A 72,089-nucleotide genomic window follows, 5' to 3' on the forward strand; every position below is an offset into this window, starting at 1 on the left:
AATATCCCGCAAGAATTAGGTATTCGCTCCATCAGACGAATTTTAGAGACCACTGATAAAAGCATCAATTATGTTGATTTTGTTTGTGAGAGTCTTCACTTCATTCTCACCCACAATACTTTCACTTTTCTTGATGTTTGGTATAGGCAGATCACTGGGACTGCCATGGGGACCCCGGCTGCATGTACTTTTGCTAATTTGTACATGGCAGTGTTTGAGGAGGACTATGTATATTCGAGTCTGAACATCTTTTTGAAACACATTAGAGCATACTTAAGGTATGTTGATGATGTATTCTTAATTTGGGATGGTACTGAGTGTGAATTTAATCAGTTTGTTGACTTTTTGAATACAATAAATACAATGGGGATGTCTTTCACCTCTAACTTTGGCGGTGATAAATTAGAATTTTTGGATTTAGCTATTCACATCCAGGACAGATTATGTACATCTGTATTCCGGAAACCCTCTGCCGTCAATTCTTTGCTACATTTTGATAGCTTCCACCCCCCTCACGTTAAAAGATCATTGCCTTATAGTCAATTGTTAAGGACAAAAAGGGTTAATAATACACCCAGAGGATTTGAGGAGCAGTCAAAAGAATTATGTCAACGATTTCGTGACAGAGGGTATCCTGAGGACATCCTAGGGAACGCCATGGAACAGGTTAATACCCGTTCGCATCCTACACATCCTATTGAGATCTCCCCTAGGCGGTTTACCTTTTGTTTTCAACATAGTCCTATGGACAGAGATATTAGATCGATAATAAGAAAACACTGGCACATATTGGAAAGGGACAGAGAGTTGGCCAGTATAGCCGCAGGTGGTCCCCATATCTCTAATAGACGGGGGAAAAGAGTGAGGGATGTGTTAGTCCGGAATCGTATAACTGATTACAAAAGTACCTGGTTAGAACGGATGACCCCGAAAGGGAATCACCGATGCGGACAGTGTCGGTATTGCCGTTTCCAAATTCAGGCTTCCACTTTGAACATTGGTCCCTGTTCACATCATGTCAATTAATCACCTGCAAGACAGACTACGTAGTTTACGTGGTATTCTGTCCTTGCAGGAGATTTTACATCGGGAAAACAATAAGGAAATTGTACATGCGCTTTAGGGAACATTATAAATCTATCGATTCAGGGAAAGGCGTTCCTAGATTGATCCAACATATCAGAGAATGCCATGAAGGTAATCCCGACGTATTAACCTTTGCAGGGATTGAGAAGGTTTTTCTGCCAAAACAAGGAGGAGATCTGCAGAGGTTATTACTACAACAAGAGGCTAGATGGATTATGAGAGCAAAGGCGACAGGACCGGCTGGTCTCAATGAAAATATCGATATGTCCGTGTTTTTATAGAAATTGCGTTTGATATACCGCTATAATAGTACCATCCTTATTGCGATCAGTTAGTGATGTATAACGGGTGTCTTCTTTCCATTGTTATTTCTCGGTGGAATTATGTTTGTAAATGTATAGATTGGTAGATATAAGGGAATTAGATGCAATACCAACTCTGGGGATACACTGTATCAACGTTATGTAAGTGTATTCTGTACGGTCTCAATTTTGTTTGATATGATTGTTTGTGTTTAACATTAACATTTTGTTGGATTTCGTGACTCCAGGTGTATATATACAATATCGTTGTGCATATGCCCTTTTGCTGATTTTGATATTCACGTTTTTAATTGTGTTTTAATTTGCACCTGTTTTCTGCCTACGCTGGTCGGGACCTACGTCAGAGGGGGCGGTGTTTCGGCACTTATCTCACCTGGCGTTACTTCCTCCCAGTGTGGACCCGTAGAAGCGCCGGTGTTGGCGTGAAACGGCTGTTGTCCTCTCCCCGCTCACCTCTTCTTGTTTTTTGTCTCCCCCGTGCCGTGAAGATGTGTTCACAGTTGCTTCAATAAAGGAATAGTCTGCTTGACAGGGTCGGTGAGTTTTTTTCTATTTTTGCTACTGTATGTGATATTATTCGATCACTGTGGTGGTAATATGCGGTCTGGTCATGGTGTAGCGGTATTTGTTCCTTGTATGTGACATTATTGGTCATTTTAAAAATTGAAAAATAAATAAAAATATACCTAAACTGTATTGCATATTTTAACAAATATTTAATAGGTTACAGTAGAGTAGGGCCCGGCCAAAAGTGTCTACCGTGTTATGGTAGAGAAAAATTACCGCACACAATACTGGTATGATGCAGAAAAAGGTATATGCCAGGTTTATTCAAAAGAAGAAACAAAAAGGTTGCCACAGATTTTTGCAGACGGAAATATACAAGTAGACAGAAACCCAACGTTTCGACCCTCCTGGGTCTTATTCATGGGGTTACTCTGATCCTTTGTTACAAATGGAAAAGAGTGGCAATAGTAGACGGTGGGCGACCAATTCCTCTAAAGCATAACCTTGTAATAGGGCCAGTATTAGGTCTCTGTGTCCCGGGTGGAGGAAGGCTGGTTGCAGGGGCCGTCACTTTTAAGGGTGGCCTGTGTGTCCTATGTTATGATGCGGGGTCAGCGGCGCTCCCGCTGTAATTTTTCTCTATTTGACTGGACCACATGGTCTGTTTTACCAGCACCTCCTTGTCCCTGACCTGAGTGCACACCATTATCCCTATATATACCGTGTTATGGTGGCGGCTTAAAAAATCTTTTGGCCAAAACAAAAGCTGCCGGCTATGTGTGATCTGGTGATGGGAACTGTTAGGCTGTGTGCACACGATGCAGATTTGGTGCAGAAAAATCTGCTGCAGTTCTGCACTAAATCTGCATCTCCTGGCAGAATCTGCAGGTGCGTTTTGGATGCGTTTTTGATGCGTTTTTTGAGCACAAATCTGCACAAAAAACGCATCAAAAACGCATCAAAAACGCACCTGCAGATTTCTATTATGGAGGGGTGCAGAAACGCTGCAGAACTGCACAAAAGAAGTGACAGGCACTTCTTTGAAATCTGCAGCGTTTCTGCGCAGATTTTTCTGCACCATGTGCACAGCTTTTTTTTTTTTCACATTGATTTACATTGTACTGTGATCACAGTGCAGTTCTGCAGCGTTTCTGCTGCAGAAAAATCTGCTGCAGTTCTGCACTAAATCTGCATCGTGTGCACATACCCTTAATGTGTGATAGGTGAGAAGTGGAGTTTTTCCAAGAGAGAGCGGTGGGACTGTGGACAGTTCGAGGGGTGGAGAGTGGAGGCGGGGCTGGGGTGGAGCCTGGGTGGAGTCTCAAGGGGGCCCTGAAAATGTTGCCAGTATGGGGCCCCGAAATATCTAGTGGCAGCCCTGGGCAGAGCAAAGTACTGCAGTGCGTAGGCGCCAGGAAAGGTCAGAGAGGCCCAGCGCCTGCGCACTGCAGTACTTTGCTCTGCCCTCAACAGGGCAAATCAGTACATCGGGGCCGCAGCGTGAAGACAAGAAGACGTCATCGTTTGAAGATAGGAGGCCCCGGACAAGACCGCGACGCCCATCGGATCGGACCACAGCGGGACCGCCCCTGGGTGAGTATAATCTAACCTCTTTTTCTCATGTTTCAGGATACATCAGGGGCTTATCTACAGCATTACAGAATGCATTACAGAATGCTGTACATAAGCCCCTGATGGTGGTGGCCGCAGCTCATCTTCCATTTTGGGGGTAACAGGTTCGCTTTTTGTTTTTTCATGACAAGACTGCAATCCATCAGATCACTTTACTTCCTAATCTAGAGTCCGTGCACGGCGCCAATATAAACCCTGGTGCCAGCCAATAATAAAGCCGGGCTCAGACCTCCTAACGTCCAATCACAGCCAGGCTCAGACCCGGTAACGTCCAATCAGCCAGGCTCAGACCCGGTAACGTCCAATCACACAGCCAGGCTCAGACCCGGCGTCCAATCACACAGCCAGGCTCAGACCCCGTAACGTCCAATCACAGCCAGGCTGAGACTCACGACCACGCCTGTAGTAACCATGCTTCACAGAACACACCTTTATAACACTTGTGTAAGGGGAGGAGTCAGTGGGCGTGTGTTACGTGACCCGCTGGCTTGCTATCCGTCACGTGAATACTGCCTCAGTGACCCCGACATTGGTACACGAGGGAAACCATTCGTGCCAGGCCACACCCCCTGTCCTAGTCCCTGACACGCCCCCTCTCCCTCTGATTTTCCGGAAGTTCTGACCACACACCCGACGCCCCTTTTCCTTTCCTCTCTTTTACCTGCCCCGAGATGCTATAGCGCCCTCTCTGCTCGGCGGACTGACTAACAGCCGGAAGCCTTGCGCAATTCAGCACCTCCAGGGTCAGCGGGCAGCCAATCAGCGGCGGGGATTCCTGTCTGTGGGCTGAGTCATTTCCACCAGTTCGAGGCTTTCTTGTTACCGGCATTCCGCCCAGACGAGCGGCAGGAGAGCGGGCTGGCTGCGACGCTAACCGGACAGGCGGAGCTCCAGCGTTCTCGTCCCCGCCCTGAGAAGCGAACCACAGTGCTACGTGCTCCGTCCCCGAGTCTTGTGCTGACACCGAGGCCCCGGCGCTCCCATCATGGCTGACAACGACAAGCTGGACAACCAGCGGCTGAAGAATTTCAAGAACAAAGGCCGCGACCTAGAGGTAGTTACCCCGCGCCGTGCTCCGGGCTCCCGCGGCCGCCACACCGCCCCCCGGGCACCTGCGCTGCCGGGCCCAGCTGTGACGTCGTGCCTCCCGCCCTGACGGGGGAATGTGGGGCCGCGGCCGGAGGGAGAGGGCGGAGGCGGCCGACAGCGCTCCTCAGCCGCGTTATAGGAGGGCGGCTCCCGTGTAATCCTCCGCCCTGCCCCGGTGCGAGCTGCGGCCTAGTCCTGCCGGCACGGAGCTCGTATAGGAGTCCCCGCACCGGCCATTGTGTGCCGCCTCCAGTGGGCGCAGCTGGTCATGTGTGTGGTGGGGACCGGCCCTGTCATATGGTGGCACTGTGCAAGGCGTAGGTGTGTGTATGGTGGGCACTGTGCAAGGCGTAGGTGTGTGTATGGTGGGCACTGTGCAAGGCGTAGGTGTGTATGGTGGGCACTGTGTAAGGCATAGGTGTGTGTATGGTGGGCACTGTACAAGGCATAGGTGGGCGCTGTACGAGGCGTAGGTGTGCGTATGGTGGGCACTGTACAAGGCATAGGTGGGCGCTGTACGAGGCGTAGGTGTGTGTATGGTGGGCACTGTGCAAGGCGTAGGTGTGTGTATGGTGGGCACTGTACAAGGCATAGGTGGGCGCTGTACGAGGCGTAGGTGTGCGTATGGTGGGCGCTGTACGAGGCGTAGGTGTGCGTATGGTGGGCGCTGTACGAGGCGTAGGTGTGCGTATGGTGGGCGCTGTACGAGGCGTAGGTGTGCGTATGGTGGGCGCTGTACGAGGCGTAGGTGTGCGTATGGTGGGCGCTGTACGAGGCGTAGGTGTGCGTATGGTGGGCGCTGTACGAGGCGTAGGTGTGCGTATGGTGGGCGCTGTACGAGGCGTAGGTGTGCGTATGGTGGGCGCTGTACGAGGCGTAGGTGTGCGTATGGTGGGCGCTGTACGAGGCGTAGGTGTGCGTATGGTGGGCGCTGTACGAGGCGTAGGTGTGCGTATGGTGGGCGCTGTACGAGGCGTAGGTGTGCGTATGGTGGGCGCTGTACGAGGCGTAGGTGTGCGTATGGTGGGCGCTGTACGAGGCGTAGGTGTGCGTATGGTGGGCGCTGTACGAGGCGTAGGTGTGCGTATGGTGGGCGCTGTACGAGGCGTAGGTGTGCGTATGGTGGGCGCTGTACGAGGCGCAGGTGTGCGTATGGTGGGCGCTGTACGAGGCGCAGGTGTGCGTATGGTGGGCGCTGTACGAGGCGCAGGTGTGCGTATGGTGGGCGCTGTACGAGGCGCAGGTGTGCGTATGGTGGGCGCTGTACGAGGCGCAGGTGTGCGTATGGTGGGCGCTGTACGAGGCGCAGGTGTGCGTATGGTGGGCGCTGTACGAGGCGCAGGTGTGCGTATGGTGGGCGCTGTACGAGGCGCAGGTGTGCGTATGGTGGGCGCTGTACGAGGCGCAGGTGTGCGTATGGTGGGCGCTGTACGAGGCGCAGGTGTGCGTATGGTGGGCGCTGTACGAGGCGTATGGTGGGCGCTGTACGAGGTATTATTATTATTAATTATAATATTTATTATTATAGCGCCATTTATTCCATGGCGCTTTACATGTGAGGAGGGGTATACATAGTAAAAACAAGTACAATAATCTTAAACAATACAAGTCATAACTGGTACAGGAGGAGTGAGGACCCTGCCTGCGAGGGCTCACAATCTACAAGGGATGGGTGAGGATACAGTAGGCGAGGATAGAGCTGGTCATGCAGCGGTTTGGTCGATCGGTGGTTACTGCAGGTTGTAGGCTTGTCGGAAGAGGTGGGTCTTCAGGTTCTTTTTGAAGGTTTCGATGGTAGGCGAGAGTCTGATGTGTTGTGGTAGTGGGTTCCAGAGTAGGGGTGATGCGCAAGAGAAATCTTGTATACGATTGTGGGAAGAGGGGAGTAGAGTAGGAGATCTTGTGAGGATCGGAGGTTGCGTGTAGGTAAGTACCGGGAGACGAGGTCACAGATGTATGGATGAGACAGGTTGTGGATGGCTTTGTACGTCATGGTTAGGGTTTTGTAGTGGAGTCTCTGGGCAATGGGGAGCCAGTGAAGGGATTGACAGAGGGGAGAGGCCAGGGAATAGCGGGGGGACAGGTGGATTAGTCGGGCAGCAGAGTTTAGAATAGATTGGAGGGGTGCACGCGTGTTAGAGGGGAGGCCACAGAGCAGGAGGTTGCAGTAGTCAAGGCGAGATGATGAGGGCATGGACTAGGGTTTTTGCAGATTCTTGGTTGAGGAATGAACAGATTCGTGAAATATTTTTGAGTTGAAGTCGGCAGGAAGTGGAAAGGGCTTGGATATGTGGTTTGAAGGAGAGATCAGCGTCAAAGATTACCCCGGGGCAGCGAGCTTGTGGGACTAGGGAGAGTGGGCAGCCATTTACTGTAATGGATAGGTTTGTGGGGGGGGAGGGGGGGGATCGCGTGAGATGGGGGAAAGATGATAAATTCTGTTTTGTCCATGTTAAACTTCAGAAATCTAGCGGAGAAGAAGGATGAAATGGTGGACAGACATTGGGGGATTCTGGTTAGTCAGGGGGTGATATCTGGTCCAGAAATGTAGATCTGTGTGTCATCAGCATAGAGATGATACTGAAAGCCATGAGATTCTATGAGCTGTCCCAGGCCAAAGGTGTAAATGGAGAAGAGCAGGGGCCCAAGGACTGAACCTTGTGGGACTCCGACAGATAGGGGGCGAGGTGAGGAGGTGGTGTGTGAGTGGGAGACGCTGAATGTCTGGTCTGTTGGGTATGATGAGATCCAGGATAGGGCCAAGTCTGCGATGCCAAGGGATGAGAGGTATAGGTAGGTGTGCGTATGGTGGGCGCTGTACAAGGTATAGGTAGGTGTGCGTATGGTGGGCGCTGTACAAGGTATAGGTAGGTGTGCGTATGGTGGCCGCTGTACAAGGTATAGCTAGGTGTGTGTATGGTGGGTATGGATTTGCGTGTGATGGGCAACCCCCAGCCACCTCTCCTTCCCTCATCATCTTGTAGAATGTAAGCCCGCAAGGGCAGGGTCCTTTCCCCTCTGTACCAGTCAGTCATTATTAGTTCATGGTAATATTTGTATGTAACCCCTTTCTCATGTACAGATCCATGGAATCAATGGTGATTTATAAATAATAATGTACCAAGCATGGGTGTGTGTGGCGGGCACGGCGACGGGCCTGGGTGTGTGTGTGTGGCGGGCACGGCGACGGGCCTGGGTGTGTGTGTGTGGCGGGCCTGGGTGTGTGTGTGGCGGGCACGGCGACGGGCCTGGGTGTGTGTGTGTGTGTGTGTGGCGGGCACGGCGACGGGCCTGGGTGTGTGTGTGTGGCGGGCACGGCGACGGGCCTGGGTGTGTGTGTGTGGCGGGCACGGCGACGGGCCTGGGTGTGTGTGTGTGGCGGGCACGGCGACGGGCCTGGGTGTGTGGCGGGCACGGCGACGGGCCTGGGTGTGTGTGTGTGTGTGTGTGTGGCGGGCACGGCGACGGGCCTGTGTGTGTGTGTGTGTGTGGCGGGCACGGCGACGGGCCTGTGTGTGTGTGTGTGTGTGGCGGGCACGGCGACGGGCCTGGGTGTGTGTGTATGTGGCGGGCACGGCGACGGGCCTGGGTGTGTGTGTATGTGGCGGGCACGGCGACGGGCCTGGGTGTGTGTGTGTGTGTGTGTGGCGGGCACGGCGACGGGCCTGGGTGTGTGTGTGTGTGTGTGGCGGGCACGGCGACGGGCCTGGGTGTGTGTGTGTGTGGCGGGCACGGCGACGGGCCTGTGTGTGTGTGTGTGGCGGGCACGGTGACGGGCGTGGGTGTGTGTGTGTGTGGCGGGCACGGCGACGGGCCTGATTGCTTTCTAGTTTTCTTTACATTTGAGTGGTATTTATGAGCAATAATTTGGCAATCTCTTATTTTAGTCACAACAGAACATAACACAGATCAGAAGGTAATTAGCCATTTTTCAATTTCATTTGAAAAAATTAACTACCAGTACTTTAGAAATTGATGACAACACGTCTCAAAGGTGGGACTGGCCCATGTCTACGACTGTGAAGCACCCACTCCTCTTTTTAGGCCTTGTGCACACATGACTGTTGGTCGTGTCCCTTATGCACATAAATTTCACCAGAATTTCGTGTCTTTTGATGATTTGTACTGTAGCTTGTAGAATATTCAAAGTCTTGAATTTGATGTTGAGGAACATATTTCTGAAAACGTCCCATAGTTTTGACGCAGTTGTTTAGGTGAGCCTCTGACCATCTTTGCTTCTGAGAGACTGTTTTTCGTGAGTACCACTCTTCCAGCCTCTTAATAACCATGTCCTCACATTTTTTATGTATTTTTGCCATCAGAATTTCAAATTAAATGGGAAAATATTTTTCACCTTCTGATCCATGTTCTGTTGTGAATAAAATGTGGCCAGAAGAGATTTCCAAATCATTATATCCATGTTTCCTTTACATCTTGAGGTATGTGTGTACTTGTGCAGCATCCAGATGTTACAGCGTAGTGGATGAGATTTTAAGAAATCCCTTGCCCACTGTGCTTGCACGGACTCCCGCAGCTTACCCGCAGAGACAGATATGCGGCCCGTCTTTCCAGACTGCAGCATGTCTATTTGGACGCAGTGGACATGTGCTACGTCGAAAGCGCTTCCAACTCCTGAATGTGTGTACCTACCCTTAGAGTCCCAGGTTTTTTGAATTTGGGCTCCACAGTGTACAGTAGACACACTGATGTATATTCGTGTATATACGATGAGCTTTGTATAGTGGGCACAAGGTTGCCTCTTACCCCCTTTTACTGTGCAGTCTATTGCTCCCTGTAATCAGCTACTTCTCTCTATGGAAAGGCTGGATGTAGTTTTGTATTCCCATCACTGATGATCCCAGCCCTCTTGATCCCGCACATCACACAGATTCAGGTATATACCGTACATGTTAGATGTCATAAGCTGGTATATTGTATCCATCCATTTGCTGCGGGCCGGTGAAGGTCTGTTGACACCGCACCCTCTATTTGTTCTCTGATGATGCCTTATGGGCGTAACTAATAAGAAGTCTACATTATTGCTGATGAGTTATGTTTTCTGGGGGGCACAGGTGTACTTAATGTTGCATCATAACACATCTGACTGTTTAGGATATGACTTTTCAGTAGCTGTGAAACTAGAACTCCCAGGATGCTGTGATGACCTTAGGCTACGTTCACATTTGCGTTGTGCGGTGCTGCGTCGGCGACACAACGCAAACAAGAACGCATGCAAAACGCATCATTTTGTGACGCATGCGTCCTTTTTTGGCATGATTTTGGACGCAAAAAAAATGCAACTTCCTGCGTCCTGTGCGCCATGACGCTTGCGCCAAAAAAGACGCATGCGTCACAAAACGCACGATAACGCATGTCCATGCGCCCCCTTGTTAAATATAGGGGCGCATGACGCATGCGTCGCCGCGGCTGCGCCCGACGCGGCTCCGCGAAACGCTAATGTGAAAGTAGCCTTAGTGAGTTATATTTTTTGCACCAGCTGTACTCAAAGGTTGGTGACCACTAATTTGTGACGTGGCTTCTTAAAGTAAGTTCACGCAGGGCGTTTTTGCTGCTATTTTTTTCTGCTGCAAAACCTAATCTTGGCAGGAAAGAAGCTGCGTCAAAAATGCAGGTTTAGGTGCAGTTTTTTTTTCTTTTTTGTTGCAAATTTGGTGCGTTTTTTTTTCTTTGCCCATGTTAATGTCCTTGACTTTTCAGCAGCAAAAAACGCAGCAAATAATGATACCTGCGTTTTCTCTGATTGCCCATGACGGCACCACGGAGAGAGGGGATCCGCCCACCAAGGACAGGAAACCTACGGATAAAAAGGCGGTACCACTCTCCTGCATCAGTTGGTTTCCTGTCCTTGATGGGAGACCTACGGACTTACCAGTCAGCGTTGGAATTCCGGGGCCAACCAGTCCGATTCAGGCAGCTGGGGTCCCTCTGCCTCGGCTGGGGTGGTGACCCGAGGCACCACCGCTGGGGGCTAGTAGGCCTCAAGGGTGCGTGGAGGAGGTGACAAGGAGTTCGCGGTCACCTCCTCAGGTAAGATGCAGCAGCGGCAACATCCAGGGGGGTCCCTCTGTGGTTGCGGGAGGTGCGGCGTGGCCCTCCCCTAGCGCGCGGCAGCCTGCACACTGCAATGCCATCGGGCTTGCAGAGCCGCGCAATAAGGGTCTGCATAGGACCGGGGGTGCCGGTCAGCAGCGCCATATCTGTACTCCGGGCGCCATCTTGGAAAGTCGGCGCATGCCCGGAGCTGCGCTGGTCTCGCGAGACGCCGGGGCGCCGCGGAAGCAACTGCGCAGGCGTCGGCGTTCGGCGCTCCTCGCCGTAGTCTGGACGCTCCATAGATCCCGACATAACGCTTAGGCATTTCTACAAGACGCAGGAGCGTCTGCGCAGGCGCCGGCGTTTCAGCGCTCCTCGTGCCGGCCGGGCGCTACTGCGCAGGCGCAGAAGAAGAAGAAAAAAAAAATAAATATATATATATATATAAACAAGGGGGAGCGGCGGGAAAGTTTAAATGGGAGGATTTACTTCCCCCCCCAGTGGCTCTGCAGTATATTGGCAGGAGCCTCAGGAGCTGTCGTGTCAGCGCCAGCGCAGCAAGTGTTTTTGCGCAGACCAGCAGCAGCAGTATGAGCGACCCGGCATCTCCCTTGCCTGAATCACCTCCACCTATAGCATCGCCGCAGCAGCAAAAAAGGCGACAGCAGAAAGGTTACCAGGACACCAGCAAAGAACGCCAAAGGTCTCAACACAGCAAGGAGTCCAGCACGGCGTCGGGGAAAAAGCCAGAGGCTGAGAATTCCCAACCGGTATTTATGGGTCCTGGAGGTGGTAAGTTGATCTTCGTGAAAGTTAGAGACAGTAAGATTATTATTTGTCTCTTTTAGGGGAGGAAAAGCGTAGGTAAAACCAAGTACAAAGTCTGTGCCATCTGTAAAGAGGATCTTCCACTCGCCTGGGAAAAGCAGCTATGTAATTCCTGCATACAGCAGATGGTATCAGAAAGCCTGGCCGGGTTTGCAACAGATCTTAAAAACCTGATTAAAGAGCAGGTGGAAGACACCTTTAAATCCCTTAAAAGGGGAAAAAAACGGAGAAGGGCCAGACACAGGTCCCCGTCCCCAGTCTCTAAATCCGACAGCGATAGTGCGAGTTCGGTATCCTCCGACTCCTCCTCCGCATCTTCGTCATCCACTTCTTCTTCAGGAGGTCACAATTGTTTCCCATTAGAGGACACTGATGGCCTCATAAAGGCAGTGAGGAGTACTATGGGGTTAGTAGACTCCCACCCTAAAAAATCAGCACAAGACATTGTTTGGGGGCTTAGAACAAAAAAAGAGAAGAGCTTTTCCGCTTAATGAAACAATTGCAGCGTTAATCAAAAAGGAATGGAAAAAACCCATGAAAAAGACTCTCCTAACTCCAAAAAGGAAATACCCCTTCGAGGATGAATCCTGCTCCTTTTGGGAAAAAGCCCCCAAATTAGATGTAGCAATAGCGAAAGTATCAAAGAAATTCGCTCTCCCGTTTGAGGACATGGGGGTCCTAAAAGACCCTATGGACAAGAAGGCGGATGCCTTCCTCAAGGGCTCTTGGGAGTCAGCGGGAGGAGGCCTGAAACCGGCAGTGGCAGCAGCATGCACATCTCGCTCCCTAATGATCTGGTTGAATCAATTAGAGGGTCAATTAAAGGGGAAAACTTCCCGAGACTTGATGCTGAAGACATTACCCGTAATAAGGGGAGCTGCGGCCTTTCTGGCTGACGCCTCGGCAGACTCTATAAGATTAGCTGCCAGGTCGGCAGTATTTGCTAATGCGGCCAGGCGTGCCCTCTGGCTTAAGAATTGGCCTGGTGATCTACAAACAAAAACAAAATTGTGTACTATCCCCTGCGAAGGGGAGTTTTTGTTCGGTTCCACACTAGATGATATCTTGAAAAAAGCAGGGGACAAGAAAAAGTCCTTTCCCTCTCTAGGTCTCCCCTCTTACCGGAAGCCCTTTCGGAACAAGAGGTTTTTCCGTAAGAACCCTGGGAGAGGCCAGGGAAAGTGGGAGGATAAGAGGAACAAGAACAAGGGGTTCATCTTTAACAAAAACCCCAGCGATACCAAGAAGCCTTCTCAATGAAGGTTCGCCCCAGGTGGGAGGGAGATTATCTTTCTCCCAGCCTGGAAAAAGATTACCTCCAGTCAATGGATTCTAAACATCATAGAATCAGGTCTGAGGCTGACATTCAAAAAATGCCCCCGTCCCTCTTTTACGATGACATCTATAAGATCTTCGTCAGAAGAACAGCTGGCACTGGAAAACGAGGTCATCGGGCTAGTAAAAAAGGGAGTACTCCTGGAGGTTCCCCCACAAGAAAGAGGGCAAGGGTACTATTCCCCTCTATTCCTGAGGAAGAAACCAGACGGTTCCTTCAGGACCATTATAAATCTAAAAAAACTAAACGATTACTTGGAGGTTCAAGCATTCAAGATGGAAACGATAAAATCATCTATCAAAATGTTGTTTCCCCAATGCTTCATGGTGGTCCTGGACCTAAAGGACGCATATTATCACGTCCCAATACACAAGGATCACCAGAGGTTCCTCAGGATGGCAGTTCACATCAGTGGAGTCCTAAATCACTTCCAATTTTCAGCTCTACCATTTGGCCTTGCCATAGCCCCGAGGGTTTTCACAAAGCTGATAGCAGAGGTAATGGCTCACCTCAGGGAAGAAAATACCCTAATCGTTCCATATCTGGACGATTTCTTGGTGATAGGCTCCTCCCCGCAACATTGCGAGGATCAACTCGTAATAGTGATGCATTCTTTAAAGGAGTTGGGTTGGCTAATACACATAGAGAAATCCAGGCTAATGCCTTCTCAGGTCCAGGAGTACCTAGGTCTCACTCTAGACTCCAAAAAGATGGAGTGTCGGCTTCCAGAGAACAAGATACAAAAACTAAAAAGTTTAGTTTCAAGAACCCAATCTCTCCCCTCCATAACACTCCGTCAGGCCATGTCCCTCTTAGGCTCCATGACCTCTTGCATTCCAGCGGTCCAGTGGGCCCAATTACATTCAAGAGTCCTTCAATGGCAGATATTATCGGAGCAAATCCATCTAGGAGGGCATTTAGACGGGCAGTTGACTCTATCTCCTCGCACCAATCACTCTCTGACATGGTGGAAATCGCAGGAAAATCTTTCCCAGGGAGTCCCATGGGTAATTCAGGTCTCGAAAGTCCTGACTACAGACGCAAGCCCTTCAGGGTGGGGGGCCCATCTGGGCGACCTAGTAGCCCAGGGCATTTGGTCTCCATCTCTTGTAAACAAATCCTCCAACATGAAGGAACTCCTTGCAGTAAAATTTGGCCTTCAAGAATTCTTGGGGGTCCTTCACTCTCACCACGTAAGGGTAATGTTGGACAACCGGGTGGTAGTATCTTACCTAAATCACCAGGGGGGTACCCGTTCCAAAAATCTAAGGAAGTGACCGACTCAATCCTGCAAATAGCCGAGAGCAACCTCTTATCCATAACAAGCCTACACATAAGGGGAGTAGACAATTACAAAGCAGACTTCCTCAGCCGGTCCAGCCTAAAACAGGGGGAATGGGAACTAAATCGATCAATATTCACCCAGATCACAGAAAGATGGGGTGTTCCCAAAATAGATCTCTTTGCGAGCCATCTAAACAAAAAAGTAGCCTCCTTTTGCTCCCTATCTCCTCTGGGGAACCCAGTAGCTGTGGACGCTTTCCTGATATCTTGGGGTGACCATCTTGTCTATGCCTTCCCTCCTCTTATTCTGATTCCAGCAGTGCTGAGGAAGATTCGGGAGGACGGGGCGCTGGTCATCTTAATTGCCCCGTTCTGGCCGAAGAGACCTTGGTTCTCATGGATGAGGAAGATGTCAATATCCGACCCTTGGGTATTACCAGACCTTCAGGATCTACTGTCGCAGGGCCCAGTCTGTCATCCACGAGTCAAGAACTTGCACTTGAAAGGAAATTATTAGAGAGCAGGGGGTTCTCTCCGGGGCTAATCTCAACTCTGTTACAAAGTAGGAAGCCGGTTACAACAAAACAATACGGCAAGGTATGGAAAAAATTTCTGTCTTCTTCAGGTGTAAGATTAGGGAAAGAAATTCCCCTTACTTCCATACTAGAATTCCTACAAAATGGGTTGGAGATGGGGTTAGCCACTAGTACCCTAAAAGTTCATGTGGCAGCTTTGGGAGCCCTATTCAATTTTGACTTGGCTTCAAACAGATGGGTTTCTAGATTTATTAGGGCAGCAGGAAGATCGAGGCCTCTTCCAGTAAAAGTTGTTCCTCAATGGGACTTAAACTTGGTCCTTAAAGCCCTGACTAGTACTCCATTTGAACCATTACGCGAAGCTTCACTGAAAAATCTATCTCTAAAAACTGCTCTGTTAGTCGCCCTCACTTCTGCCCGTAGGGTTAGCGACTTACAGGCTCTCTCAGCTAATCCTCCCTACACACAATTTCTAGAGGATAGAGTCATTTTAAAAACAGACCCAGCATATCTATCGAAAGTGGCTTCAAAATTTCACAGGTCCCAAGAGATATCTCTCTCCTCCTTCTGTCCCAACCCTAAAAATAAGGAGGAACAAACATTACATACACTAGATGTAAAAAGGTGTCTCTCACATTACCTAGAAGCCACTAGAGAGAGTAGGGAGGATCCCTCTCTGTTTGTGTGTTTCCAGGGTCCCCGGAAGGGGAAAAAAGCATCCAAAGCTACCATAGCAAGATGGATCACGGACGCCATCAGTCTCTCATACTCGGCAAGTGGGATGTCCGTTCCCGGGGAGTTTAAGGCTCACTCAACAAGGGCAGTAGCGACTTCCTGGGCGGAGAAGGCCGGAGCTTCCATAGACCAGATATGTAGAGCTGCTACCTGGTCTTCACCATCCACATTCTATAGGCACGATAGATTGGACCTAATCTCCTCTTCAGACCTTACTTTCGGTAAAAGGGTTCTGGAGGCAGTGGTCCCTCCCTGAATGTACTATCTATGCAATTCTCTCCGTGGTGCCGTCATGGGCGATCAGAGAAAAATATAGTTCTTACCGATAATGGTATTTCTCTGAGCCCATGACGGCACCCATACATTCCCTCCCTTCACTTATGGGTGTGCACATCAAATTAGTGCCATAGTCTATTCATAGTCTTTAAACACGCGGTATCTCGTTATAATAAACAGTTAAAATTTACAAATGTTTTAGTAGTCTCCCATCGTTCTCTATGTAAAACAACTGATGCAGGAGAGTGGTACCGCCTTTTTATCCGTAGGTTTCCTGTCCTTGGTGGGCGGATCCCCTCTCTCCGTGGTGCCGTCATGGGCTCAGAGAAATACCGTTATCGGTAAGAACTATATTTTTTGCAGCGTTTTTTCCACACCCATTCAAGTCAATGGGTGAAAAACACAGAAAAAACGCTGAAAGAACTGACATGCCCCATGTCTAAAAAAAAAAAAAAAAAAAACACAGCAAAACACAATATACTGATCACACAAACACTATATGTTAAAATGATTTAAAAGTACAACTCGTCCGTCCAAAAAAAAATACAACAGCTATATTGATGGGAAAAAAAAAAAAAAAGATAATGTCTCTTGAAAGGGGAGGAAAAAATGGAAAATGTCCATGCTCTGAAGTGGTTAAAGGGGTCTTCTCATGCTTGGAAGTTATTGCTTAAAAGGTGGCAACGTCCTGGTCACTGGGGATTTGACACTCTGGTGCCCCAACCGATCCAGAGCTTTATAGAGCCCCCTGTGAATGTCGCAATGGTCGATTATGCGCACTGTCACTTCATTCATTTTTTTTTTAATGGGACCATTGGAGATAACTGAGCGCTGTGCTCGGCTGGTCTTTGGTACTCCCATAAGAATGAATGGTTTGGCAATGTGTGAATCCCTGTGGTCAGACCCAGATAGAACATAAGTTGAGCGTACTCTAAGGGCAATGAATGTAAAGCAACATCCCACAGTTTTCCGTTATACGTTCTTTCCAAAAATTTGTTTGTCTTTGAGATTCTGCTTTTTATCCAGTAGCTGAAAATCCGTGTGGAATTTCTTCTGAGAATTGGATTTTTTTGTCTACTTTGAGCGAATACATCAACATCAAGACAGATCTTGGGTTGTAAACATAAGGATGAATGACCTCGGGAAGATCAAAACATCCAACACCACGGAGACACCATCATGTGTTTCTCAACGCAGTGATCCAGAACACTGCCCCATCCCTTATAGGAAATATGCAAATGCATGTAGAAAAGCCGCGGAGACACGTGTTTCTCAACGCAAGCAATAAATAGCCAGGTCTTTCACCAGGAAGGAACAACCACAGGAAGGGCAGCATCCAAAAAGGAAAACCACCTTTGCCAAAACATGATATCCATCCACATACAGCTGTTTCGGGGTATTTGCCCCTCATCAGTGTGAAGTAGGAAACTGGCTATTAGGAGCAGTGCCTAGTAAAAGGACTATAAACAGAAGGATGAATGACCTCGGGGAGATCAAAACATCCAACACCATCACGTGTTTCTCAACGCAGTGATCCAGAACACTGCCCCCATCCCTTATGGGAAATATGCAAATGCATGTAGGGGTATTTGCCCCTCATCAGTGTGGAGTAGGAAACATGTGATGGTGTCTCCGCGGCTTTTCTACATAGATCTTGAGTTGTGACACTCTGCTACGCTGTGCCACTAGATAGGGTACACTGATGGCTGAAGTGTACTTCTTACCTCAGAGGATACGTCCAGTACAATTGTGGCAAATTACTGGCTATGAAAAGTAGTCTGTCTATATCAGTTTCCACCTTTTTAATGTAAGCTTTCCCATTCACTTCTCAAAAGTGAATGTCTTAAAGCTAACTGAATAGGAAGTTTAGGAACTTTTCAATAAAGGGCGATAAAGCTTTATATGGAAGCTAAAAATCATTTAAAATATGGAGTTGCCATGATAAGGCCTAAGCCTGAAGCTTTTTCTGCCCCTGTGATCTCTTGACATTTATCATGCATGTCTAATAGAATGTTTAATTAAAATAAAACAGACTCCATACCCTATAGCAGGTCAGACAGGTACAGACTAAAGGTTTGTTATGGAATTTTTCTACCAAATTCTCTAGCATGTCTAGACTGATTTTTTTTTTTTTTTTTTTTTTTTTTTCTTATCTGGCATCGGTCCAGTATAGTTTTTGCCATTAGAAATGTAAAAAAAAAAATTCCTGGTAATGAATTGCCACTTCTTAGGCCGGCGTCACACTAGCGAGTTTTACGGACGTATGAGCGCGTAAAATACGTCCGTGAAACTCGCCTAACAAACGTCCCAATTATTCTCTATGCCCCTGCTCGTATCTGCCGTATTATACGGCTTTCTATGGCCATAGAAAATCGCAGCATGCTGCGTTTGTCACCGTATTGTGCAAAAAAAAGCCAATGAAAGTCTATGGAAGCCCCAAAAATACGGATTACACACGGACCAGCAGTGTGACTTGCGAGAAATACGCAGCGGTGTTAGAGAGAAAAGCCGGCAATTCAGTGCGGTGTACAGTAAAATCACACTGACAGCTTACAATAGAATAGGTGGAATAAATGTGTACACATAGAATAGGTATAGAGACACATATGTGTATATATATTATTACTTCATACAGCGCTAGTTAGCTTTAAAGCCGGTAATTCAATTGCTGGCTTTTGCTATCTCCTTCCTAAACCCGACATGATATGAGACATGGTTTACATACAGTAAACCATCTCATATCCCATTTTTTTTGCATATTCCACACTACTAATGTTAGTAGTGTGTATATGCAAAATTTGGCCGTTCTAGCTATTAAATTAAAGGGTTAAATGGCGGAAAAAATTGGTGTGGGCTCCCGCGCAATTTTCTCCGCCAGAGTAGTAAAGCCAGCGACTGAGGGCAGATATTAATAGCCTGGAGAAGGTCCATGGTTATTGCCCCCCCCCCCCCCCCCCCCCCCCCGGCTAAAAACACCTGCCCCCAGCGACCCCAGAAAAGGCACATCTGGAAGATGCGCCTATTCTGGCACTTGGCCACTCTCTTCCCATTCCCGTGTAGTGGTGGGATATGGGGTAATGAAGGGTTAATGCCACCTTGCTATTGTAAGGTGACATTAAGCCAAATTAATAATGGAGAGGCGTCAATTATGACACCTATCCATTATTAATCCAATACTAGTAAAGGGTTAAAAAAAAAAAACACACATTATTAAAAATTATTTTAATGAAATAAAAACAAAGGTTGTTGTAGTAATTTATTCTTCGCTCAATCCTTCTGAAGACCCTCGCTCTGTAACAAAGTAAAAATAATAAACCAACAATATACATACCTTCCGAAGATCTGTAACGTCCCACGATGTAAATCCATCTGAAGGGGTTAAAATATTTTGCAGCCAGGAGCTCTGCTAATGTAGCTGCTCCTGGCTGCAAAACCCCAGGGAATGAAGGTAATGTAGGTCAATGACCTATATTTACCTTCATTTGCGGTGAGGGTGCCCTCTGCTGGCTGTTCCTGGAGCGTGGGAACTTTCCTAGAAAGCTCCCAGGCTCGAGTTCATATGAGGACAACCAGCAGAGGGCGCCTCACCGCAAATCAAGGTAAATATAGGTTATTGACCTACTTGACCTTCATTCTCGGGTTTTGCAGCAAGGAGCAGCGCTGCATTAGCAGAGCTCCTGGCTGCAAAATATTTTAACCCCTTCAGATGGATTTACATCGTGGGACGTTACAGATCTTCGGAAGGTATGTATATTGTTGGTTTATTATTTTTACTTTGTTACAGAGCGAGGGTCTTCAGAAGGATTGAGCGAAGAATAAATTATTACAACAACCTTAGTTTTTATTTCATTAAAATAATTTTTAATAATGTGCCTTTTCTGGGGTGGCTGGGGGCAGATGTTTTTAGCCAGGGGGGCCAATAACCATGGACCCTCTCCAGGCTATTAATATCTGCCCTCAGTCACTGGCTTTACTACTCTAGCGGAGAAAATTGCGCGGGAGCCCACGCCAATTTTTTCCCGCTATTTAACCCCTTAATTTAATAGCTAGAACGGCCAAATTTTGCATATACACACTACTAACATTAGTAGTTTAGTGTGGAATATGCAAAAAAAAATGGTGATATGAGATGGTTTACTGTATGTAAACCATGTCACATATCATGTCGGGTTTAGGAAGGAGATAGCAAAAGCCGGTAATTGAATTACCGGCTTTAAAGCTATCTAGCGCTGTATGAAGTAATAATATATCTATACATGTGTGTCTACTGACATGTGTGTATGTGTGTTTTTTTTTTTTTTTTTAACACATGGATCCCTTCTATAGCGGTATGTTGGTTTTGCAAGCCTGCGAGAAAAACATGCAGTACGGATGCCATACGGATTACATGCGGAGGATGCCATGCGCAAAATACGCTGACACACCCTGCCTACGGAGGAGCTACGGACCACTATTTTGGGGACTTTTCAGCGTATTACGGCCGTAATATACGGACCGTATTGTCTTACGCTGAGTGTGACTCCAGCCTTATACTTGCGTCCTATTGTATCGTCTGACTCGCCATTCATGTCCATATTCTCAACCAAGCAAGACAAGCTAGGAGTAGGTATATGTGGTCATTGATCTAATGTATTAAAGAAGTATTCCCATCTCCAAGATCCTCCCAATATATAGTAGGTGTAATAATAGTATTAGGAAATATCTCCAATTAAAAATGTAGCATGTTTTTTCTGATTCACTGTCTTTCCTCATGAGCAGGCATTGCAGGACCTTAGGTATCCATGGTTACGACCACTGATATAGTGACAGTTTCTAGTGGTTGTAACCATGGGGGTGGGGGGGGTGGGAGGGGGAACGCATGGAGACAGGACATGTGATCAGATAAGTTAAAGCTTGACACTTGCCAATGCTATGTTTATGAAGGGTGGACTGATTGAGTCCGAATAGGTGGATCTATTCTATTTCTAGGACACCTATATTTAGAATGCAATACGTTACTTGGTTCTGCTATCTTCCCATTAAGGAACTCCTTATTTTCTATTGCGGGATGGGCTTTGTTGTGACTGGTGTCTTGTACAATTTGTTTGCCTGGCCTGTGTCCCTAGGAGTCTCCACTGTATCTAGATAGGTTAGGGAGGACCAGGGTGAGCTGTCGAGGAGCAAGGGCACCACTTGTTACAGTAAGGGCTTGATATAGGGTCAGCGCTCTTCACCAATCTAACCTGACCATCCCTCTACTTATAAAAATTTGTTTGAAGATAGATGGAATTCCCAAAGATTCAGTCTTTGTTGGAGTTGGTCTTTGGTGCCTGTACTAGGACTTTGTTTTATTAACTCTTGAAATTTGGGTTGTTTTTAATTAATTGTAACATTTATCCATCTAGAACACCCCCCCCCCCCCCCCCCCCTCAACGTTATGACACTAGACAGGCAAGGGATAGGTAGGCACAGCAGATGTTAAGCCTGGGGGCGCAACTATTGTGACCCCAGGGTGCCAAGCTCCGTGACTTAGGCAGGGCATGGCTAATGGGGAGACGCTCTGCCTATAGGTCCTATACAGGTACAGTGACCTCTCAGTGGAGTTAGAACCCTGTGTTGTGTGATCACATGGGGCATTTTTGAAAAATATGTAAATAAAGGTATTTTTTTTAAGGGGATATTAACTGTTTTCTCACGTCCTCTAATTGAATCTTTACTGGAAGAAATGCAGTGAACCTCAGCAACGAGAAATATTCTCTTGGCCAGTGGACTCGCTGACTTCTCGCCTCACCAGTTGTCTCCGGTACGATATAGACTTGCTACACACCTTTCAGTGCATCTGTAGCTTCTTCATTTGTTGTTAATGTGCAGACCGTTTGGAGGAGCATGTTTTCATCAGGAAAACTTATTGGAAAAGTGAGTCCCTAAAGGAGTGCCAAAAAGAGTTTCTAAAGAAGTTCAGAGGTTGAAACCCGTATATTCTGGTGAATTAGCGGGAACGGACAGGAACGTTACTGCATAGGCATGATGGAGGACGTCCAGTAATGTCTGAGGAAACCATTCCAAGATGTGAAACCGTGACTTGTGGCATCTCCACATAAATTGTTGCACAGGCCGGCATGTCGTACTCCACAGGTCAACGTGCGGACAAGAAAGTTCGTCCGTACAGTCACTGTTGATCAGGAATTTAAAGGGCCCGATCAAGAGATAATAATTTATTGCCGGACTTTTTCCTTTGGGGCCAATTGAAGAGTCCGGAGTACAGTAACAAGCCACGAACATTACAGGCACTCCGAGAGAACATACAGCGAGAAATTCAGGCTATGACCCCTGACTTCTTGCGGAATAAATTAAACAATATGGAATGCATCCAAGCATGCAGGTATGTACAGTCCAAACTTCAGTACGATAGATAGCCTTTTAGAGTTAGCACCAATTTTTCCGGATTAAAATGGTGAATCACTCTTCACTATACAAAGGGCTTGTTAGGCCGGTTTCACATTAGCGTTTTGAGGAGCTGCGGATTTCCTCCGTGAAGCCTCGGCCGCACCGCCGCCGCTAGCTCCGCTTACTTCTGCATGCGGCCTGCATACCTATCTTTAACATTAGGTACGCAGGTCGTGCGGCTGTATGCTTATGCTTCTGCATGTGTTATTTTGACGCTTTACTATGGCAGATGCCAAGGTGGCAGGAAGATCTTACCGTATATACGCGAGTATAAGCTGAGAATTTCAGCCCGTTTTTTTTTTTTGTTTAGGCTGAAATTTCCCCTCTCTGCTTATACTTGAGTCATTCCCAGGGGTCGGCAGGGGAGGGGGAGCGGCAGCTGTCTAATCATACTCACCTACTCCTGGCGCGGTCCCTGCATGTCCCTGTTTCTCCTGGCGCTTCCAGCTTCTTCCAGCATTGAGCGGTCACATGGTACCGCTCATTACAGTAATGAGTATGGACCCAACTCCACTCCCATAGGGTTCAGAGGGTGCGATGACGCGATTAGTGTGCACGGCCCCGCTGCCTGAACAGTCAGTGCAGAGGATGGAAGACGGAGCTGCGCCCAGCGGTGGAACAGGGGACAGGTGACTAGTGACGAGAGGCGAGTATGTGATTTTTTTTTTTTTTTTTATATCGCAGCAACAGCATATGGGACATAATAGTCTTATGTAGCATTTTATGGGGCCATAATCAACATTTGTGCAGCATTATATGGGGCAAATGTCTCTATGGAGCTTCTTATGGGGCCATGATTAACATTTGTGCAGCATTATATGGGGCACATTTTAATATGGAGCATCTTATAGGGCCCATCATGAATGGAATGGAGCATTATATGGGGCTCCTGATTCAATATGGATATTCAATAACACTTAACCTACTGATGTCTCAGTTAATTTTACTTTTATTGGTATCTATTTTTATTTTTGACATTTACCAGTAGCTGCTGCATTTTCCACCCTAGGCTTATACTCGAGTCATTAAGTTTTCCCAGTTTTTTTTTGTGGCAAAATTAGGGGTCTCGGCTTATACTCGAGTATATACGGTACTGATGGATCTTGGTAGATGTTAAAATGTGAAGTACATTATCACTTCACATAAATCCCTCTTCAGTCTTCTGTAAATAATGTACAAGTGTTATAAGCTGCTTTTATAGTCTCATGATGGTGTGGACCAATACACCTCCAAATCTCCAACACAGTCATGATGCAGTCTTTCCCCCAGTTTTAGGCCAAGTGTAGATATTAAAACCGAGGAAAAAGTTGTACAGGAAGAAGTGCAATATAAATAGTATAAATCTTTAATAGTTAAAATAAAAACAATAAAAGTACGGGAGATAAAAATCCAACATGGCAAACACAATGTGTAAGGTGGGTCATCACTGGAAAAACTGTTGACCTGAGGATATTAAGAAATGCCTGTTCAATAAATAACGTGAAAAGTACTGTAATACCTAATAAGAAAAAATAATACGGGAAGATAGTGGTACAAAAATGGAAGCTACGTGATATAGGTGCAATCAAGATGTACAGAAAGGTATACATAAGGCAAAAGTTCAAACACTATTGAAACATTATGAAAAAGGCAAATATAGTAATAGTAACATATTTAGTAAGGCCGAAAAAAGACATTTGTCCATCCAGTTCAGCCTATATTCCATCATAATAAATCCCCAGATTTACGTCCTTCTACAGAACCTAATAATTGTATGATACAATATTGCTCTGCTCCAGGAAGATATCCAGGCCTCTCTTGAACCCCTCGACTGAGTTCGCCATCACCACCTCCTCAGGCAAGCAATTCCAGATTCTCACTGCCCTAAGGCTATATTCACACTTTGCGGATTTTGCTGCGGATCCGCAGCGGATTTGACCGCTGCGGATCCGCAGCAGTTTCCCATGAGTTTACATTTCACTGTAAACCTATGGGAAACAAAAAACGCTGTGCACATGCTGCAGAAAAATCCGCGCGGAAACGCTGCGGATTACATTCCGCAGCATGTCACTTCTTTTCTGCGGATTTTCAGCTGCTCCAATAGAAAACTGCAGTTGAAAATCCGCAGAAGAAAACGCAGTAAAAACCGCGATAAATCCGCAGTAAAAACCGCGATGGGTTTTCACTGCGGATTTTGCAATTCCGCTGCGGAAAAATCCGCAGTGGAATCTGCAAAGTGTGCACATAGCCTAACAGTAAAGAATCCCCTGTTAGGGCAGATAATAAACAAACAATATATTACACCAAGTGCATGGGCACCCCCACCAACAGCCCAAAATGAGTTTAATGCTTCATCAGGGGTCATAGATCTGGCAGTGTGGGTACTAGAGATGCCTTGTATTGCTGTGGTGCTCACCCACACCCACCCAGCCAGGCGTTGAGAATTCTTAGTAGTATAATCATGTTATGAATTGACCTTTTTTTTTTTTTTTCTATCTGCTGTCATTCTCCAGCATTAAGAGCTTTTATTTTACGTAGTGTCCAGCTGCTTTCATAAAGTTATTATTATAAAGAGCACGGCCACCAGAGTCTGGAAGAGTACGCACTGTTAAAGTACCGTTTGTGGCTGTGCATACTTTATGTATTTAGTGCTGAAATTTCTGCATCTCTTGGCAGAAAAAATGCAGCATAAAATTGCACATTTTGGTTGCATTTAACAAGCATTCTTGTTGCAGATTTTCTCCCCCGCTCATTAGAATGGGTGAAATCTGCAGCAAAAACGTCAAGACTTGACATACTGCAGATTTAAATCTGCTCAATTTTCAAGGACAAAATACTCAGTGTGCATGAGCATTCAGGATTCTCACTCACTTTGCAGGCATCAGGAAATTCTTCAGATTTTTGGAGAAGAAATGTGACAAAAATGCAACATTTGCACAGACCGTTGAGGTGTTAACTCATGAGATACCAGCCACCTCTCAGCCCATTTATTTTTTTACATCTGTAAGCTACTCGCCCCTCTTGTCTCCCAATAAAGCTTCTGTTATCGGTCCTACAAAATCACCACCCAACCCCGCATAGGCATTTTCCGGAGCAGCTCTCATATTCATTACTCACTTGAGCCCAGCTCTTGTTGGAAGGCACGGTTATCCATATATGCAAATATTATGTTAATAGTGTAAACTTCAAAAACTAGCACTGGCATCCTGCTAAAGGGAATCTGTGACTACATTTGAACTAATTAATATGGGCATACAGGTTATAGAATTCTGAAACCAGTCCTCCCTGTTTGCCTCATGTCAGATGTATTGTTGCTGAGAAATCCTCTTTTACTACTTGACATAAGTGACCGCTTCCAGGCTTCGGGGCGGATGGTGCCTAGAAGAGAACTCTGCCCCCAGAGCTTATTTTACATGAAGGAGGCATTCCTAGGGTGAGGCACATAACTAACATAGAACAGGAGAAATGAAATTTGTCTTCTTGGAAACACATTTTTTTGCTTTTCTCTCTCAGCTCTTCTGTACTATAAGGCCGGCTTCACACTGCGTTACAGCAGCCCGTTCAACACATACGTTAAACGGGCTGCTGGAACGCTAGTGCCGACTTTGGCACATCGCTAGCGCAGATAGAGCATCTGCTAGCTCGATCTGCGCTAGCAGTGACGGACCCGGAAATGCTGCAGCCCGCGTCTCGGGGTCCGTCACTCAATGACGGCACATCCCTAGCACACGCCCATTGTGGGCGTGCGCTAGCGATGCGTCCGACATTGGAGTCAATGGCGGCGCTAGCGGACTACGTTACACCGCGGTGTAACGTAGTCCATCTAACGGACTGCCATAGCGCAATGTGAACCCAGCCAATATTGCAGCCCGTCTGCCTGTGAGATGTAAGCTGAAGCGGAGGGGCACCTGCAGATGTCCGTTACCAGGAGTGTGGCCATTGCACATCACACTGGTAACAGTGGTAACCATGTCACATAACTCTGCCCCCAGAGCTTATTTTAAATATAAGGGGGGGGGGGGGGGGGGGGGGTGGGGGGGGGGGGGGTTCCAGCATCCCGTAGCCTGGAAGAGGTAACTTATATAGTGTTTAAAGATGAATTATCAATAACAAGGCATCTGATATGAGGCATACAGGGAGGGCTTTTTACAGCCTTCAATAACCTGTATGCTTGTAGTAATAGTGAAATCAAATATGGTGACAGATTCCCTTTAATGCACAGTAGCAGGAGGAAATGAAGCTTGGTAGTAGTTTGTAGCTACTGAACCAGAACTGTCCCACTGGGTGGAGTGCCGCCCCCCAAGTCACAAGGAAGTGAGGCGACTTTGTCTTAGCGCCAGTTTGGGCTGCTGTAAATTGCCCCGTGCCACTTTGATAGATCTCGCCCCCTTTGCTGCAGGTTGATGTGCTGTGTGAAGAATTGTATGTGAGATGTCATGCTTTACCCCTGATGTGGTGAGGAAATGTATCTGATGTAATTTTAATACAATTGTCTATTTTAAACCTCATGCCTCAGATTTCATCGTCTGTCTAAATTTGTACTGCGCACTCATGCCTCCTGTGCCTGGCTTCTGTTGTAGGACACTGTGTACTTGGGACCGTGGCTCCAATCCAGTGACGCCGAATTAAAGATGGATTTCAATTTGTAGCTGCAGTGTAAATGCGTGTGTGCTCGGAGGGTGGGGTTTCCAGAGGAAATCTTTGAAATCCAGATTGCTGGGGGCTGCATTGCCGTTTATCACATTGTTGCATCTTTAGTTGGCACATTCTGACTACAGCATTTCACCACTTTTTTGCCACCACCCCTATTTGACACTTCATAAATCTAGCTTTAATCCATTGAAAAGTAGCTGTCCTCTTTTGCCATTTAGAAAAAAAAAAGTTGATTTTTTTTTTTTTTTTTTTTTTTTTTGTACAAAAGCATGCAGTAACATTTTCAAACCTTTTGATGTCTGAAGACTGGTATAGAGCTTTGGTAAATTCCCCTATGGGCTTCTTTCACACTTCCATCTTCTGCTGTGCGTCGTTGTGCAGTAAAATGACGGATCGACGGAAGTCACGAAAATAGTGAAAAACGTGTGTGACGCATCCAGTGTAATGACGGATGCGTCGTTTGTGTTGTTGCCACAATCCTTCCAGGCATGCTCAGAGGGGAAAAACGTGATACATCGCTGGACTCCTGTATGTGATGGTCAGCGACGGATCCTGCGCCCACAGGCTTCCATTATAGCAGACGACGGGCAGCGCAGGACCCGTCGCTGACTGATTTTCCGACGTGCAGAAAAAAACGTTCCTCTGAACCGCTATTTTCCGACTGAACCAGTGCACGACGGATTAAATGGATGGCCATCCGTCACAATCCGTCGCTAATACAAGTCTATGGGAAAATGCAGGATCCTGCATTCTCAAAAATGACGGATTATGACGGAAGCTGAAAGATGGAAGCGTGAAAGAGGCCTTAGGCTACATTCACACTTGCGTTTTTTGCTGTCCATCGCAGTGCAGCAAAATGACGGATAGACGGACGTCAAGAAAATAGTGAGAAACGTGTATGACGCATCCAGTGTAATGATGGATGCGTCATCCTCAAATTCCGGGAAAATAAATGTCGGGACGAGAGAGAGACGGATTAAAAAAAAAACGCAAGTGTGAAAGTAGCCTTAGTACTTGTGGATAAATTCATGTGCTGAAAACTGCACTGTAAAACTGGTTATTAGTAAACTTGGTGTGAATTGTTTTGCACGTCCCAGTCTATCGCTGCGGGAGAAGCATCACTTACCCGACAGTCAGGCCTGGCACAGTCACCTGTGTATAACAATGCATCGATGATGTTGTCCCAGGCTGGCTAATCAGAGACCCCTGGATGCCGTCTAAGAGGCTGCAGATTGGGCACCAGGCTCACGTGTCATCACCGCAGGAGAGCCCTGGGGACGCGAGTGCCACACCGCTGGAACAGCACGGCAGGTAAGTATAGACTTTTTTTTATTTTTTTTTTATTTTATCAGGCTCAAACCTTTAGAAGAAAAGGATGTTCTAGTAGTGGACACCCCCTTTAACGGTTAAACTGCACAAGCTTCTTGGCATCTGCGCCTTTATCTGGTGTCCACATTACCAGTATTACCTTGTATTTATTCATTCTTGGATCCATGTGTTGATTTTTATGTTTTTGGAAAATTGCAGCTAAAAAAATGCATTGGGAACACATTGTGTGAATAGAGCTGCAGGACTTTCTTGCTTTATGCCGTTGTCTGCTCTCTTGAATCAGCAGAGATCTTGTTTGTTTTCTGGGAGTGCTATTATTACACTGGCTGGTGACTGTTATTTGCACCCTGCAGTCAGTCTGCTGCGCAGCCTCCATCATCTGTCATGTCTAAGTAGTTCGTCCTATTTCTACTTAAGTGGTGAATGTGAACTTGCAGGTCTCCGAAGTAGGCAGCGACTTGCTGCTGATTCCTTGTCCTATTGGGGCATATGTGGTAGAGGGTGATCTAGAGTAAAGCCCTATACTCGCTCTATCCATGCGTCGCTCCTCATCTGAGGAGAATCAATCATCAGCTCACTTTCTGAGGGCATCAGTTTGCATTGGTTACATGGTTTTCCGATTCCCTTTTCCTATAGAGAATAATTGAAGTTGCGCAACCCCCCCCCCCCTTTTTTTTTTAAATGGGTCGATAGGTAAAGAAAAAACTACACTTTTCTCCCAAACCGTTGCTATTCCTCCATATTTGGCAAGTGTTCCCCTCCGGTCACCTGCACCACATCCACCGGGGCCATTACATGAGCGCTGCTTCGATCTCATATCATCCAAATGGAAGAAACGCTCCAGTTCATATGAATGGTGCAAAGTTCACATTACACCTCTGCAGGATGTTGATGCCAGGGGTCCGACGGGGCACTGCTGAGTGTGGACTGGTCTGGGAGGAGATAATTTGTGGGCCTTTTTTTTTATTTAAAATAACTTGCTTGGATCCATTAAGAAAGTGTAGTCCTGTAGTGGACAACCCCTTGAATCAGTTAGCAGGGTCCTCTGGAAAGGGAAGACCCATAGAAAAGTTAGTTGCAGAATTGTTATGGAAGCAGGGGCTCGTAGTATTTCAGCTGCCTGTGTATTTCCTGCTATAAACATTTACTTTCCTTTTTCAGAGCATGAGAAGACAGAGGAATGAAGTGGTGGTGGAGCTGAGAAAGGTAGAGTCATTTTCTGCTAATCCGCATTGCACTACATGTAAAGATGAAACGTGCGTGTGAAATTAAATATATATCTCCCAATAGACTGAGGTCTAAAGTGCAAACTCTTGTTTCAGGGCCAGGAAGTGGTTCTGACTCACTTGTTTTTGTGGGGCAGCCTGTAGCTGAGCGTCCCTCTATTTCTGTAACTCCTACGTCAGTGTTATGTACATAATCCCAGGCTCGGGGCCGAGCTGTGCTGTAAGACTGCATAACTCCGCTTCATTTTACTTAGCGGACATCAAGATACTGACATCTTATGTAGAAGTCTACTTACCTGTACCAAACTGTGTAACCGTGCTCGCATGCTTCATAGAGACATCATGCAATATCTCACATTCTGATTATAGAATAAGAGAGATGAGCATCTGTTAAAAAGGAGAAACGTTCCCCACGATGATGCCTGTGAGGACTCTGATGCAGATGCAGACTTCAAAGTGGTGAGTACAATGGCTATATACTGTACTGGTGCGTAGGTGGTTGATCCTTGTCATGGGGCTCATTATAAATGTATTTGTTGGTGGGAGAGGAACATGTGATGGTCATATAATCATTTATGGCAGCCACATTGTTCTGGTAATCCTAGTAATAAAGGTATAGGTCAGCATTACTTATATTTTGGCGCGTCAGGTGATATCACTGCTGGAATCCACGCTTATTCTCAGAAAAAAGGCGTTACTGAGCAAATCCACCAACAGACACAAGTGAAGCTCCTGAAATATTTAGCTTCCCAGATATTGAAAGACAAGCTAAAGAAGTCAGTGTCCCCTTTATTGTGGTAACGTGAAGAAATGCATAGATGCAGCTTTTCATGGATGCTCCATGAATTTCCCCTATGAATATTGTTGCAGTTTTGTCTTCTATACATGACGTAACTTGTTTCTTTTCCTTTCCTGCAGCAAAACACATCTTTGGAAGCAATTGTGCAGGTAATGAGATAATGTAATCACGTGGGTTTTCTTGGGCTGGACACGTTATTCTATATAATGATATTCATGTATTCTTTCAGAATGCATCCAGTGACCACCAAGGTATTCAACTCGGTGCTGTCCAGGCTGCAAGGTAAAATGCTTGTTGATTATGCTACCAAATGCTATTGTACCAAAATGGTAACATCTACCTTACATTTAAAGTGGACATTTGCAGTATGGCGCTGGTATCACCTTAACCATAAACAGTCATAGAACTAATATACCAGGTCTGCAAAGTTATTGTACAAAAACCAATCAAGTTTTTTCTCTCATCGTTTTTAGGCTATGTGCACACGATGCGGATTTAGTGCAGATCCGCAGCATATTTTTCCGCGCAGAAACGCTGCAGAGCCGCACTGTGATTTACAGTACAATGTAAATCAATGGGTAAAAAAAAAGCTGTGCAGATGGCGCGGAAAAATCTGTACGGAAATGCTGCGGATTTAAACGAAGTGCATGTCACTTCTTTTGTGTGGATCTGCAGCGTTTCTGCACCCCTCCATTATAGAAATCCGCAGTGGGAAAAAATGCTGAAAATCCGCACAAAATCTGCATAAAAACCGAGGCAAATCCGCAGCTATGGATTCTGCCAGGAGATCCGGATTTTGTGCAGAAAATTCTGCACCCCATTCCCTACGTGTGCACATAGCCTTAAAGTACATTTTATGTTCAAATGAACATGAGGGCATGTCGATAGCAAAATAAAGTTACCGTATGCTGTTGGGAGACTGAGGAAAATTGTCTATTTTAATTAGGATTTTGCTTGACATCTGCTTATTTACTTTTTTTTTTTTTTATTCACACGACATTTTTTTTTTTTTTTTTTTTACTGGAGGAAGTCCAAATGCAGTCCTTTTTAAAGGGACTGTGTTAGCACAGAATGATTGCTCAAACGAAGTCCTGCCGCTCAGTGCATCATGATGGGGCTACACCTTCCCACCTGTGTGTTACCACAATCTCCACCTTTTCCTCTTTGACGGCTCTGGCTTTATAGGGCCAGAGAAGGGTGGAGATAGGTGGAAACCAAGCAGGTGGGAAGGTGTAGCTAATAGGGTTCTCTCTCTCTCTCTCTCTCTCTCTCTCTCTCTCTCTCTCTCTCTCTCTCTCTCTCTCTCTCTCTCTCTCTCTCTCTCTCTCTCTCTCTCTCTCTCTCTCTCTCTCTCTCTCTCGATCTCTCTCTCTCTCTCGATCTCTCTCTCTCTCTCTCTCTCTCGAACAGCTGGTGTTACACATTGCAAATCGCTACAGCGCACAAGCGACAACATGACGATAGGTCTTAGGGGCGTGGACGCCTATGTCATCACTCTGCCCACGCCCCTTCATTGGCTGAAAAAAATGGCGCCAAGCGCGTCATACGAAACGCGACTTTGGCGCGAAAGTCGCGTACCGCATGGCCGACCCCACACAGGGGTCGGGTTTCATGAAACCCGACTTTGCCAAAAGTCGGCGACTTTTGAAAATGAACGATCCGTTTCGCTCAACCCTAGTAGCTAACGTTTGGCCCCTCTATGAAGCACCAAGCTTCATGGACAGCACATCTATGTAAAGTAATATTTTATAACTGTTTTTTTAGGTGGTGTTTTCTCCTTTATTGAAAATGGTCCTTGTATTTCATGTACAATTGGACACAGTGTTTGGAGTTCGTGTCCCACCTCTGATCCAACACATGTATGGAAAGTTCATTTAATACTTAAAATTAAAAGAATTACCGGGCACCTCTCACTATTGCATTGGAGTCGAGTAGTGCCGATGACTTTGAGCCCACACACCTACTGAGATGCATGCTCAGACTTCAAGTATCGTACAATGGTCTGATTCACAAGAATAGGACACGTGCACAATACCTGATGATTGTATACTCTTCTCGGCAGGTATTTGGGATCATAACATTGACACCGCTAGTCTCCAATGTGACCCCAGGTAACCGCTTGAATCATTGCCTGCTTGGGGCAGAATTTCAGATCTCATGGTTTTGGTATTGAGTAATGATTAGCGATTATACTCGTTGCTCGGGTTTTCCCCAGCACACTCAGGTGGTCTCCTGAGTATTTGTAACTGCTCAGAGATTTAGTTTTCGTTACCTCAGCTGCATGATTTACGGCTGCTAGCCAGGCTGAGTACATGTGGGGGTTGCCTGGTTGCTAGGGAATCCCCACATGTATTCAAGCTGTCTATCAGCTGTAAATCAGTCAGCTGAGGCAACGAAAACTAAATCTCCGAGCAGTTACAAATACTCGGAGACCACCCGAGCGTGCTGGGGAAAACCCGAGCAATGAGTACACTCGCTCATCACTAGTATTGAGCAGATAGGAACAACACTGTATGCACTACCCGAAGAGGTGCCCAAGTAGGGTCCAACACCATATATCAAGAGAAAATAAACTTAGGCAGTCAACTTTGCGGAATTTTATGATTTAATGTAGTCATCAAATTAAACGTTTCGGCCACAATAGTCGGCCTTCTTCAGTAACAATGTGCAGGGTTAGAGATATGCGTGAATGAACGCATGTAGAAGTGTCCCACATCAGCACTGTAGCAGAGTGAATCTGCAGGGAAGCGAAATGACCAAAGACCGGGTAACCGGTAATGCATGGGAGCCCAGGTGGGCGGTGTGCCGGCGTGGCAGTCAGACGCGGTATCCACCGCTAGTCAGAGCTGACTAGATTCACTCTGCTACAGTGCTGATGTGGAACACTTTTACATGCGTTCATTCACGCATATCTCTAACCCTGCACATTGTTACTAAAGAAGGCCGTCTATTGTGGCCGAAACGTTTAATTTGATGACTACATTAAATCATAAAATTACGCAAAGTTGACTGCCTAAGTTTATTTTCTCTAGTATTGAGCAGATGTCTGGGCAGTTCCTCCTGTGATGACACTCATCTAGTGTTTTGCGTAGGAAACAATGGATGATATCTTAATTGATCCAAACTGTAGTTGGTGACAACCTGTGTATGGCAGATTTTGTGGCTGGACTTCTTTAGTTGACTGCATTGGCTGTCGCTGACTTGGTCTTTTTGTTTTCAGGAAACTTTTGTCCAGTGATCGTAATCCACCGATTGATGACCTCATTAAATCAGGCATTTTGCCAATCTTGGTCCACTGTTTGGAAAGAGATGACAAGTAAGTGTTCACTTATTTTTGCTTATGATGTTAAAAGCCAATTACTTTGTACTTGACTTTTTTTTGTTGTTTTTTTTTTCCATTAGTCCTTCCCTCCAGTTTGAAGCTGCATGGGCTCTCACCAACATTGCTTCAGGAACATCGGAGCAAACACAAGCTGTAGTCCAATCACGTCAGTATATACAAGTGATATAGTTTATGGGCTGATTATTATTCTTTGTAGTAATGTATACCCATCAGTATGTTGCAAGTATTAGAGGCAGTTTAACCTTTAGGCTAAGTGCACGCGTTGCAGAATTGCCGTGGAAATTTCCGTGGCAATTCTGCATCCCTGCCGCAGGTATATCGCATGCAGAATTGGTATGCGTATTCCCGCTAAACACTAGCATTTTACAAGCGTAATTAGCTTGCAGAATCCTAGCGTTTTACATGTGATCTGTAGCATCGCTTGGAAAACTGATTGACAGGTTGGTCACACTTGTCAAACATAGTGCTTGACAAGTGTGACCAACTTTTTACTATTGATGCTGCCTATGCGGCAATGACCCCAGGTGACGTAGCGGTCTCGCTTGACCGTTACGACATCACAGGTCATTTTCACAAGGCATTACTGGGAACGGGAGCATCACGAGGAGCGGGAACGCTGCGGGTGATGCCGGAAGGTGAGAAAATCACGATTTTTTTAATTTTTTTTTTTTTTTTTTTTAACAATTGGTTCCCAGGGCATGGAGGAGAGTCTCCTCTCCTCCACCCTGGGTACCACTGCACATGATCTGCTTACTTCCCGCATGGTGGGCATAGCCACATGCGGAAAGTAAGCAGATCAATGCATTCCTATATGTACGGAATCCCCACTGCACAAAGAATGAACATGCTGCGTTTTTTTTCCGGAATGCGATTCCACCGTGGGGGAAAAACGCAATATGTGCACAAAAAATGCAGAATGCACTAAAAATGATGGGATGCTTATGTAAGCGTTTTAGTGTGTTTTTCCGGCGGAAAACTGCCGCAAAAAGCTAAACCGCTAAAAATCCTGAACGTGTGCACATAGCCTTAAGAGCCGGTTATCGAGCTAACAGGGCCTCGCTTTTTGGTGCACAATATGTGGGCTTTACCGCATAAACTGTTAGGGTAAGTTCACCCAGGGCTTTTTTGCTGCATTTTTTTTTCTGCAGCAAAACCTGATCATCTTGGCAGGAAAGAAGGTGCTTAAAAAAAAAACAGGTTTTGGTGCGTTTTTTTTTTTCTTTGTCCATGCTAATGTCCTTGAATTTTCAGCAGCAAAAACGCAGCAAATACCTGCGTTTTTGCTGCGTTTTTTTTTCAACACCCATTCAAGTCAATGGTTGAAAAAACGCAGCAAAAATGCTGAAAGTGGGGACATGCTCAATGTCCGAAAAATGCAGCAATTCGCAAAATACTGATCTCGCAAAATACTGATCACACAAAAAACCAATGTGTGTGCATGAGATTTCTGAAATCTCATAGGCTTTGCTGGTATTGTAAAAAGCAGCTGAAAATTTGCCTAAAAAACGCCCTGTGTGAACTTACCCTAATACCAAGCCTGCAGGGTAGTAAAAGCTTTCCATTTCAGTGCAGAATTGTGTTTATGCAAAAGTTTAATTTTTCATTACACTTTTATACCAGCTCTCTGGCGGATCCGCTCGGTGCATGGAAAAACCCTTTAATTTCTGATGTAGGCAGGGGTTACATTGTTTTGACAGAACGAATAATGTTTCATCCTGGTCAGCGCACATAAGTTGACGGCATCGCCAACATAAACTTCATTGGTTGTTCTTCATAAGAATCTGATACTAAACTACTAACAGTGCTATTCTATACTGTAAACGTCTATAGGTAATTTATCTTGTCAGTATAATGCTTTACCTTTTTTTTTTTTTTTTCCCTCTTTAATAGATGCTGTTCCTCTGTTCTTAAGATTGTTGCATTCTCCTCATCAGAATGTGTGTGAGCAGGCGGTGTGGGCACTGGGAAACATAATTGGTAAGTGTTCTTTCCAGCAAAAGCCACTTTGTAATGTGTTTGTGTGACACCGGCATGTTGTCGGCACTGTGCACACAATCTAGTCACTTGCATTGGCTCATGTCACCATTGGGGTCTGCCTCAATGTCTGTAGTGTGCTCACACATACTGCGTAGTGGGGGGACCTAGTAACGATCCTCTTATGCATGGCTCTAGTGTGTCAGTCTCTGACTGCTCTCTCATGTTCATGTGTCCACAAAAAATGGTGGAGTCTTGTCAGTTGTTGATCTGAGTCATAAATTTAGTCTACGGGTGTGTGAAAATCATGGGGCAGCGTGCGATTCTTGTTCTGTCCATTTTTAACATTGTAATGGTAGAAAAAGTTTTTGCGGGTTAGTGTATTTTCGCCATGAGAAAATCACAGATGTTGAAACTGAGCACACTTACCATCTTCATACCTAGAAGATAAAAAATGGAAGTCTGAAGCCTCACTGTGCATAACATGGACTTTTGGCTCCAACTTCACGTACATATGGCAGATGCAACATTGAAGTCTGTGTTTGTCAGTAGCGATCTGAAAAGTGAAGAGCGCTGTCGTGTAACAGTACATGCCATGTACAGTACAGACCAAAAGTTTGGACACATTCTCATTTAAAGATTTTTCTGTATTTTCATGACTATGAAAATTTTACATTCAAACTGAAGGAATCAAAACTATGAATTACCGTATATACTCGAGTATAAGCCGACCCGAGTATAAGCCGACCCCCCTAATTTTGCCACAAAAAACTGGGAAAACTTATTGACTCGAGTATAAGCCTAGGGTGGAAAATGCAGCAGCTACCGGTGAATTTGAAAAATAAAAATAGATGCACCATACCGTTCATTATTGCCCCATAGCTGTGCCATATTGTGCCCTGCACCGTTCATTTTTGCCCCATAGATGCTCCATATAAATCTGTGCCATTGCTGCTGCAATAATAATAATAATAAAAAAAAGGCCATACTCACTTCTCTTGATTTCAGCTCCCGGCGTCTCGTTCCGGCGTCTTGTCCCGGCGTCTCTCTGCACTGACTGATCAGGCAGAGGGCGCTGCGCACACTATACGCGTCATCGCGCCCTCTGACCTGAACAGTCAGAGCGCAGAGACGCCGGGAAGATGGAGCGGCGGCTGGAACGGGGACAGGTGAATAGAATACTCGCCTAGTCCCGGCGCTCCTGACGCTGCCCCTGCCTGTCACACTGTCCCCGGGTGCCGCAGCTCTTCCTGTCAGCGGTCACTGGCACCGCTCAGAGGAATGAATATGTGGCTCCACCCCTATGGGAGTGGAGTCCATATTCATGAGTTTAATGAGCGGTCCCACGTGACCGCTGAAGAGGGGAAGAGGTGAAGCACCCGGAGACCGTGGGACGGGCAGGGGGAACGTCAGGAGCGCCGTGACTAGGTGAGTATGCCTCAGCGCTCTCTCCCCCTCACCCACCGACCCTGCCACCCACCGTGACTCGAGTATAAGCCGAGAGGGGCACTTTCAGGCAAAAAATTTGGGCTGAAAATCTCAGCTTATACTCGAGTATATACGGTATATACTTAACAAAAAAGTGTGAAAGAACTGAAAATATGTCTTATATTCTAGATTCTTCAAAGTAGCCATCTTTTGCTTTGAGTGCTTTGCACACTCTTGGCATTCTCTTGATGAGCTTAAAGAGGTAGTCACTGGGAATGGTTTTCACTTCACAGGTGTGCGCTGTCAGGTTTAATAAGTGGGATTTCTTGCCTTATAAATGGGGTTGGGACCATCAGCTGTGTTGTGCAGAAGTCTGGTGGATACACAGCTGATAGTCCTACTGAATAGACTGTTAGAATTTGTGTTATGGCAAGAAAAAAGCAGCAACGTAAAGAAAAACGATTGGCTATCATTACTTTAAGAACTGAAGGTCAGTCAGTCTGAAAAATTGGGAAAACTTTGAAAGTGTCCCCAAGTGAAATGACAAAAACCATCAAGCGCTACAAAGAATCTTGCTCACATGAAGACCGCCCCAGGAAAGGAAGACTGAGTCACCTCTGCTTCTGATGATAAGTTTATCCGAGTCACCAGCCTCAGAAATCGCAGGTTAACAGCAGCTCAGATTAGAGACCAGGTCAATGCCACACAGAGTTCTAGCAGCAGACACATCTCTTCAACAACTGTTAAGAGGAGACTTTGTGCTGCAGGCCTTCATGGTAAAATAGCTGCTAGGAAACCACTGCTAAGGGCAGGCAACAAGCAGAAGAGACTGGTTTGGGCTAAAGAACACAAGGAATGGACATTAGACCAGTGGAAATCTGTGCTTTGGTCTCATGAGTCCAAATTTGAGATCTTTGGTTCCAACCACCGTGTCTTTGTGCGACGCAGAAAAGGTGAACGGATGGACTCTACATGCCCGATTCCCACCATGAAGCATGGAGGAGGTGTGATGGTGTGGGGGTGCTTTGCTGGTGACACTGTTGGGGATTTATTCAAAATTGACGCATACTGAACCAGCATGGATACCACAGCATCTTGCAGCAGCATGCTATTCCATCCAGTTTGCGATTAGTTGGACCATCATTTATTTTTCAACAGGACAATGACCCCAAACTTACCTCCAGGCTGTGTAAGGGATATTTGACCTAGAAGGAGCGTGATGGGGTGCTATGCTAGATGACCTGGCCTCCACAGTCACCAGACCTGAACCCAATCAAGATGGTTTGGGGTGAGCTGGACCGCAGAATGAAGACAAAAGGGCCAACAAGTGCTAAGCATCTCTGGGAACTCCTTCAAGATTATTGGAAGACCATTTCTGGTGACTACCTCTTGAAGCTCATCAAGAGAATGCCAAGAGTGTGCAAAGCAGTCATCAAAGCAAAAGGTGGCTACTTTGAAGAACCTAGAATATGACACAATTTCAGTTGTTTCACACTTTTTTGTTAAGTATATCATTCCACATGTGTTAATTCTTAGTTTTGATGGCTTCAGTGTGAATTTACAATTTTCTTAGTCATGAAAATACAGAAAAATCTTTAAAGAGGTGTGTCCAAACTTTTGGTCTGTACTGTACATAGGGGCCAATATGACGCAAACCCAGATTTAGTATTTTTCCCTCCACCTCTTCTCCACGCTGCATCAGAAATTGCATGTATTCTTCAGAAACTGGCTTTGCTGAATAAAACTTTGATTTCTCATCAGGTGATGGCCCACAATGCAGGGATTATGTCATCAGCCTTGGTGTGGTGAAGCCTCTGCTGTCGTTCATTAACCCTTCCATTCCCATCACGTTTTTGAGAAACGTCACTTGGGTAATGGTAAACTTATGTCGACATAAAGACCCCCCGCCACCCATGGAGACCATTCAGGAGGTAAATTCACTAGCAAAGTAACAGCTAATGTATTGACTGCTGTTGGTGGATGTGATGAAATGGAGAATCGGGGTATTGGCGAGAATGTGTTTATATAGCTGTTCTATAGATTTATTTCTGTAATTGTGTGTGGTTATTTAAAGGGGACTCTGAAATTACTGAGTATTGCTGATTTCGGAGTGCATCTGAGGACTGTTGTGAAAAGAGGGGGCTTTATTCCAACCATTCCAGTGATTAGAGCCCCATGGCAGGTCTCCTGGATAACCTGCGTACCCTTCTCTGCCAGGTCTGCAGCAGGCAGCCCTGTGGTCTGATCCAGGCAGCGTTTATACTAGCTTTGGTGATGTCGGACTTGTTTCCTTTGATGTGGCACATGCATTTAGCTGGTGCTTTTGCTTTCCAGATTCTGCCGGCACTCTGCGTCCTCATTCACCACACAGATGTAAATGTAAGTGTCTGTTCCATTCCTGCCAGTTGTGTCATGGTCTCGTATGCACAGCACTTCTCATGGTTGGCTGTTCTCCCCAGATTTTGGTGGACACAGTGTGGGCTCTCTCCTACTTAACAGATGCTGGGAATGAGCAGATCCAGATGGTAATAGACTCCGGGATTGTGACAAACCTGGTCCCTCTCCTATGCAATCCAGAAGTAAAAGTACAGGTAGGCCCAGAAGAGAAGTCAATCCTCATAAGATGCATCCAGAACATTTTAAGTTGTGAACTGGTTTTTTTTTTTTTTTTTTTAACCCATTCACCTCCCTGACCAGGCTAAACTTTACAATTCTGACCAGTGTCACTTTTTTGTGGTAATGACTTTAGAACGCTTCATCATATCCCAGTGTTTCGGGAGTCTGTTTTTTCCCCCCAAAACATTGTACTTCACATTAATGGTAAATTTTAGGCTATTCTTTATTTGTGCTGTTATCAGAATTTTAATGAAAATGTAGCAGTTTTCAAGGTTATAATTTTTTATGCCATTCACCATATGGTAAAAGTAATGAGGCAACTTTATTCTTCAGGTTTGTACAAGTATAGTAATGCCACATTTATATCATTTTTTATTTTTTAATGTTTTAGCGCTTTTACATTATAAAAACCATTTTATAGACAAAAAAAACTTCATTGCTGTGTTCAGATGGCTATAACTTTATTTCTCCGCTGACGGAGATGTATGGTGGCTTGGTTTTTGCGGGACAGGATGCCATTTTCAGCAATGTTATTTTTATTTACATTTGACTTTTTGATCACGTTTCAACTTTTTTGGGGGGCAATATGATGAAAAAGCGTTTTTTGCAACTTTTTTTTTAATTTTTTTATAGCGTTTTCACGAAAGGGGTTAAATAGTCTTAATAGTTTTTTATAGTTCGGTTCGTTCTGCACACGGTGATACCAAATGTTTTTTTGGGAAAGGGGTTCCATAAATATATCCATGTATTGGTTTAATAATTTTTTTTTATTTTTGTTGTGTTTTTATATTTTTTCACTTGGTCCTTATATGGGACTTTAGCTTTTATTAGTCTGATTGCTGGTATAATGCACTGCAATGCATTATACCGGTCAGTGCTGTACTGTTTAAAAGCCTCTTAGACCATGCTCTCAGCATGGTCTAACAGGCTTGCTGTAACTGGGTGACCCGTAGGCCATCATGACTACCTTGATTTGACATGGCTCTGATCAGGCCCTCACCATGATGTTGCGGGGCACCAATCTGAAGGGAGAGGGAGCCCACTCCTGGCAGTGGCAGACTGATGTCTGCTATAAATGACGCTGAGCTCCCAGCAGCTATTGTGTGTGCACAGATTCTGTGCCCTCATGATTGCCATGACATACGCTTGTCATTTTGCGAGAACCCCTTCCCAACCATGACATAAACTTGCGTCAAATGTCATGAAGGGGATAAAATTGTAAGTAACAAATGCATACAAGTATTATAAAGCTTAGATGGGATCTGTCAGCAGGTTTTTGATATGTAATTTATAGACCGCTTAAGGTAGGAGTTAAAACACATTCAACAATCTGTCACTTACCAAGCTGGGTGCCGTTGTTTACCTACAATGAAGGTTTTATCACAAGGACCTTTATCACTGCTGAGACTATAGCAGTATGTAAGACCACACTGTCCTGTGATAAGCAGCTCACTATAGACATTGTACACGCTGAGCCAGGTGTGGGCAGGGTTGGCTTTCTCAGCTATGCTAAATTTAAGAACTCTGATTGTATCACAAAAGCTGAACCCAGTAAACTTAAGTGATACAGCATTGGATTTGGGGTTTCTTTGCCTACCTTAATCTGCTCTCAGATGAGGTAGCAAAACATGCTGACAGATTCCCTTTAACAGCGGGATTGCAGGTGTAATGTGCATGGGGACTTTAAACGCCTAACTAATAACTACTTCATTCCTAATTATGGCTGACTTAAAGGCATAGTCAGGGCTTAAAGCAAGCCTGCAGTCACGTGACTACATGTGCTGGTTGGAACCATTCGGCTTCTCTCGATAAAAGCCATGTATGCAAATGACATTCAGTCACGTGACTGCTGATTGGTGCAGGGAGTTGTGATGGCGCGTGCACATCATACTGTCATGATTCAGCGGGCTACAGTCAGTTACAGCTTTTTTGTCCCTGGCTCTGACAACCCTTTAAACTGTATTCTGATATTGATTAATACCACATAAAATGTATTTTTAACCTATGACATGATTATGGACTTGCTTGACTTCTTCTTCTTACTAGAGAAATATTGCCCAGTGCTTTCTATGAAACGTTCTGTGGCCAGTGTGTGGTTAGGTTCTTGTGTATTCCTGCGCTCACACATTGTGGGGTTCTCTTTCAGACTGCGGCCTTGAGAGCTGTAGGTAATATTGTCACTGGGACAGATGAGCAGACCCAGGTTGTCCTGAACTGTGATGCGCTGTCACACTTTCCAGCATTGCTTACTCATATGAAGGAGAAGATTAACAAGGTTTGTAGTTAGCGCTTACTCTATACGGACTGTTGCTCCGATACTTCATATTATGTGTTTGTCAGCTGGAGGAATGTCTGCAGGGGTCGTCTTTTAGTTAATCGTTGTCATAAATTGATTTGGAGTGTGGCGAACATTATCTACTGAAACCAATTTTCTGATTCTTGCAGGAGGCAGTTTGGTTTTTGTCTAACATCACAGCAGGCAACCAGCAACAAGTCCAAGCTGTAATTGATGCTAACCTTGTACCGATGATCATACACCTCTTGGATAAGGTGAAGCCTTGTGTAGATACTGAGCAGCAGTCAATGCATTGGGTATCATCTTCTAATGAAGCCTTTGTGTTCCTTTCCATATAGGGGGATTTTGGGACACAGAAGGAGGCAGCATGGGCTATAAGCAATTTAACAATCAGTGGAAGAAAAGACCAAGTGAGTACTGTTAAGATATAATCCTCCACGTAACGTGATGCAATACTGACTCTGTTATGTGCTGGCACTAAACAATGCACTTAATGTAGAACTAGGAGATCACAAAGCACTGGGCTTGCTGTTAGCTAGTAGTCCGTATGCGGCATGCGCATTATGTCTCCCAAGCTTTTGGCTACCATAGATTAAAATAGTGGCTATTAGGGCATGACTGTAATGGCTAATAGTCCCTGTGCATGTGTCCTAGACTTCACCAGTGCCATAATTAAAAAAAAAAAAAAAAAGTCAAAGTACAATGCACTTAATGCATGAAACCCCCATTTTTTTTATGCTATGAAAGCAATTTGCATTTGATTTAGGGTTTGTAAGGGACATTTATTTGTAATATGAGAATGTCCTCACTGCCAAAATAATTCCCATTGCTGAGACTGTATCTAGTTTAGTCATCTTATAGACCAAGCACCGTGCTGATGAGACCAAAGGTTTGTCCAACAAGACTCAGTGTTGGCTTCAGAAATAAAACTATGCTGAACTTAATTAAAAAACATGTATTGGTAAGCTGCATCAACGCAACTTTAGCAAACTTTTTTCTGATTAAAGTAAAATTACGGACCCGTTTTTACATTTTTTTTTTTTTTTTTTGAGCTGAATTGTAAGTTTGGAATCTGCCTCATTCACAAGGCGACAATCTAATATAATCCAGGTCTTAATGCAATCTGGTGATCTCTTTTTCTAGGTTGCATATCTTATCCAACAAAATGTGATTCCACCCTTCTGCAACCTGTTGACTGTGAAAGATGCCCAAGTCATACAGGTGGTGTTGGATGGCTTGAGCAACATATTAAAAATGGCTGATGACGAGGCTGAAACTATAGCCAATCTTATTGAAGAATGTGGAGGTTTGTAACTGTTTCACTGTTTTCTGTAATTGAGCCAAGTTTTAGTTACGGTTTGATCACAGAAGAAGAAAGATCTATGAAATAGTTATACTCAAACTTCAGTGTTTTTATATAAAAAAACTATATAAAACATGGAGTATTTCTAGTTGAGGGACACTTGAAAGACCCGTACACAAAGTATAGACATCCCCAGATGAAGCAAGTGACGTGAAACGTATGTCGGGTAAAGGGACACACCAGCCTGTTGGATCTTCAGTAGCAGCAAATTCCCTGACCATAGGTAGTTATACCATTCACACCAAATACGTTTCTAATTGGGAAAGCCCATAGGTAGTTATACCATTCACACCAAATACGTTTCTAATTGGGAAAGCAGTGCTGTTGGCATTAGATTCCGATGTTTATACCTTGGCCAGGTAAGAATATAATGGGAAGATTATTTTATTTACATGCACTGGCATTCTACTGCTCCCACTTACACTTTTCTAGTTGGTCTATACTGATGGCTCTGTATACAGATCCTCTTCAGCAAGAGGTGCTCCATGAGATATAGATACAGAGATATAGATATAAAACGTAAAAAAAAAATAAATATATATATGTGTATATATATATATATATATATATATATATATATATATATATATATATATATATATATATATATATATATATATTCTTTTCTTCCGTCACTGCCTCTGTCTTTGATCCATCCGTGCCCCAGTAGTGGGAGCTGATTACCTGACACTATATTGGCATGTTTGTGGGTGATTTCAAGAAAATTTGGTTCTCCTTATGTATTTTACATAAAATAGCAGTAGAAACTGTATTACTCATTTGTAATTCTAAAACTATAGGAAAAAACTGACCACTTGTTGTCATTTTCTCAGGCAGCTGGTTGGGTAGCTAGACCGTGTCAGTATTTACTAGTAGAGATGAGCGGATTTGCCCGGCTTCCTGGACCACGCCGGCCGACCAGCTGATCGGCACCGCAGCTGCATGTGTCACGGTCACGACACATACGTGGGAGAGCCCAACAAGCAGGCTGTCCTTACATGTGTTGTGACTGTGACACAGCTGCAAATTCGCTCTTCTCTATTTACTAGACACCATCTGACCGGATGACGAATATCTAATCTGTTTAGGTTGTCTAAGCTATGGGTCGATTATACATGATCGGACCACTGATGTTATTAATTTATTATTATTATTATTATTTATTGTTATAGCGCCATTTATTCCATGGCGCTTTACATGGGAGGAAGGGTATATATAATAAAAACAAGTACAATAATCTTAAACAATACAAGTCATAACTGGTACAGGAGGAGTGAGGACCCTGCCCACGAAGGCTCACAATCTACAAGGGATGGGTGAGAATACAGTAGGTGAGGATGGAGCTGGTCATGCAGCGGTTTGGTCGATCGGTGGTTATTGCAGGTTGTAGGCTTGTCGGAAGAGGTGGGTCTTCAGGTTCTTTTTGAAGGTTTCGATGGTAGGCGAGAGTGATGTGTTGTGGTAAAGGGTTCCAGAGTAGGGGTGATACACGAGAGAAATCTTGTATAAGATTGTGGGAAGAGGAGATAAGAGGGGAGTAGAGAAGGAGATCTTGTGAGGATCGGAGGTTGCGTGTAGGTAAGTACCAGGAGACGAGGTCACAGATGTATGGAGGAGACAGGTTGTACGTCATGGTTAGGGTTTTGTACTGGAGTCCCTGGGCAATGGGGAGCCAGTGAAGGGATTGACAGAGGGGAGAGGCCGGGGAATAGCGAGGGGGACAGGTGGATTAGTCGGGCAGCAGAGTTTAGAATAGATTGGAGGGGTGCGAGAGTGTTAGAGGGGAGGCCACAGAGCAGGAGGTTGCAGTAGTCAAGGCGAGAGATGATGAGGGCATGGACTAGGGTTTTTGCAGATTCTTGGTTGAGGAATGAACGGATTCGTGAAATATTTTTGAGTTGAAGTCGGCAGGAAGTGGAAAGGGCTTGGATATGTGGTTTGAAGGCGAGATCAGCGTCAAGGATTACCCTGAGGCAGCAAGCTTGTGGGACTGGGGAGAGTGGGCAGCCATTTACTGTAATGGATAGGTTCGTTGGGGGGGAGATTCTGGTTAGTAGGGGGGCGATATCTGGTCCAGAGATGTAGATCTGTGTGTCATCAGCATAGAGGTGATACTGGAAGCCATGAGATTCTATAAGCTGTCCCAGGCCAAAGGTGTAAATGGAGAAGAGCAGGGGCCCAAGGACTGAACCTTGTGGGACTCCGACAGATAGGGGGCGAGATGAGGAGGTGGTGTGTGAGTGGGAGACACTGAATATCTGGTCTGTTAGGTATTATTATTATTATTATTTATTTATATAGCACCATTGATTCCATGGTGCTGTACATGAGAAGGGGTTACATACAAGTTACAAATATCACATACAGTAAACAAACTAACAATGACGGACTGATACAGAGGGGCGAGGACCCTGCCCTTGCGGGCTTACATTCTACAGGATTATGGGGAAGGAGACAGTAGGTTGAGGGTTGCAGGAGCTCCGGTGTTGGTGAGGCGGTAGCTCCGGTGTTGGTGAGGCGGTAGCTTCGATAGTGATGAGGCGGCAGCGGTGTCAGTGCAGGCTGTAGGCTTTCCTGAAGAGATGAGTTTTCAGGTTCCGTCTGAAGGATCCGACTGTGGTTGATAGTCGGACGTGTTGGGGCAGAGAGTTCCAGAGGATGGGGGATATTTGGGAGAAGTCTTGGAGGCGATTGGATGAGGAGCGAATAAGTGTGGAGGAGAGAAGGAGGTCTTGGGAGGACCGGAGGTCACGTGAGGGAAGATATCGATGATGAGGTATGATGAGATCCAGGATAGGGCCAAGTCTGTGTGATGCCAAGGGATGAGAGGGTCTGTAATAGGGAATGGTCCACTGTGTCAAAGGCAGCCGACAGGTCGAGGAGGACAGAGTAGTGTCGCTTGCTTTTGACGGTTAAGAGGTCATTGGTGACCTTAGTTAAAGCAGTTTCAGTGGAGTGGTGTGACCGGAAGCCAGATTGTAAGCGGTCAAAGGGAGCAAGAAGAGAGATGGGAGGACAGTTCAAGGTAAACATGTTGTTCCAGTAGTTTGGAGGCATAAGGGAGAAGTGATATAGGGCGATAGCTAGATACAGAGGATGGGTCAAGAGAGGGCTTTTTGAGGATAGGTGTGATGGAGGCATGTTTAAAGCTTGAGGGGAAAACACCAGTTGTTAGTGATAGGTTGAAGAGCTGGGTTAGGGTTGAAATGAAGACACTGGTGAGATTTGGGATGAGGTGGGATGGGAGCGGGTCAAGTGCACAGGTGGTGAGATGCGATCTTGAGAGTAGAGTGGAGAGTTGATCTTCTGTAATGGTGGAGAAGTTGGTTTTGGAGGTGGAGGGCTTGGAAGTCGGGAGGAAGGGCTCTGGGGGTTGTTGACCAAAACTGTCTCTGATGCTATCAATCTGCTGCTTGAAAAATAAGGCAAAGTCTTCAGCGGAGATAAGTGGGGAGGGAGGAGGTGCTGGGGGACGGAGGAGAGAATTGAAGGTGTTGAATAACTGTTTAGGGTTGTGAGACAGGGAGGATATGAGAGATGAGAAGTAGGTTTGTTTAGCTGTGGCTTAATTGATTACTTGCAAACCGATCGGTGATCATTTAAAGGCCTGTTAGTGAGGTAGACCAATTAATATGTGCAGTGAGTGATCATTAACCCGTTCATTCTATGTGCGTAGAATATTATGGGCAGGACATCTGTGTGCACAAGATAATATGCTGCTAGAGTGATTTTTATTGTCCGCATGAACAATCCAATCGCCCAGCAAGCGTTTTGTTCATTCATGAGGTTTTGCTGTGTGTTTATACAAGCCAAAAATCAGCAAAGTGCTTTAAGGAGCCAATCAGCTTGTCTAAAGGTACCGTCACATTTAGCGACGCTGCAGCGATCTAGACAACGATCCCGATCGCTGCAGCGTCGCTGTGTGGTCGCTGGAGAGCTGTCACAGACAGCTCTCCAGCGACCAACTTTGCGAAGTCCCCTGGTAACCAGGGTAAACATCGGGTTACTAAGCGCAGGACCGCACTTAGTAACCCGATGTTTACCCTGGTTACCAGCGTAAAAGTTAAAAAAAAAAAACACTACATACTTACCTTCGCTGTCTGTCCCCGGCGCTGTGCTTCTCTGCACTGACTGTGAGCACCGGCCAGCCGGAAAGCACAGCGGTGACGTCACCGCTCTGCTTTCCGGCCGGGGCTTACACAGTGCAGAGAAGCACAGCGCCGGGGGACAGACACCGGAATGTAAGTATGTAGTGTTTGGTTTTTTTTACGCTTACGTTTACGCTGGTAACCAGGGTAAACATCGAGTTACTAAGCGCGGTCCTGCGCTTAGTAACCCGATGTTTACCCTGGTTACCAGTGAAGACATCGCTGAATCTGCGTCACACACGCAGATTCAGCGATGTCTGCGGGAGTCCAGCGACGAAATAAAGTTCTGGACTTTCTGCTCCGACCAGCAATCTCACAGCAGGATCCTGATCGCTGCTCCCTGTCAAACACAACGATATCGCTATCCAGGACGCTGCAACGTCACGGATCGCTAGCGATATCGTTCAGTGTGAAGGTACCTTAAGTGATACTTAAAGGAGTTGTCCACTACTAGGACAATCCCTTGTTAAACTAAATGTTCAGACCCAATAAAATAACCTGGTCTCCCGTTCCGTTCTAGCAGAACGGCACTCGCCTGTCCCGGGGCTGTGATGCGGTGTTGTGACACTTGATGCTTGGCGCCCAATCAGCCCCGGTGTCACGGTCTCCGCCTTCAGATAAACTGAACACGAAGAGGAAGTCCGTGCTGTAGCTGGTCCCTGGCTTCCTCTTCATGTTTGTCCGAAGGCGGACACAGGGACGCCAGCGCTGATTGTCAGCTTATCACAACACTGCACCCCAGCCCTGGGGAGAGTGAGTGCCGTTTCCACGGGAACGGGAGGAGATTATAGGATTTATTTTATCTGGGCCGAACATTTAGTTTAAGAAGGGGTTGTCCTAGCTGTATTAAATTGCTGCCATCCCTGGTTCCCTGCTCCGTTCCAGTTTTCCTTTTGGCCTACATTTCCTCTCTTCTCCTTTCAACAGCTCACATAGGGATTCTTGTGCCCGGGTGGTGTTACTTCCATTAAAGTAAGCCCATGGAGCCTCGGAGCGAGGCACCATAGACTTATATTGCTAAGCGACTTGTGGGCCAAACATAAAGCCCTGTGTGATCTGGAAAACTTGATTTGAAGTCACATGACCCAAACGAATGGAGTGGCACTGAGGAGGTGGTGATCAGGAAGCATTTTCATACAATTGATTACATACATATTTAAAAAGAAAAGTTTTGTCAGCTAAATTTATCAGGAGTGTTAAGGCTTTATTCTCCCATAGCTCACCGCACCCTTTTCCTCATCATCTTGCTTATGATTTGCTATTGCAACTCGATGGCATGTATTGTTTAATTATAGCACATATACAATAACTTAATGAATCTGTCTCCACAGGCCTGGAAAAAATTGAACAGCTACAGAGTCATGAAAATGAAGATATCTACAAGCTGGCATTTGAAATAATTGACCAGTTTTTCTCATCAGATGATGTAAGTAGCTATAGTTTTGTAAGTGATACACTCATTATCCATACCGTAAGTTCTGATGTGATCTTCATTAGAGATGAGCGAATATCGTCGGCTCCGTCCTTATTGGGCAAGCTATAGCGCTTACCGAAGAAGCTGCTGCGGGAACCCTGATACCTGGAGCGCTATATATATATTTTATTATATTCTTTTTCCTTCCCACCAAGGACTATTCACACCAGTCTTTTTGTTCAATAGTTCATTAGTGTTGGTAAGCTAAAACCAGGATTGGCTCCAAGACACACAACAGGTGTGAATCTTTCCATAAGGGTATGTGCACATGTCAGGATTTCTTGCAGAAATTTTCCTGACAAAAACCGGACATTTCTGCCAGAAATCCGCATGCGTTTTTACCGCGTTTTTTTATGTGTTTTTTCCCAAATGCATAGAATATCGGGAAAAACGCAGAAAATCCGCAAAATTAATGAACATGCTGCTTTTTTTTTACCGCGATGTGTTTTTCGCGGAAAAAAACGCATCATGTGCACAAAACATGCAGAATGCATTCTAAATGAGAGGATGCATAATGTATGCATTTTTAATGAGTTTTTATAGCGTTTTTACCACGAAAAAACCTGAACGTGTGCACATGGCCTTGAGGCCTAATTAAGATGTCTGTGATGTGAAAATAAATTGAAAAGCTTCTCTTAGGCCGGTTTCACACTAGCGTTTTTGTGCGCAACATAGGGTTGCGTACAAATCCGCATGCGTCTTGTGTACCTATATTTAACATTGTGTACACGGGGACATGCGTTGTATGTGGATGCGTCCCCTTGCGTCATTTTGACTTGCCCGCCGAATGCAACATGTTGCGTTTGGCGGGCAAGTCAAAACAATGCATGGGGACGCATCTGCATACAACGCATGTCCCTGCGTACACAATGTTAATTATAGGTACGCAAGACGCATGCGATCTTAATGAAAGTAGTACACAGCCCTACGCCCTAGTGTGAAACCGGCCTTACGCATTGAAATTGTCATCACGGACTGCACACATATTGTACACTAACATCCGTGTGCTGCTCTGGAATGTCATGGACGATTAGACTTGGTAATTTTTGATCCGTGTCCCTGATTGAAAATAGACATGTCACTTTGATTTGTATATTTTGTGTGTAAAACCAGTCCACAAAGAAAAAAAAATAGACCTGTGAACAGCTCCTTAGAGTTTAATGGGAACAGGCAGGGCAGTGGAGTCAGTAAGCCAAACCTCTTCTCCAACTCCTCAATTTTCATGACACCGACTCAGACTCCACCAAGATGGGCTCAGACTCCACAGCCCTGGGTACTGGTTCTATCCATGAAAATCAGAGATCATTAATGATTCTCAGATGTCTGAGGGTATGTGCACATGTTCAGGTTTTTTCGCGGTAACGCTATAAAAACGCATACATTATGCATCCTATCATTTAGAATGCATTCTACATGTTTTGTGCACATGATGCGGTTTTTTTTTTTCTGCGAAAAAAAGCATCGCGGTAAAAAAAAGCAGCATGTTCATTAATTTTGCGGATTTTCTGCATTTTTCCCGCTATTCTATGCATTTGGGAAAAACGCACGCAAAAAACGCATGCGGATTTCTGGCAGAAATGTCCGTTTTTTGTCAGGAAAATTTCTGCAAGAAATCCTGATGTGTGCACATACCCTGAATGAGGCTTTCTATTTTTTTTATTTTTTTATTTTTAAGAATCCAGTCCTCATACTGGTTGACAAATACTGATGACACACTGACTAAAAACTGATGTTTGATTATCCCCTTACTAAAAAGCTCGTTTACACAGTGTGAATTTACTAGGAAGCCAATTAACATGCAGAGTAGTGATGAGTGAATGTGATCAGATAACATGTAATCTGGGCGTGCTCCTATAATTAGGTTTTGAGACCCCACTGCTGCATGATTTGCGGCTGTTAGACAGCCTCAACATGTGGATAATTCACTAACAGGCAATCCCTGCATGTGTTCAGGCTGTCTAACAGCTGCAAATGATGCAGCCGCAGGAACACAAACATAATATACGTGCACACCCAAGATACTCTGATAACACCCTAGCATGTTTGGATAAGTTATCATCCAAGCAGCAGGTTCGCTCATCACTATTGCAGAGGTTTTGATTGGGAGGAAAATTAACAAAAGCCAACAAAGATCCAGTGCTGTGTAATGTAAACCTGATGTAATTGAGGAGTCCTGATAATTGATGGCATGCACATCTTTATTCAAGTTAACAATTTTCTTTTGTAGCTTTATTAACCCCTTAGTGACGGGCCACATTTTTTTTGCAATGTGACCAGTGTCACTTTGTGGTAATAACTCTAGAACGATTCAACAGATGTAATTGATTTTGAGATTTTTTCGTGACACATTGTACTTTGCGAATAGTAAATGTATGTCAAGATTTTCTGTGATTATTTTTAAAAATATCAGAAATGTCAATTCTAAAAATTAGCAATTTTTGAACTTTGAATGATTATCCCTTTTATTCCAGACAGTCACACCACATGAAATGCTGTTTAACATTTCCCTCATGGCTGCTTTACATCAGTAACATTTTTAAAATATCCTTTTGTTAAGATTCTGGAAGGTTTCAAACTGTAGCAGCAATTTTTCATTTTTTCAAGGACATTTACCAAACTTTTTTAGCGAGCTATTCCGTTTTGAAGCGACTTTGGCGGACCTATAAGTCGTAAAATCCCCAAAAGTGAGACCATTTTAAAAACCGCACCTCTCAACGTATTCAAAACTGCTGTCAGCTAGTATATTAACCATTTGGCTGCTTTTCAGGAATTAATAGAAAGTTGCGTAACGGGAAAGGAAAAATATTATTTGTACCACCTAAGTTTTTATAACCTTTGAACAGGCAGCTGTAGCCGGCCGACTCTAAGGCTATTATTTGGCCATAAATAGCCATGGCAAACACCAGGACCACACAAACTAGTGGGATGCTATTGTCTGATATGAGGCCAGTAAAGACTTATTTGGTCACTAAGGGGTTAAGCTCGCCCTCTTTACCAAATTCTAAAGTGTGCCACTAATTATTGAGATTTGCCTCCTAGAGATGCACATGTTCATACTATGGTGTTTGTCTCCTCCACAGATTGATGAAGATTCTAGCCTTGTTCCTGAGACAATACAAGGTGGAACTTTCAACTTCAATTCAGCTGCCAATGTACCAGCAGAAGGGTTCCAGTTTTAGGAAGAATGGTTGGAAGTTAGGTACAGTGCAGCACTGAAAACTGGTTTGATCCATCAAGCTTGGCTCATGGGATCTGCTGCTGCATTAAATCGGAGACAGAAATGTGCGGACTTCATTTGGATGACAGTAAAGACCAAATGATGTCAAGATGGCGAGTGGGTGCGAATGAGAATGAGTGGCAAATGTAATGAAAACTTCACACCGAATGCTTATATAGGTTGTGCAGAGGAAAAGGCTACAGGTCAAAGATCTTCAGTGCCTGAGCGCGATCATTGATCTAACAGAGCAAATGAGGAAATGCAGTGCTGTCATCATCAAGCCTTGTAAGCATAAAAGAAAAACCTATGGGTAGGATGCCCACACAAGTCCAAGGAGAATAAGCCCAGGCCTTGCTAAGACACTCCGTATGAATGGACAGCATTGGATGAATGGCCACCGTGTTGCGGAGCCAGGCTCATTTTACTACCGTGAGGCAATTCACTCATGAAGCAGACTTTCAGTCCAGGAGTGGCGTGTGTACGAGAGTATGGGTGTGGTGCTGTATGTGAACGCATGCAAGCTTGAATCGCCTTCAGAGGGTTGATCCTAAAACCTAGAAAACAATAAGTTCATAAGTGTTACCTTACACTGGACGTGAAAACAAAGACCGCTTATAGCAGCAGATTTTGGTTTACTCCTGCAGCCTGTGTGCTTTTTTTTTTTTTTTTCTTTTAGTTTGTAACTTGTATGGCTTTTGTATATTTTAAGTTGCTTAGAAAATTGAGGAAGGCAACCCTGTGCATCTGCACCAGATAAATGTTTGATGTTATGCAAACTGTTCCATATCATCAAAGCTGATTTGTGTACAGAAAAGGACATGCATGAAAAGTCACATTTTCCCTTTATAATTTCTGTTTCTCCCCAGTCTGAGATGCCATACAGAAGAACATGATCCACACAATCCCTTTCATTTTTCATGACTATATTTGCATGTGGCAACAGACCGCATAGTTTATTTTTTAGATTAATTTTGTTGAGTCCTGTACAGATGTTTCGGTTGTGGTAGACACTGTGTCGTGTTCAATCCTGTTAGTTATCAAACATTTGTTTTCTATGAAAATGATATGGACACTTCGAAAAACGATACTTGGTGCATTTGTACTGCTACATTCAGATTACTAGGTGTGATTTAGATGCAACAATGGAGTCATGGTTTCAACACCTTTACTATGCCTAAGCCCTTACATTGTTTTAGTCTTTTTATCTATAGATGTAGGCAGCCATGAACAATCTATTTTGAGCCACTTTAGGGAGATAACTTTGTATTTTAAGACTTGCATTGACCATATGCAAGTGACTTTTAATTGGCTGACTGCCTCGTGAGGTAATGCACACTAAATTAAAGGCAACAGGGATCTGTAGAGATCGGCAGAACTCTTTATAAGGTGGCTCATTGTAGGAGATGCTGTGCCTTCTTCCCCTTTGAGCACAAGTGTTGCATGAACCACAAATTGCTATAAGACGTTCGACTATAGCCACCATTAGCATCAATATCTTCTTTTGTGTTAAAGATAACTGGTAAAACACTGTAGAATGGATACAGATTATTTTGTGAATTTTACTTTGTTGGATTAGAGTATTTTTGCAGCATTCCTTGTCATCTGAAATATGGTTACAGTATAACTCTAGGAACAGAATATAACTAGCTTGTAAAGTTATTAATGTAGAAGACAAGCTAGGCTGTCATGGGAATAAAGAGTAATCCTTAAGACACAATTTGATTGCTTTTTTTTGTCTTGTTTTTTTTTTTTCTTTTGTCCCTTCCCCTTATTCTGAGTTTAGACAGAATAGAAGCTTTACAAGCCATGATAATGGTGCAGGATGTGCTAGGGTCTGCCTATATTGTGCAGCTTTGGTGCGCCTAGTCTGTAATAGAGGACTTTTTATTTACATTTTGAATACTTCCACATAATACATTTTTGCTAATTTCAGCTAATGGAAGAAGGTAGAAAACGATTCTAATATATTTGTTTTTTACTTATGTTGCGTAACATGGATTACCATGATGATCTGCCGCAGTGTGAAGTAGAAGATTGTGTTCATGATTAACTATAGGACATCCTCAAATTTTACACAATCCTCACTGGTTACCAGCATGTAAATTCACACATCTTGTTAGCAAAAAATACACTTATTCATAGTGTAAAAAAAAAACAACAAAAAAAACACATTTGTTTGCCGGAAAAAAGTACCGTAATCATTCTGGGAAGCACATTGTTCTGTGTAAACATGACTTGTGTTGCCGAGGCCAGTGGCAGGCTATGTGCACTGGATGATCTAATGCAGAACATTAAGAGCACCTCTGGAGCACAGTCGGCCTGTGTAAGCAGGCTATCAACAAACCAGGAGCTAGTATAAACGGATGTTCACTGAGTGACTGTCTTAATCCTCTTCATAATTGGATGATATCTGCAAAAATTAGCAGGTCAACCAGATTCCTCAACAGTCAGTGAGCTTTAATCCTACAGTGAAAGACACAAATGTACCACTTTGCGAGAAATGCTTAGTGCAGTGATCTTCAGCCGATCAATAAATTGTGGGAATGCCGTGTGACCGTTCTGCCCTGGTACTGTATACCATGTGGACAACACTGCAGTGCCGGCCATTGGATACATTTGTTCTTCTGCATACATGCTTTTGAGACCTAGGGAGCACCTGCATCATTAGATGTTCTTATGTTTTATACTCTTAGAATGTGTTCCAGCTTTGTAATCCATGCAGTAGTCCCATGAAAGGACATTACGATCTTCAATACAACAGAACGTGTATTTTTTAATTTATTTTTTCCCCCCTTTTCCCACTAACTACTGAAACACAAAAAAATACAAACTCCACAGGAAATGCAATCTTCAATTCCGGGGTGGGCAGATGCATGATTTTAGGTGGCTTAAATTGCTTCTCTTAAGGTACCTTCACACTGAGCAACTTTAGAACGAGAACGACAACGATCCGTTGCAGCGTCCTGGATAGCGATCTCATTGTGTTTGACACGCAGCAGCGATCAGGATCCTGCTGTGACATCGCTGGTCGGAGCTAGAAATCCAGAACTTTATTTGGTCGTTAGGTCGGCGTGATTCGTCATGTTTGACAGCAAAAGCAACGATGCCTGCAATGTTTTTTCACAGAGCTAACAACCAGCGAGAACGATAAGTACATCACTGGATCGCTCCTGCATCGTTCTGGAGTTGCTGTGTTTGACATCTCTACAGCGACCTAAACAGCGACGCTGCAGCGATCTAGTTTAGGTCGGATCGTTGTCTATATCGCTGGAGCGTCGCTAAATGTGACGGTACCTTTAGAAACCTCTACAAATGGCTAGGATTTTAAAGTTTTCTCTCTCTCGCTGTTATAGAAAAGGTCTGCTTGTGTTTGATTCATGACTGATGTGTTCATATCTAGCTTGCAAAGATGTTAATTCCCAGCTTGGCTCACACGTCCTGCACTCACACGCATTGTGTGACCAAGCCTTCACGTAATGTAAAATTTAGTGTCAAGACCATCACCACAATTATACAGTTTTGGATTCACTTAAATATAACACTTTCTTTATTGTAAGGTTAGGCAATTAAACAACCATAACTTTTCATAATTGACAAAATTTATAAAAAAAAAAAAAAAAAAGTTTAAAGTTTTAGAAATCACTTTATTAAAGGGAACCTGTCACCCCGTTTTTTGAGATTGAGCTATAAATACTGTTAAATAGGGCCTGCGCTGTGTGTTCCTATAGTGTATGTAGTGTACCCCGATTCCCCACCTATGCTGAGAAATAACTTACCAAAGTCGCCGTTTTCGCCTGTCAATCAGGCTGGTCAGGTCGGGAGGGCGTGGTGACATCGCTGGTTCTTCCTCAGCTTTACGTTGGTGACGTAGTGGTGAACAAGCAGCGCGCGATCTGCGCTGTAATCCCTTGCATCGGTGGGGGCGGCCATCTTCCTGGGGCCGCGCGTGCGCAGATCGAGTGCTCTGCTGCACGGGGCTTCAGGAAAATGGCCACGGGATGCCGCGCGTGCGCATTAGAGATCGCGGCGGCCATTTTCCCAAAGCCGAGATGCAAACTCCATTTTCCTGAAGCCCCGTGCAGCAGAGCACTCGATCTGCGCACGCGCGGCCCCAGGAAGATGGCCGCCCCCACCGATGCAAGGGATTACAGCGCAGATCGCGCGCTGCTTGTTCACCACTACGCCACCAACGTAAAGCTGAGGAAGAACCAGCGATGTCACCACGCCCTCCCGACCTGACCAGCCTGATTGACAGGCGAAAACGGCGACTTTGGTAATAATAATAATAAATAATAATTTTATTTATATAGCGCCAACATATTCCGCAGCGCTTTACAAATTATAGAGGGGACTTGTACAGACAATAGACATTACAGCATAACAGAAATACAGTTCAAAACAGATACCAGGAGGAGTGAGGGCCCTGCTCGCAAGCTTACAAACTATGGGGAAAAGGGGAGACACGAGAGGTGGATGGTAACAATTGCTTTAGTTATTCGGACCAGCTATAGTGTAAGGCTCAGGTGTTCATGTAAAGCTGCATGAACCAGTTACCTGCCTAAGTATGTAGCAGTACAGACACAGAGGGCTAATACTGCATAAAGTGTATGAGAACATGATGCGAGGAACCTTTTTTTTTTTATTATAAATAGGCCACACAGGGATCGTTAGGTTAATGCATTGAGGCGGTAGGCCAGTCTGAACAAATGAGTTTTTAGGGCACGCTTAAAACTGTGGGGATTGGGGATTAATCGTATTAACCTAGGTAGTGCATTCCAAAGAATCGGCGCAGCACGTGTAAAGTCTTGGAGACGGGAGTGGGAGGTTCTGATTATTGAGGATGCTAACCTGGGGTCATTAGCGGAGCGGAGGGCACGGGTAGGGTGGTAGACTGATACCAGGGAGGAGATGTAGGGTGGTGCTGAGCCATGGAGTGCTTTGTGGATGAGGTAGTAGTTTTGTACTGGATTCTGGAGTGGATGGGTAGCCAGTGTAATGACTGGCACAGGGTAGAGGCATCGGTGTAACGGTTGGTGAGGAATATGATCCTGGCTGCAACTTTGGTAAGTTATATCTCAGCATAGGTGGGGAATCGGGGTACACTACATACACTATAGGAACACACAGCGCAGGCCCTATTTAACAGTATTTATAGCTCAATCTCAAAAAACGGGGTGACAGGTTCCCTTTAAAGAATGTCTTCATTCCTGCAAAAAATATATTATACTGCATGTAATCCCTGCTTTACTCCATTATTTGCTTGTATTCACCTACACCAGGGGTCCCCAACCTGTAGCTCGGGAGCCACATGTGGCTCGCAGTCCCATGAATTGTGGCTCGCGGCTGTCTTGTCAGCTTGGTGCATTAGCTCCACTTCTAGCAAACCGTTAGGAAGAGCACATCTGAAAATGGTGAATTTTGTGAGCAGCCCTGCACAAAAAAAGCAGATCTTCTTTTTTTACTGGTATACTGGTCTTAGGGGTTTTGTGATGATTTAAGAGGAGGTGTTTGAAGCTGGATGTGACAGTGACTTGGGAGTGCTTTATAGGAGGATACTGAATTGGGGTATTGTAGGAACCCATGGATCTTTGTATACTGCTTTGGGATGATTGATTTTTGTGGAAAAGCTTTGGATACCAGTATTGTGTGTGTGGGGGTGGGAACTGAATGTGGCTCGCGACCCTCTCAGAGCTGAATGTGGCTCTTAAGGTCAGAAATGTTGGGGACCTCTGACCTACACGGATATCAGAATGTACTCATTTTGGAGTGCAGATGCTGGCAGTGAGGGGGTCCGCACCTGACTAACTCTAGACAGAGGCTGCTGCAGGGGAATGCTCTGAAAAGCACAACGCAGCCTGCCCATTTCACTGCCATCATCTGTACTCCAAATGAATACATTCTGATATCAATGCAGCTGTAGGCAGTCAGACTGGGAAAAAGCAAGGGTTTAAAAATCACTTGGATGCCTATATTTTTTGTTTTTAACAGGAATGAAGACAGAACCAACAGTAAAATAATTGGCAAAGTTTTAGAACATTCAAACTAAAATTATTTAGAAAAGAAAAAAAGTTTAGTTACTATTTTTTTTTTTTTTAAAGGAGTCTGATGTCGTCTAAATTCAACTTTGTGCCCCATGAAAAGACATGGGGCAAGGAAACTGCTAAACCCATAAGCATCTCACAGGAAAGGTACATCCACACAAAGCAGATTTGCTCATATTTTTGGGACTGAAAATCCGTTCCACAATTCTGATAGTTTCTACAGCATGTGTCGATTTGTACCTATCCCATTTAGATAGGACTGTTGCAAAACTTTCTGCAATGAGTCTGCAGTGCTGGAATACACCCTGGTAGAGGGATCAGCAATCTGACACTCCACCATTGTGAAGCTAGCACTCTCAGCCTGTGGCTATCTGCATGCCAGGCGCTGTAGTTTCCCAACTGTTGGCGTTCTGCAGGCTGCTGACCCCGGACCTAGTACAACCCCTTTAAGATAGACTTCTTGTAGTGAGGGGGATGTACATAGAGCAGTTACTGCTTTTATTCCACCAAGTCATTTCTGGCTTCTTGTTCAATGCTTCTAGTTCAGGTAGTTACTCATAATCTTTCATAACTGTGAATATGTAAATAGGTAGGTGGGCAGAACTTTGTATAGGGGGGCGCTGACCGTCAATATTTAGATACAAGAGACCATCGAGTCACCCAGGATGGAAATATTTACTTGGATTTCATCATTAAAACCACAACTTCCCCTTTTTTTTCTTCTTTTTCTATTAAGTTAACAAAGATCGAGGCTTGTGAACTGTGGGAGGTTATACATGGTGAGAATTTCAACGGTATGAGCCATGTTTCTGATTGGCCTAAAAGAATTTGACCGCTCATTGGTCTTGGGGGTTCCTGTTGGGGAAAGGTGGGGGGTTACTGTTAGTTTTGTTAGAACCCCATAGCAGGTGTTGGGAAATACTGGTAAAGTATGAAATCGGTTATGGTAACTTTAATTGGCATATGGTCAAACGCAAACATGTATGCCACTTTTTTTTTTTTCCTCCCCCTCTAAGTCTCCGATTATAAGACTCCCAATAATTTGAGAACCCTGTTACAGAAAGGTTTATTTTTTTTAGTGTTTTGTTACTAAAACTGGATTTCCAAAATGAAGAAAAAAAAGTGCCCTATATGTGAGACGAGCTCCTGTTCTTGGGAAATTGTAGGGTTTGTGCACATTTTCCTATGTTGTTACACCTTTGTAATTAGGGGTATGTGATCCTCAGATGTTGGGTTCTCCAGTGAAGGCGGGGGAACTCGCATGCAGATCTAGATCACCACAATCCAATCTTCTATCTAAAGTGTCTCATGTCAGCAGGTAGAACGTGCACAAACTTCATAAAGAACTCACCAGCAGACTTTACTACACTATCATTTACACAGGTATAGAAGGGAAAAGTTATTGTACTCCCCAATGGAGGTCTTCGCTGTTATCCAGCGCCATTGTGCTCCTCTTCTGAGTCATGTGACAGCGATTCAGACTCTCTGGATCACACGGCGCTCTGCGTGGCTCATAAGTGCCTGTTACAATGTAAGTCTATGGAGTGTAAAAAAATAAGTATTTAAATGACGAATGTTATTAAATGGGGTGAGTGATTTCTCCCCCAGTGACCAAATCTGCGTGGAAAAAAGAATCACAGCGTGCACTAGCTTCCTTCATAAATCAAATGAGACTTGCCAATTCAAGTCTATGGGTGCGTCGATAAACTGATTCCATATGTTCAGCATCCGATTTTTACGGACATATTGGAATTCTTTAACTGATTTGTATATGGATGATGATCATCCCAAGTTTTCTGGATGAAACTGACTCCTGAAGCTGGCTATGTGTGATCCAGATAGTCTGACAAGTGGTGAGTGTATTAGAGCACTGACGCTACAGTAACATATACATGGGTTTAGAGGGGGGGAAGTCACCAAGCTGAAATACCTTTTGGGTTGTTAATGTAGATGGTTTTGGTCATCGGAGTAATTGCTACTGACTGGTGAGCTGAGACTTTATTTCTAAGTGGTGTAGATGAAATATGTACTTGATTAGAGTCAGGATGTATGATGATTTTACTGTTTAGATTGGTTCTAGTTATCCAGTGTTCAGTAGATTAGAGCTATATATTTTGTATTCATAGCAGTATTGAGACAACATAACCTTGTCCTGATTTTAACCCCATAGGTGCCGCCTTCAGCACTTACGTTTTAACCTTGAAGGTATAGGGTAAATGCTAGCATAAAGTATGTATGAGATCCTAGTGTGCCACTTGAAGCTCTAGCATATAAAATCTTCTTGGAGGATGACTTCTTTACCCTATTTTACCACTTTTAATCTCTATATATTTATTTGCATGGACATTGCAACCTTTAATGTGGCATGCTGATGAAACAAGCTTACTTGTGAAGGCTGTCTTGCTTTAAAGCAGAATATATGTGTATAGTGGCTGTATCTGGTGAACTTGGTCATGATGTCCACTGGCCAAGTTGTTAAAATCTCAAATTATTGAAAAGCCAATTAACCAGTTGTTTTCCTTTGATTTGACAGTGGAACTAATATGATTACAAACCTTTCCCATTAATGTGAGTTAAAACTGGCAAGAAATAAAGATTTTATTTAGCCAAAACAGAACTGTCTGCAAAAATGTATTTTCTTTTCCTTACATCACATATAACCAAATGATTAGATGTCTTTTTTACCACTGGGCTTTTATAGTGCTTCTAATTCCATTTTATGAGATTAGTGAGCGCAGCAGCTCTCATGTCCTTCATATCACGTGACATAAGTTGAAATGGGTTCCACATAAAAATAAAATGTCAATGTACATTTCTAAATACTTGGCCGAACACTGTAGCCTAGTTAAACTGATAAAAGAAAAATGATCCTATAATATTACCGTAATTGAAAGGTGCCTGTGCGAATGGGCACTAGGAAGCGCCTCTGCTTTCAGCTGGAAATAATTTATAGCTTGCACCATCATACTATCTCTGGATCATAGGAGCCACTCCGAAGTGGACAAGTGTGGAGCGTCCTCAGTCTTGCCTCAGCACCCTGGTATTTCCAGTATTGGATCAAAAAGACTGCATACAGGAGTGTCAGCACCCCTGGTATTTCTAATATTAGATCAGTTACATAGGGTAGACAGCTGTGTGACCAGCCTCTTCTTACCTCGGCACCCCTGGTATTTCTAATATTAGATCAGTTACATAGGGTAGACAGCAGTGTGAGCAGCCTCTTCTTACCTCAGCACCCCTGGTATTTCTAATATTAGATCAGTTACATAGGGTAGACAGCAGTGTGAGCAGCCTCTTCTTACCTCAGCACCCCTGGTATTTCTAATATTAGATCAGTTATATAGGGTAGACAGCAGTGTGAGCAGCCTCTTCTTACCTCAGCACCCCTGGTATTTCTAATATTAGATCAGTTACATAGGGTAGACAGCAGTGTGAGCAGCCTCTTCTTACCTCAGCACCCCTGGTATTTCTAATATTAGATCAGTTACATAGGGTAGACAGCAATGTGAGCAGCCTCTTCTTACCTCGGCACCCCTGGTGTTTCCAGTATTAGATCATAAAGACTGTATACAGCAGTGTGAGCAGCATCTTACCTCAGCACTCCAGTGTCTCCCAACATTAGATAGAAAATCCACTGGCAACACATTTTCCAACACATGAATTAGAGGGGGCCACATGTGTTTCATATTATAGGAAAGGTTTCAGTCAGTATAAGGCCGGGATCACATACGAGAAATACGGCAGTCTCGCATGTTAATACCCGGCTTTGCTGCTGTCACTCAGGAGCGGCACGTGAGGCCACATAGCAATACATGCAACCGCACGCTCCGCTCCTGAGTGACGGCGGCAATGCCGGGTATTAACATGCGAGACTCGGCCGTATTTCTCGCATGTGTGATGTACAACAGTGCATACCTCCCTAGACAAAACTGGTGTGATTTCCTATTTAAATGGGTTCTCAACTTCATTAATAATTAGAATTGCAAAAACAAGCAATGGATAATACTTTCCATTATCAATAACACTGATTTTTATTTGTAGAGTGCTCAGCTCATTGCTTAGGGTACTGACCCCATTGTAGTCAGAGGGGCTGGGCTGGTTATCTAGCGTGTAGGCTTACTCTACATCCTGCGAGCACCACTGTGGACCTGGTTTGATCCGGCCATATTTAGTATTCCGGTGATATATTTTATACTCTCAAAGAAAGATGCCTTTACCAGCAGTATATGCGACTACGGGGTGGCAAGGGACTGGTTTGCTGCTGAAGAAGATGACACCAGAGACTTGTGTGCCTCTCTGTGTTGTAGTTGATGTGTGGTGTATATTGAGCATGTAACCAGAGATATCCCAGGTTGATTTGGAGATGGAGGTAATCTGTTGGAACTGAAAGCTTTTCCCAAAATGGTAATGGTGGATGAGTACAATATTCCTGACAAAAAGCACAAAAGAAAAATTCTCAGACTTTACTCCACCATATCATTACTCCACACCATCGGCATGTCCAGTGTGTTCTACAACATCAGAATAGCATCATCTCTTGACTTCACTGATAAATAGGAAACCCTGGCACAACAACCTGACCCCCCCCCCCCAAAAAAAAATAAATAAATAAATAAATAAAAAAAAAGCTTCCACGACTAGGAGCAAGCAGCACTGCAAGAAATGTTATTCAAATGTAAAAGTGGTGGGAACTGATGGATTTCTCCCTGACACTCAAGGGTTGATTGTATTTGATCCCCATATATGTGATAAAGGTATTATACCTACTGGGGCTGCAGGTAGCTGGGACATGGTTAACTGTAGTGGCTGACCCAGTTCGGGACGGGGAACTGGGTGTTAGTGGCAAGAACAGAAAGTGACAGTCTGTGTGAGGGCACGTGAGTAACTCAGCAATACCGAGGCTGCTAGGGACAGTGTGAGCCTAATATTCGGGGCAGTGGTTTGCCGCAAATACGCTTCCGTGTGATTCCGTCTAATGGCCTGGGGCAACCTCGTGAAGGACGTTGGTGGCCAGAGACACACTCAGCTTGTAAAGCTACAGGGAAAGATTTACTCAGACTATATGGGGCGGAAGGTATTGCAATCCGGAGATACTGCTAGAGGTGAGGAAGATTCCCTAGGGCTAGGAAAGCAATTGAGAGGGATATGCTGAGAACCAGGGCTGAAGTTGTATCTGGTACTGGTGGGAAAGATGAGAACCCGTTGGGCCTTATCCTTTGCATCTGCCTGTAAATACTGTACAGACTGCCATTCACAAAGTAAAAGTTTGTTTTTATAAGCAAAGTATCTCCTGGATTAATTGCTGCCCTGGTTCCAGAAGGATTCCTGGAGCCAGAAGAGGCCTGCAGGCCAGAAAAAAAGTAGAAAGCACAACATACACAGCAGCACACCAGAACTGGGACACACCTTGTCTGTAGGACGTGTGGGGACCAAAACTCGCCCACGACTACCTCACCTGGGCATCTTACACAAGGAAGATGAGGACTACTTCACAGCTTCTCTGTCCTACAGCCCAGAACAATTAAAGGGACACTGTCACCTGAATTTGGAGGGAACAATCTTCAGCCATTGAGGCGGGGTTTTTGATTCACCCTTTCTTTACCCGCTGGCTGCATGCTGGCTGCAATATTGGATTGAAGTTCATTCTTTGTCCTCCATAGTACACGCCTGCGCAAGGCAAGATTGCCTTGTGCAGGCATGTACTACGGAAAACAGAGAATGAACTTAAATCCAATATTGCAGCCAGCGGGTAAGGAAAGGGTGAATCAAAAACCCCGCCTCAATGGCTGAAGATTGTTCCCTCCAAATTCAGGTGACCGTGTCCCTTTAAAGGGAACCTGTCAGCAGGATTGTGCACAGTAACCTACAGACAGTGTCAGGTCAGCGCCGTTATACTGATTACAAATATACCTTGGTTGATGAAATCCATCTTAAGGTTGTTCTTTAATCTTTTCAGTTTTGTGCTAATGACATGCTCGTCCTCTAAGGCAGGTCTGGAGGGGGGGGTCTGTATGTGGAGCTCTGATTAGATATTCATAATTAAGATGGCTGACAGGTTACTGATCCCTCACTGATCTGCCCCCTAGTTTGCATAATGAATATCTGTATGTATGTATCTGAATACCTAATGCAGACCCCCGACTTAGGGCAGGAGCATATCATTAACTCAAAACTGAAAATAAAAATTAACCCCTTTACCAGCGAGGGTGGTTTGCACATTAATGACCTGGCCAGTTTTTACAATTCTGACCGCTGTCCATTTATGAGGTAATAACTCTGGAACGCGTCAATGGATCTTGGCGATTCTGACATTTTTTTCGTGACATATTGTACTTCACGTTGGTCGTAAAGTTTCTTCTATATAACTTGCTTTTAATTCTGTTAAAAAAAACCCCATTATATATATATATATATATATTGTAGATTGTAAGCTCTGACGAGCAGGGTCGTCTTATTTTGCTTTAATTATTGTATTGTTAACGTTGTTACTTATGACTTTTGTGTTTTAAACTGTAAAGCGCTGCGGAATATGTTGGCGCTATATAAATAAAGATTATATATATATATATATATATATACACATACATATATATATATATATATATATATATATACATATATACATACATACATACATACATACATACATACATACATACATATATATATATACACACACACACATACACAGGGGTGAACCTAGCCTCTCTGCTGCCTGAGGCGAACGGAAAAATGGCGCCCCCCCCCCCAATCCCTGCCTCACTGCCTGTGCACACACATCCCTCCACCGGACCCGGTAATCGCCGCTCGCAGTGGCATACCGGCAGAGGTGTATCTAGGGTTTCTGGCACCAGGGACAAGAATTCATTTTGGTGCCCCCCCTCCACCAAGGACATATGCGATTTGCACACTTAGTCATGTACCCACGAGCTCCTCTCCCTAATGCTCTCAATGTTCAGTGAAAAATTGAGAGAAGCAGAAGAGAAGCTCGATGTCTCAGGACCATAAGTATGAAAATTGCATGTGAGTGAAGTGTCCATGTGACGACTACTGGACCTGCAGAGCTGAATCCTGACATCGCAGCTTCTGAATTCTCACAACGCATGCACTGCACACTACTAGGATTCTCCCCTGCCGGTGGACGGTCATGTCAGCACAAGCATGTGATTTGTATACTTCTGACCACATTCCGCCTAGACGTGCCCGGCCTCGCTTAGTTCATTTTCAATGACGGAGGCTACACATGTCTAGTCAGCACGTGACCGCGTGTATGTAAATCACCAGCATGAGAGAATCCTGACAGCGTGCAGTTCGCACTGTGAGAAGTCAGAAGTCTGCAGTCACAAAGAATGACTGCAGACTCATTACAAACCTGGACAACCCCTTTAAAGCTCCTAACATAAATAAAAACATGAGAATTAGTATCACAAATAACATTTACATCCAGGTACCTTATAGATGGCGTTGACTCTGGAGCCGTTCTTTTCTTCATCTTGTCCAGACCCCATGATGAGTTTTCTCAGCCACAGCCGTCTCTGCAGACTTCCATCTTTTCCGCTCTTTTGCAGAAAATCTCCACAAGACGCCCTTAAAGATACAAGTGTCATTATAATGCTCCGGAATAAAAAATTGCCCCTCACTATATTGTCTGCACAAAATATGACCCCCACACTGTCCCTCTTATGGTACATGCTCTTCACACTGACCTCTCCTTTCTATACCGGCCCCCTCTTCACACTGTCCTCTCACACTGTGTCCCCCCTATAGGGCCTAGTATTTATACTCCATATTTATACTCCATCCTCCCACCCTGTGTGCATGGCTCCCCCATCCTTCTCCCCTGCGTGCATGGCTCCTCTATCCTCCCACCCTGCATGCATGGCTCCCCCATCCTTCTCCCCTGCGTGCATGGCTCGCCCATCCTTCTCCCCTGCGTGCACGGCTCCCCCATCCTCCCCTGCGTGCACGGCTCCTTCATCCTTCTCCCCTGCGTTCACGGCTCCCCCATCCTTCTCCCCTGCGTTCACGGCTCCCCCATCCTTCTCCCCTGCGTTCGCGGCTCCCCATCCTTCTCCCCTGCGTTCGCGGCTCCCAATCCTTCTCCCCTGCGTTCGCGGCTCCCCATCCTTCTCCCCTGCGTTCACGGCTCCCCCATCCTTCTCCCCTGCGTTCGCGGCTCCCCCATCCTTCTCCCCTGCGTTCGCGGCTCCCCCATCCTTCTCCCCTGCGTTCGCGGCTCCCCATCCTTCTCCCCTGCGTTCGCGGCTCCCCATCCTTCTCCCCTGCGTTCGCGGCTCCCCATCCTTCTCCCCTGCGTTCACGGCTCCCCCATCCTTCTCCCCTGCGTTCGCGGCTCCCCATCCTTCTCCCCTGCGTTCGCGGCTCCCCATCCTTCTCCCCTGCGTTCGCGGCTCCCCATCCTTCTCCCCTGCGTGCTTGGCTCCCCTATCCTCCCACCCTGCGTGCATGGCTCCCCATCCTTTTTCCCTGTCATACTCACCTCTCACCGCGCGGCACAGAACAGAACTTCCTGGCATCTCTTCTGCAGCGTCTTCCTTCCTGTCTTCAGCGGTCACATGATAGCGCTAATTAATTAATATGTGCATATTCATGACCTTAAATGAGCGGTACCATGTGACCGATGAAGACAGGACGCGCTGCCGGCGCTGAGACGCAGTTGCAGCCACCGCTGGAGGAAGGTAAGTATTACGTCTTCAGGGAGGGAGGAGTGGGGGCGGGAAGGAGGGAGGGAGGGCACTTGACCCCGGAGTTTTATAAAAAAAACAAAAAAAACCTAGCAGCGCAAATCCAGTTACTACGGAATCTGCCGCCCCCTCTCTTCTGCCGCCTGAGCCAAACAAAGGGCTCAAATCGCCTAATGGAAGCAGTGTCTATATATATATATATATATATATATATATATATATATATATATATATATATATATAGTAGAAAAAAAGGAACAGCACACCTCTAGTACTTATCTTCAAGTTTACACTCAAAAAAGAGGCAGCACTCCATAGTTTAAGTGAAAAATGCGGAAGGTTTAATCGACCCACATAGCCGGGCGACGTTTCAGCTCCATCTGAGCCTTTATCACTTAAACTATGGAGTGCTGCCTCTTTTTTGAGTATATATATATATATATATATATATATATATATATATATATATATATATATATATATATGTATATATGTATATATGTATATATGTATATATATATATATATATATATATATATATATATATATATATATATATATACACACACAATCACACACACACACTGCTCAAAAAAAATAAAGGGAACACTAAAATCCCACATCCTAGATATCACTGAACGAAATATTCCAGTTGTAAATGTTTATTCAGTACATAGTGGAATGTGTTGAGAACACTAAAACCTAAACATTATCAACGTAAATTACAACTAATAGCCCTCGGAGGTCTGGACTTAGAATGATGCTCAAAATCAAAGTGGAAAATTAAGTTAAAGGCTTATCCAACTTCAGTGGAAATGCCTCAATACAAGGAAATGATGCTCATGAGTGTCTGTGGCTTCCATGTGCCTGTATGACCTCCATACAACACCTGGGCATGCTCCTGATGAGGCGGCAGATGGTCTCCTGAGGGATCTCCTCCCCGACCTGGACTAAAGCATCCGCCAACTCCTGGACAGTCTGTGGTGCAACGTGACGGTGGATGGTGTGAGACATGATGTCACAGATGTGTTCAATCGGATTCAGGTCTGGGGAATGGGCGTGCCAGTTCATAGCTTCAATGCCTTCATCTTGCAGGAACTGCTGATACACTCAAACCACATGAGGTCTGGCATTGTCCTGCATTAGGAGGAACCCACGGCCAACCGCACCAGCATATGGTCTCACAAGGGGTCTGCGGATCTCATTTTGGTACCTAATGGCAGTCAGGCTACCTCTAGCGAGCACATGGAGGGCTGTGTGGCCCTCCAAAGAAATGCCACCCCACACCACTACTGATCCACTGCCAAACCGGTCATGCTGAAGGATGTTGCAGGCAGCAGATCGCTCTCCACAGAGTCTCCAGACGGTCACATGTGCTCAGTGTGAACCTGCTTTCATCTGTGAAGAGCACAGGGCGCCAGTGGCGAATTTGCCAATCCTGGTGTTCTGTAGCAAATGCCAAGAGTCCTGCATGGTGTTGGGCTGTGAGCACAACCCCCATCTGTGGATGTCGGGCACTCAGACCATCCTCATGGAGTCGGTTTCTAACCATTTGTCCAGACACATGCACATTTGTGGCCTGCTGGAGGTCATTTTGCAGGGCTCTGGCAGTGCTCCTCCTGTTCCTCCTTGCACAAAGGCTGAGGTAGCCGTCCTGCTGCTGGGTTGTTGCCCTCCTACGGTCCCCTCCACGTCTTCTGGTGTACTGGCCTGTCTCTTGGTAGCGCCTCCAGCCTCTGGACACTACGCTGACAGACACAGCAAACCTTTGCCACAGCTCGCATTGATGTGCCATCCTGGATGAGCTGCACTACCTGAGCCACTTGTGTGGGTTGTAGAGTCCGTCTCATGTTAAAGCACTACCAACATTCAAAAGTGACCAAAACATCAGCCAGAAAGCATTGGTCCTGAGATGTGGTCTGTGGTCCCCACCTGCAGAACCACACCTTTATTGTGTCTTGATAATTGCCAATAATTTCCATCTGTTGTCTATTCCATTTGCACAACAGCATGTGAAATTGATTGTCAAACAGTGTTGCTTCCTAAGTGGACAGTTTGATTTCACAGAAGTTTGATTTACTTGGAGTTATTTTCTGTTGTTTAAGTGTTGCCTTTATTTTTTTGAGCAGTGTATATAATCTTGGAGGGGAAAAAAAACCTTCTGCAGGCTGTCGGTGGCGCCTGCGCTGCAGCCTGATCACATATGTAATGTGTATATAATTCATGTTTGAGGTTATCCTGAAATGCACTAAAAAAATGCATTTGAAAATGGCACAGGCCACACCTGCGCAGTAGCAGCTATCGGTGATCCAATAACTTTGGTGCCATCTTTGTAGAGGAAAGAAAAAAAATATTCCTCAAAGATGCCTTCGCAGTTGCAGCTATTGGCAATCGCCGATAGCTTCTATTGTGCGGGGGCGCCATATTGGAGGATTTTTTTTCTCTACAAAGATGCCTGCGCAGTAGCAGCTATCGCATCACAGATAGCTGCTACTGCGCAGGCGCGGCCTGTGCCATTTTCAAACGCATTTATTTTTTGAATGAATTTCAGGATAACCTCAAACAAATAAATTATATACACATTACCAGGTACAGACTGGGACTGAAATTCAGCCCTGGCATTTGAAATGACACAGGCCCATGCTGTCCCCATCTCCAAGCACAAGAGGGGGATATATTACTAATATTACCCTGCATGGAGGAAAGCAAGATTTACTACAAGACTAATATCTCTAAAGATACCTCCGTCACAATTCCTAACAGAGAACACCGATTCTGTTAATAACGTAGCAGACAATGAGGCCCACAACCAGACAGGCCCTTCTGGCATTTGCCAGATGGCCAGTCCGGCCCTGCACATTACATATGTGATCAGGCTGCAGCACAGGCACCACTGACAGCCTGCAGAAGGGGATATTTTTTTCCCCCCAAGACATAGATATATGTAAACTAGAGGGCAGGTCAGTGAGGGATCAGTGACCTGTCAGAAGCCATACACTTGAATACCTAATCAGAGCACCATATGAAGACCCCCACAGGCCGCCCTGGAGCATGAAAATATCATTAACTCAAAACTGAAAACAAAGATTAAACGACAACTACAAGACGGATTTCATCAACCGAGGTATCATTGTAATCAGTATAACGGCACCGACCTGACAGTGTCCGTAGGTTACTGTGTACAATCCTGCTGACAGGTTCCCTTTAACACTTCTTCCCTACTATGCCTCTCCCCCTTCTCTAATTTCAGCAAAAGCTTCACACTTTAAAAGCAAGCACCTCTCATTTAACACACTTTACCACTACACTCTGGCTTTATTCTCCATCACCTCATTAGCTGTTCCAACTCCTTAACCTGTGTCCTCCCTTAATAGCGTGGTGATTAAGGGTAGAGATGAGCGAATATCATCAGCTCCCTCCTTATTAAGGAAGCTACAACGCTTACCGAAGAAGCTGCTGCGGGAACCCGGATACCTGGAGCGCTCTCGATGATAAGCTGTTTGGTGCTGCAGCTGCATGTGTCGCGGCTGTGACTGTCACATCACATGCATGGAGAGCCTGTTCGTTGTGACTGTCACAGCCGTAACACATGCAGCTGCGGTGCCAGACAGCTTATGATCGGGAGTGCTCCAGGTATCCGGGTTCCCGCAGCAGCTTCTTCAGTAAGCGCTATAGATTGCCAAATAAGGAAGGAGCCGACATCTCTAGTTAAAGGTCCTCTCTCTCCCCAGTCTGTAACTATATGATCATGATTATTATGCTGGCTGGTATTTATATATGTAAATCGACTTCACATGTACAGAACCCTAAAATTGTGATTTAGAAAATATATACCGGTATATATATTTCTCATGTATGGATTTAGCATAACACACAGCAATATACACGCAACACTGATTTTAGCTTGTGAAAATGGCTTATTAACATGAAGAATAACATTGGTTGATAAGCATTTTTTTCTTTCACAAAAAAAATAACTGGATTTAAATATATTTTTTTCGCTGCTAAATTCAAATACGTGTTCAGATTTTTGCATCAGGCAGGGGTGTTTTTGTGACGCATTTCAAGTTTTCTGGAAATGTTAAAAACATACTTATGTAGTCTGAGCAGCGCCCCAGAGTCCTGGTCGTTGCAGTAATGTTATTCTTCCACCAGGGGGAGTGATGTTACGTCTGAAGTCAATGAAGGAGATCTTCTGTCCAGGTATCACAACCACAATACACACTTCAGGCCGCCAAGGGGAGCCATGCTTCTATCTATTAGGGCACTCCTCACAGTTAGGTAAAACTGGTAGTCTGGACAGGAAGTTAGGCAGATGCAGACTGAAGCTAAAGCTGGCTGAAGTGAGAGGGAGCCAGATGCAGACGGAGGTCTGTGGGAGAATGAGGGTTCACGGAGCTGCACCTGCCCCACGTGCGGCAGCATCCAAAGAAAGAGACACTGAAAGGAATTGTGTTGCAGTGAGTGAGAAACTAAGTCATAGCAAAAGGAGAGGAACATCGGGGGGAGACCAGCTAGAAGCAGGCTGCCTCCTTCTGAAGCGCAGTACCGGTAGCCAGAACACCGAGGGAGTAAGGATCTCTATGCTTTACTTCAGAGACTGGCAGAACAGTTGATTCCACGTTGGCTGCCCCACCATATACCCAGGAGGCACGGTGGCAACTTGTGGGGGCCGGGGCGTCTCTAGGGTCCCTATAAAAAGCCTCAGGCCACCAGTCATACGGGTTTGTCCTATCCATCAGGAGGACAGAGAGAAAGAGACATTACATCTACGAAAGTTGTGAGGACCTCACCGAGGAGCTCAGCAGGGAGGAACTACAACACTCAGGCGCTAGAGGAAGGCTATTGAATTCCACCTGGATAAGGGGACTCTGGATTTGCCTTCAGACCGGCCGGACCCTGCCTACCCTGTGGTCCCTACCCTGGACTGTATATCCTGAAGCCTTCAGTAAAGGTAAAGAGACTGCAACCTTGTGTCCTTGTTATTCACTGCGACTTACATCATCCAACATCCACACTCTGGGAAGCCCTGGGGACATACTTCACCTGTGGGAAGGTATACCATCTAACTGCCATAACATCACCCAGGCGGACCCCTAAGCAGCGTCGGTTACCCTGACTGAATACCACAGGTGGCGTCACGAACATTATCCCTTTAAAGACATTTCCCCCCAATTTACAACGGGCGTCCCCTTAGGGCCACGGACCGGGTCAGCCACCGTGACATCCCCACTGAGAACCGAAGGACCCGGTACCGAGTAACCCCTAGCCCTTGGGGGCGCTCCATCAACATTATATGAAATGCAGCCAACCTGGAATATTAGTGATGAGTTGCAGAAAAATTTAGCTTCTGTGATGTCTTTCTTCATGGTCCAGCAATAGTCAG

At 45.1% G+C, this 72,089-nt stretch overlaps 1 protein-coding gene and 1 non-coding gene across 2 annotated transcripts; both read left to right on the top strand.

Annotated features, from left to right (window-relative positions):
• The first annotated feature begins 4,232 nt into the window (after window positions 1–4,232).
• On the top strand, window positions 4,233–53,674 carry KPNA4 (karyopherin subunit alpha 4). The gene is made up of 17 exons (XM_069727411.1): window positions 4,233–4,602; window positions 29,235–29,279; window positions 29,669–29,758; window positions 30,218–30,247; window positions 30,328–30,380; window positions 33,319–33,414; window positions 33,501–33,586; window positions 35,332–35,418; window positions 38,605–38,774; window positions 39,178–39,222; window positions 39,303–39,434; window positions 41,606–41,734; window positions 41,905–42,009; window positions 42,094–42,165; window positions 42,899–43,061; window positions 48,598–48,692; window positions 51,821–53,674. The coding sequence occupies exons 1-17, from the start codon at window positions 4,534–4,536 to the stop codon at window positions 51,917–51,919; spliced, it is 1,566 nt and encodes a 521-aa protein (XP_069583512.1). The 5' UTR covers window positions 4,233–4,533; the 3' UTR covers window positions 51,920–53,674.
• On the top strand, window positions 38,821–39,093 carry LOC138639863 (small Cajal body-specific RNA 7). Its single transcript, XR_011313391.1, has one exon. It is a non-coding gene; the product is annotated as a small Cajal body-specific RNA 7 (non-coding RNA).
• Window positions 53,675–72,089: the final 18,415 nt, after the last annotated feature.

The sequence above is a fragment of the Ranitomeya imitator genome, chromosome 5 (assembly GCF_032444005.1).
Source record: "Ranitomeya imitator isolate aRanImi1 chromosome 5, aRanImi1.pri, whole genome shotgun sequence".
Lineage (NCBI taxonomy): Eukaryota > Metazoa > Chordata > Amphibia > Anura > Dendrobatidae > Ranitomeya > Ranitomeya imitator.

Excerpts from the sequence above, each read along its gene's own strand:
- KPNA4 (XM_069727411.1), top strand. The coding sequence starts at position 4,534 with ATGGCTGACAACGACAAGCTGGACAACCAGCGGCTGAAGAATTTCAAG. Across the intron at positions 30,381-33,318 it reads GGTGCTGTCCAGGCTGCAAG|GAAACTTTTGTCCAGTGATC; the intron begins GTAAAATGCTTG and ends TTTTGTTTTCAG. Across the intron at positions 42,010-42,093 it reads TCATACACCTCTTGGATAAG|GGGGATTTTGGGACACAGAA; the intron begins GTGAAGCCTTGT and ends CTTTCCATATAG.